General features: G+C 37.1%; 2 protein-coding genes and 3 long non-coding RNA genes across 6 annotated transcripts in view; 2 read left to right on the plus strand and 3 right to left on the minus strand.

Annotated features, from left to right (window-relative positions):
* Nucleotides 1-30,893: 30,893 nt before the first annotated feature.
* Nucleotides 30,894-32,158, minus strand: LOC118488426. Its single transcript, XR_004884689.1, has 4 exons — nt 31,679-32,158; nt 31,534-31,589; nt 31,390-31,422; nt 30,894-31,272 (listed from the first exon to the last, which is right to left on the minus strand). It is a non-coding gene; the product is annotated as an uncharacterized LOC118488426 (long non-coding RNA).
* A 176-nt stretch (nt 32,159-32,334) lies between these two features.
* Nucleotides 32,335-34,403, minus strand: LOC110916945. Of its 2 annotated transcripts, XR_004884690.1 has the most exons (6): nt 33,711-34,403; nt 33,481-33,513; nt 33,286-33,363; nt 33,017-33,161; nt 32,890-32,932; nt 32,335-32,780 (listed from the first exon to the last, which is right to left on the minus strand). It is a non-coding gene; the product is annotated as an uncharacterized LOC110916945 (long non-coding RNA). The 2 variants fall into 2 exon arrangements; XR_002580145.2 differs by having other exon boundaries at nt 33,017-33,363.
* Nucleotides 34,404-35,943: 1,540 nt separating this feature from the next.
* LOC118488427 lies at nt 35,944-36,588 on the minus strand. The gene is made up of 4 exons (XR_004884691.1): nt 36,402-36,588; nt 36,260-36,280; nt 36,091-36,179; nt 35,944-35,997 (listed from the first exon to the last, which is right to left on the minus strand). It is a non-coding gene; the product is annotated as an uncharacterized LOC118488427 (long non-coding RNA).
* Nucleotides 36,589-44,905: 8,317 nt separating this feature from the next.
* Nucleotides 44,906-55,425, plus strand: LOC110918014 (pleiotropic drug resistance protein 1). Its single transcript, XM_022162410.2, has 20 exons — nt 44,906-45,871; nt 45,984-46,104; nt 46,735-46,823; nt 47,312-47,396; nt 48,092-48,251; nt 48,339-48,415; nt 48,505-48,558; nt 49,207-49,599; nt 49,715-50,313; nt 50,565-50,725; nt 50,807-50,910; nt 51,208-51,358; nt 51,445-51,629; nt 51,762-52,094; nt 52,196-52,486; nt 52,574-52,657; nt 53,274-53,407; nt 53,610-53,837; nt 54,282-54,708; nt 55,014-55,425. The coding sequence occupies exons 1-20, from the start codon at nt 45,501-45,503 to the stop codon at nt 55,269-55,271; spliced, it is 4,305 nt and encodes a 1,434-aa protein (XP_022018102.1). The 5' UTR covers nt 44,906-45,500; the 3' UTR covers nt 55,272-55,425.
* Nucleotides 55,426-69,213: 13,788 nt separating this feature from the next.
* LOC110917093 (2-oxoglutarate-dependent dioxygenase AOP3-like) overlaps nt 69,214-72,089 on the plus strand; it is a 4,109-nt gene continuing 1,233 nt past the window's right edge. The window contains exons 1-2 of the mRNA XM_022161711.2: nt 69,214-69,706; nt 69,805-70,126. Coding sequence (XP_022017403.1) covers nt 69,333-69,706; nt 69,805-70,126 — 696 coding nt within the window. The 5' untranslated portion in view covers nt 69,214-69,332. The remainder of the gene's footprint in view (nt 69,707-69,804; nt 70,127-72,089) is intronic.

Genomic DNA, 72,089 nt, shown 5'->3' on the forward strand with positions numbered 1-72,089 from the left:
CAACCGATAACGTCGTGATAAAAAGAACCAACATAAGAAAATTATGAAACGGCATGACAAGCTTAGTTAAAATTCGATTATATATACTTGATCACATAAAAACCCATTCCCACAAAAGTGAGTTTTGAGCCTTTATTGGGCATACAAATATACATCTTTACGCTAAATGCTCATTTTTCGTTTCTTGTGTGAATAGCCGCTTGGTTCTTACGACTCTAGAACTTGCCACGACAATTCATTCCCGTTCCTTACCAACTTAAACCCAAGTAAGTAAATGATGGAGGCATTAGGACTAACCCTTTTTCTTTCAAAACCATTATTTTTATTTTTCTTTTCACCTACCCAAAAACTCCCCCTAGTTAGCCCCTTTGAGCCTAAACCTTTTCGTTTCTTAACCCAAAACCCTTTTTACCCACCAAAAACCCTTTTTATTATTTTTACCTTTTATTTTAGTAACAAGCTCGGTTTTCGTGTGACTAAAAAAAATAATAATATTTACAATGAAGTTAGAAATAAACAAACAAATCTCCTCAAACAAAAGCTTGTTTGAATACTTCATTAAAAATAAAAAGTCACATAAACAAAATGTTTTACGAAAACCGACGCTTTTTACGACTTTAGCCCTTTTCTACTAACCACTAACCCAACTACCCACCTTTAGCCCAAGCCTAACCCTTCACCCAAAAAGTCCTCTTGATATTTACAAAGGTATAAAGTTACAAAGGAGGAGGATTGATTGCTTGGCAAGCTTATGGTAGGAATAAGTTCCATGCCGCTCTCGAGTGATTCACTAAAAATACACCTTCGGCCGAGTGTTGAGTGATTTCTCCCGTGAGGTATGTGAACTTGTATATAAATAAAATTTTAAAAAGGCATGTTATGCCTTAATAAATAATTTACTTTATGAAAAGTTTTTAATAAATCATGACGAATAGGATTGTAAATAAATAAAAATAAAACCCAATAAAGATCTTGGATTCCCGACACTCTATGGCAAGCCAAAATCTTCTCTTCTACCCATTCCATTTGGGAGAGTAAGCCACATATTAAAGAGTTTTGCTTGAGGACAAGCAAAAATTCAAGTGTGGGGATATTTGATGTGTGTAAAATGCAACATATAAATTACATCAAATAAGGCATAAAACTAACCCTTTTTAAGTACTAATGTTGGAAAAGTGTGTTTTTGTCTTCCTTTTGTATTTTCAGGATTAAATGAGCTCAAATTAAAAAAAGAAGCAAAAAGACAGCTAAATCTAGCATAAATACAAGAAAAGGAACAAAAGTGGATTGCCCGACCCCTCAACAGCATCCTCCCAAGCAAAACAGAGAAGGCATAAGACTGAACACGCCCCGTGCTCAGCGAGCACGGGGCCGTGCCCAAGAAGCAGCAGAAAAGACAAACCTGTAGAAGCTTCTATTGCTCACCACAGGGCCGTGCCCAGTGAACACGGGGGCGTGCCCAAAGTACTGCAGGCGCATTAATTGTAATTACGAATTACAATTAATGAGGAGAGATAGTGTCAGACAGGCACGGGGCCGTGCCCAGCGGACACGGGGCCGTGCCCAGGCCTCTGTTCAGCCTATAAATAGGAGTGATTGGCTTCATTGCAACTCATCCCTTGGCACACCACCTCTCTCACACTTCATCCACCACCCACCACCATCACAACACCATCATCCACCACCATCATCCATTGTCCATCATAGAGTGTGTGAGTCGTCTCGGGATCCAAGATTGATCGTAAGAGTTCTTGACAATCAAGGCCATGTTTGCCTAAGTCTCTTACATCACTTGGTGAAGACAAGTGTTTAGAATAATACTTTTTATTTTTAATCTTTTGCACTTTTTAATTGGTTTTGTATTAATGACTTTAATAACTAGTTGCTTATGTTGAAGGTGACTTTTCCTTATCGTTTGTCCGTGGTGTCTTGGCATTATTTTACTGTCTATATAAAATAAAAGATTTTCGCCATTCATATCTCCACGGTCTATATGGAGGTATGTTGGCTACCTGGTCGGGGGTTAAGGGAACGGTTTGGTAAGGGTCTTGCCCTTGTTCAGCGTTTAGAGGTCCTGCAAGGGACCTGGGTCAAATTTAGTAGGACCTCCTTTAATACCCAAAGGTATTGGATGGCGGGGGTCCAAACTCTTTGACCCCCTCATAAGTTAACTACTATTAATACTATAACCCGGCTATTTAGGACTGTATCCCTGCTGACTCAGACTACTTAGTCGAGGGTAACGTCACCTCCAAAAGAGGGGCCTACCATAATTTGCATTAATAACTTAATTCATTATCTTTCAATAATCTGACCCTTTAGGATTGTATCCTTGCTGACTCAAACTACTGGGTTGAGAGTAACGTCGCCTTCAAAAGAGGGGCCTACTACAATAACTAAGATAATCTCTTAAACAAGTGCAAAAGTGCAAAATAATCAAAGGTTATACTAATACACGAGTCGGATCCAAGTGATTCATCTTGTCTATCTGTTTTTATTTTTATTTTATTTTTCAGCATTTAGTTAGTTTTATTTTCTTAGTTTAAAAATCTTTTTCTAACATTTTGATTTGATTAGACGTTGAGGATAAACCGGTACTAAAAGCTCTTGTGTCCTTGGACGACCTCGATATCTTACCAACACTATACTACGTCCACGATGGGTGCACTTGCCCATATGTGTGTTTAGTGTTAGTAAATATCGTGTTTTATAAATTTAAAACTTGGCTAAAAAGTGTAAAAAGGGCTTAAAATATACATCCAAATTATAACACACTTCACGCACATCAGAAATACTAGCCTATAATACGAAATGAGCAGGGATGGAACACTTACTAGTGATCCAAGAGAAAGTTTGAACTCAAAGGAGGCTCCTTTTTTTTATCAAGAACACTCCAAGTAGCAGATAGAGAGGAGAAAGAGGAAATGAGCAAGTGAAAAGTTGCAAATGCCTTGCTATTTATACTAATGGAAGTGTTACTGGTGCGTGTCGATGTACACAGGTTTTTACAATGAATTTACACATGAACTTGGTTTTAATATTTATAAAAATGATTTATACCTTAACATTAAAACACACACAAAAGGACAAGTGTATCATGTCATATATGTAGTAAAGTATGGGTAAGAACCAGATATCGATCCATGGAACACGGGCAGAGTATGAGTACTAAATCTTTGTCATTGATTTACCGGATAAAAGGATATGTGAATGAGTTTTAACTAAAAACATCTAAAACTATATTTAAGACATAATAGACTCCAAATATGAAAAATATATATTATCTTGTTTCGCAAACAACCTAAACATGTTATCGACATCAGATATGTCACAAAAGCACTTGATCAAGTTTCCAATAGCAAAATAGTTAGTTACCTGGTCTGGATTTCTAACATGATGATTCTTCGGAAAGTTAACGCGATGGTCACACATTAACCACCTAAAATAATTCATTAGCGAGCTATTGATATAATTTCATGCGAATCTTTAAAGATAAGTTATTTACCTGGTCTGGATTCCTAACCTCACTTAGCAAAGAAAACAATACCGATGGTCACAATATATCCACGAAGACAAGCATTAAAGTAGATCATACCATAAACTATTTCATTTTACAAGTCTTGAACACAAATCTACCAAGATAGCAATTTCAACCAAAACTATTAAACAAAGATCATAAACCGCGTCAAGAACATGTAACAACACTATATAATTCGTTAGAACCCTTACGTGCAAGAAAGCATTCTTAATCAAAATCCGATTTATCTTTGATAAAACCAATACCCTGGTACAGTTTCATGGTGTAAACATATTAACAAGTTAAAAGTATACAAATAAGTTATTAATCAAGGAATTGTTAACAATCTTCACTAACCACATATTCATCATCCAAGACATTCAAACATACTCAAGAATCCAACATCAATAAAACATTTATCATAAGATCATGAAGATTCAAACATGAAAAAGTTACTTAAACTTCATACAAATAAGATTACAAACTTAAATATCATTCATGAAACAAGTTCATTAATACTATTACACAAATACATAAACATAAACATAGAACATCAGCTCAATACTTGAAGAATGATCAGAAATACATGTTTAAGAACAAGAAATCAAACCATAAACAAGCAAGGAATTGATGGATTGGATTAGTTAAGCTTCTATTCAATCTTGAGGCTTGAAATCGATCTGATCAGGAGGGTCTCAGACCTCAGAAATCGCCTAAAAACTTAAAGAAAAAACCCAATACTTTGATTAGTAGCGAATGCTGCCTTTTATAGGCAAGTTTCAGATTGGCACGACCGTGCACTCAGATCTATTGTCGGGTGACGTCATTTATTCGAAAGGGTCAGACAAGTGGACTAGTGGACAAGTTGACCTCTGACACTCAGATGTGCACGGTCGTGCACCTGGTCGCACGGTAGTGCAGTGTCTGGAAGTTCATCTAAATGCCGGGAATTTCATCAGAATTTGAGGTTCAGGTGGTGCACGGTAGTGCACTTGGGGCGCACGATCGTGCGTTCCGAGGAAATCAGTGCACTGCCAGTGCTCCCGACATCGTAGGTCGCGCACGATCGTGCAGTTGGGCGCACGGCCGTGCAACATCTGGCAGTGCATCAGAATCTTCAGAATTCATCAGAAACGTCCTTAAATCGCCTCGTTTTCTCCCACTTTGTCTTTTGCAAATTGTTTGAGACCTGAAAAAGGAAAAGTACCTAATTTGGTACCTAAACAACGAAGTTTCGGTCAAAAACGCTTAAAACGGAAGTAAAATGTGGGAAAAACATGTATAATTTAACGAATATCAGTTACAAGATCATTCCAGATGTTAGGACTAGTTCTCAGATGACTCCAGGCGGTTAGTGAGGTGTCAAGAGCTGCTACATGGTGGCAAGTTGCGAGAAATGTGGCAACAAGACAGACTGCCTTGGCCAGCACACATTCTGCCATCTGAAGGTCCCTTACGGACCGTAAGGGATCAAGTCTTACAGTCCGTAAGGACCTTTCAACGCATACAATTATCGTTTCTTTACGGACCGTAGGGGCCATGGCCTTGCGGTCCGTAACCGTTTCCCAGATACAAAATAATTTATGCCATACGGTCCATAAGCACTAATGGCTTACAGTCCGTAAGCGTCACTTAGAGGCCAATAAATTGGCATGTTGACATAAATGGTCCCTCCACAACATTCTTCCAAATTTTTTACACATTTGGTCCCTCTCGCCACACAACGTGGCATAATAGAGAGTTAATCGGACACGTGTCATCATATAATTCGAAATAATTTTCCGAGGTGTTACAATATATATATAGTAAAGTTACCAAAATACTCTTTTATTTCATCGACATTTTGGATGGAGTTAAAGGCGGGGAGCAATCTAGCAATAAAATGGAAACATCAAGGAGGAAAATGGTTGTTTTTAAACTATTGGGGCAAAAACGTTAAAATGGTCAAACCATAGGGAGCAAAAACGAAGTTTACTTTATAATAAAAACATGAGTAAACTTCCGTTTTGCTCCATGTGGTTTGGTCGTTTTAACGGTTTTGCCTTAATCCTTTAAAAATAGTCATTTTACTCCTTGATCTATTTAACTTATCTCCATTTCATTCCCCGCCCCTAACTATGTCTAAAATGTTTGTTAAAGATAAGGGTACTATGGTAATTCTATAAATATGTATTTACATTGATTTTTAAAATCCATTTGTTTTGCCTTTTTGTTGATATAAAAATAAAAAAAAATATAAGCATGTATAACAAAAAAACATTCAGATCCCTTTCCTCACTTCATCACCCACTTTCTCTCTCTATATCTCCTTCTCTCTCTCTCTCTACCTTCAGTAACACCCACTAGACACCGCCACGACCACCATAACAATCAGACACCATCCCTACCACCAGCCCTCGCCATAACCACCACCACCCACCAGCTCCCACCACCACCCCCACCGCCGCCGCCGCCATTACCACCATCATAGACACCATCTCTTAGTCGGCCTCGCTCAGATCTGAAAGGAGGCATCAAACCTACCTTAGAAACCTAGTGGCTCAATTAACAAACGACGACAACAGGTACGATCGACACTCGGAGGTTAGAAACTCATTGAGCATCGATTGAGCTTTCTCTTCGTTACGAGTCATCGTGATATTGAACTAAGATTAACCCTAACCCTAGGTTGATTGTGATGATTTTGAAGGTGAAGTGGTGAAGAGTTTGTTGTTGGTTTCGCTTTCTGTTTTATGAAGATGGGATTTGGGGAAAAAGGAATTTCGGATTTCTGTTTCATATCTGTTTGTTGTGGCATCCAGAGGTGAGAGTGGTGACGGTGTGATGGTGGTGGTTGGGCGATATAATGGTGGCAGGTGGTTGGTGACACGGTGGCTGATGGTGGTGGTTGGGCGGTGTGATGGTAGTGGTTGGGCGGTGTAATGGTGGCAGGTGGCTGTTGGTGGTTGGTGAGGCATGTATGTAGTGTGTGTGTGTGTGTGTATGTTAATATATAAATAAGAGTTAAATGCCATTTTAGTTCCTGTAGTTTGGGCCATTTTGCCAATTTAGTCCAAAGGTTTCATATTCCCTTGTGGGTTCAAAAAGGTTTCACCGTTGCCATTTTAGTCCATTGGGTTAACTTCGTCCATTTTTTTTGTTAACGGGAAGAGCAATTCGGTCATTTTATATGTAATTCTGTTAACTAGAAGGACAATTCGGCCATATAAAATGACCATATTGCCCTTCTCGTTGACAGAAAAAATGGACGAAGATAACCCAGTGGACTAAAATGACAATGGTGATACCTTTTTGGACCCACAAGCTAAAAATGAAATCTTGGAACTAAACTAGCAAAATGGGCCAGACCATAAGTACTAAAATGACATTTAACTCTATAAATAATCAAGCTTATATTTTTCTGATATTATAATAAATAGTTAAATGGTTATGTTAATTGTAAATTACCAAAGTACCCTTATTTTATACTTGAAATTACCAAAATACTCTTTCAGTCAATATACAATATTGATGGAGTTAAGGCGGAAGAATGTAATGGCTCAATTGCCTTCTCTCATTGATAAGATCAATATATATACAAGTTACAATCCCTTAATTTAGGGAAGAGATAATAACATAATTAATGACAAGATCCTATTTCTATTTACACAAATATAATCTATTACACCCCCGCAGTCGAAGCAAGAGGTGGGCGAATGTTGAGACTGGAGCGGAAATCATCAAATAGGACCCGTGGTAAGCCTTTGGTAAAGATATCAGCAATCTGAAGACGAGTGGGGGTATGAAGAATTCTGATCGTACCTCGTTGAACATGTTCACGCACGAAATGAATATCAATCTCTATATGTTTGGTGCGTTGATGTTGAACAGGATTGCTGGAGAGATAGATTGCACTGATATTATCACAATATACTAAGGTAGCTGTGGATACAGGGCGACGCAACTCAAGAAGAAGGTTACGGATCCAATAAATTTCAGCAACGACGTTGGCAACGGCACGATATTCTGCTTCGGCACTGGAACGAGAGATGGTCGACTGACGTTTGGAGGACCAAGATAATAGATTCTGACCCATGTAAACACAGTATCCTGAGGTTGAGCGACGGGTATCCGGACACCCAGCCCAGTCCGCATCAGTATAAGCCCGAAGAGATATGTTAGAACATGACGAGAGGGTGAGACCATAGCTGGCAGTGCCTCGTATGTAACGAATAATACGTTTTAAAATGTTCCAGTGATCAGAGCTGGGGTTATGCATGTGAATGCAGATCTGTTGAACTGCATAACTGATGTCAGGCCGAGTAAATGTGAGGTACTGAAGCGCCCCGGCTAGGCTACGGTATAAGGTGGGGTTATCGAATGGAGCACTAGAGGTTGCACCGAGCTTTGGTTTGGTGTCCACTGGAGTCGCTACAGGGTTGCACGTAGCCATACCAGCACGATTGACAATGTCAAGTACATAAGACTGTTGGGAGAGAAACATTTGATTACCAGTGCGAGAAACCGTAATTCCCAAAAAATAGCTGAGAGGTCCAAGATCTTTCATTGCAAATTCAGCCGTGAGGCTGCCCATGAGTTTCATTCGTAGAGAATCAGAAGAGGTAGTGAGAATAATGTCATCGACATAAATCAACAAATATGCAATGTCACCCCCGTGATGATATGTAAAAAGAGAATTATCGCAGCGACTCTGCATGAATCCCATAGAAGTAACAAAATCGGTGAAGCGTTGGTACCATGCCCTCGGAGCTTGTTTAAGACCATAAAGCGATTTCTTTAGACGACAAACATGATCAGGATAGTCTCTATGCCGAAATCCCATAGGTTGGTACATATACACAGTCTCTGTAAGATTACCATGCAAAAATGCATTCGTGACATCTAACTGGTGAATGGACCATGACTGTGATAACGCCAATGTCAGAACTGTCCGAATGGTAGCCGGTTTAACAACCGGGCTAAAAGTCTCTCCACAATCGATACCTATCTCCTGATTTCTCCCATCGCACACAAGACGAGCCTTGTACCTTTCTAACGAACCATCGGATTTGTATTTGTGTCGAAAAAGCCACATGCTGCGAATAATATGCATGTCAGGTTGTCTCGGGACAAGTTCCCAAGTCTTGTTTTTAATTAAGGCATTAAATTCGGTTTGCATGGTGTTATACCATTCCGGATTAGACAAGGCGGCTTTGGGGTTGGTAGGAATGGGGACGATGGAAATGGTAGAAAGGTTAAAAATGTGTTTCGGTTTTGAGATTCCGGACATTGCACGAGTGTGTATTGTGCGAGATGGGGGGATTGGGGGAGGGTTCGGTATTGGGCTGGTAGCAGTGGGTTCGGGAGAGAGGGATTGGGCTGGTAATGGTATCGGGTTGGATGGGTGTGTCGAGGGGCTGGTTTGGGCCGAGGAGAGGTGTTGGGTGGCTGGGCTGCGATGTATGGATGAGGGTGTAGGTATAGGGGATGAAGGTGTTGGGTGAGGTGAAGTGTGGGCCAAAGGGGAGGGAGTGGTCTGTTGGGAGGTATGGGCTGATGAGGTGGGAGAGTTGTGTTGGGAAGGATTGGGTTGGAATGTAGGAAATATGTGGAGATATGGATTAACAGTGTTATCGAGAAATTGATAGGTGTTAGGGGATTGTTTGTGAGACTTGGAAAAAGGAAAAATGGACTCATCGAAAATGACATGGCGGTTAATGATGATAGTCCGGGTTTTTAGGTCAAGACATTTATATCCCCGGTGATTCGAAGGATAACCGAGGAAAACACATGGGTATGAATGGTAAGCAAGTTTGTGAATGGTTGTGTTTGGAATGAGGGGGTAGCAAATGCAACCGAACACGCGAAGGTGCTCGTAAGATGGCATGCAATGGTATAAACGTTGGGTGGGTGTTTGAAAGTGGTGTATTTTGGATGGGATAATGTTTAAGAGGTAGATAGCGGTCTCAAGAGCATGGTGCCAGTATATGTTCGGGGTTGAAGAGTGGGCCATAATGGTGCGCATAAGATTGTTAATGGTGCGGATTTTTCGTTCGGCTTTCCCATTTTGGGACGAGGTGTGAGGGCAATAAAACCAAAAATGCATGCCATGCATGTTGCAAAAATTATGAAACTGGTTATTGGAATATTCACGTCCGTTATCACATTGGAATTGCTTTATTTTTGTGCGAAATTGGGTTTGAATAAAGGTGTTGAATTTGGTGAACATAGAAAAAACGCCAGATTTGTGAGCTATAGGGTAGGTCCATAGAAAATTGGTATAATCATCTAGAAACAAGACATAATAACGATGTCCCCCGTTAGAAATAATAGGAGATGTCCAAACGTCACTATGTACAAGGTCAAAAGGCATAAAAGTACGTGTATTAGAAGCAACAAAAGGAAGTCTGGTATGTTTCCCAAAAATACAAGCAGTGCAAACTTTATTATTTTTAGAACCACACGAAATGGAATGAGAATTTTTTAAATTTTGTAAAATAGCTGGGCCTGGGTGACCGAGCCGTTGATGCCATATGTCTTGAGAAATAGCAGCAAAAGTGGAAGCAGTGTTGAGATTGGTGATGTTGGATGGGCTGAGAGTGTAAAGATCCCCCGAACTATTGCACCGTAGGATAGGTTTCTTGGTCTGGAGGTCCTTCACAGTAAAACCATATGGGTCAAATTCAACAGATAAATGATTATCAGTGGTAAAACGACGAACAGAAATAAGGTTTTTAACAAGATTAGGGGCATATAGGACATTGTTAAGTTTAAAAGGTGGGAATGGAGGTGGGAGGGTAATGTTGCCTTGTCCAAGAACCGGAATGATTTTGCCATTACCAACAATAATGTTAAGAATAATGCCAGAATTAAAAATAGACGAAAACTTATCAGATTGAGGAGACATTGTACCTGAGGCGCCCGTGTCCATGGTCCATGATGAATCATTATTCTGTAGAGCCAAGTTGTATAGGGCCTGAGCGATATCTGTCGGGGAGTAGCCAGTGGAGTATGTCTGAGCCGTGGCATGGCTGTTGGGTTTTGGGCCTAATATGCCTTGGGCCGTGGAGTTAGGTTGGGTCGTGTTAGAAGAAGAGGGGTTTGAGGGGTATGGGCATGGGGGCGGTGACCAGTGGGCCCAATTAGGGGGCTGTGGCGGTGGCGTGTTACTAGCCCAAGGAGGTGGGTAATAATATGGTGGGTAATAATGTGGCTGTGGATTGCGTCTCCTGCCGTAAGAAGAACGACCGCGACCGCGGCTGTCACACCCCAACCGATGGCGGAATCATCGGGGCGCGTCACTAGGCGAATCAGATTGCTCAAGAGAATCCATAACAACTATATTGCGATAATATTCATCACATTTGTCATCCCATACTAACAAACAATACAATCACATAAGTTATCACAGATTTCTTGTCCTCTCGAACAATTCTAATCCGTCAACCTAGAATTTAGGTGAGTTTCTAGACTTCCTAGCTTGATTTGGTGTAGACTTCGACTAATCCTGCAACATACGTTAAAATATTGTCAATACAAAAGTATTGGCGAGTATACAGGTTTGATATGTAATAGTATAATAGATTAAAAGTGCTGCGAATTTCCATATGCATAAACGTAACACACGACATATATACTCACAAAACTGATAATACCAGCTAAGTCCTCGATGCTCGACTCTTAGATGGCATAACTAGACCCCGTCGGGCGCAATAGTACTATACTAGTCTGGGTGGGACGTGATGTGTGTAAAATGCAACATATAAAACACATCAATTAAGGCATAAAACTAACCCTTTTTAAGTACTAATGTTGGAAAAAGAGTGTTTTTGTCTTCCTTTTGTATTTTCAGGATGAAATGAGCTCAAAATCACAAAAGAAGCAAAAAGACCACTAATTCTACCATAAATACAAGAAAAGGAACAAAAGTGGACTGCCCGGACCCTCAACGGCACCTCCCAAAACAAAGAGAAGAAAACAGAGTCTGAACACGCCTCGTGTCCAGCGAACACGGGGGCGTGCCCAGGAAGCAGCAGAAAAGACAAACCAGTAGAAGCTTCCATTGCTCACCACGGGGCCGTGCCCAGCGGGCACGGGGGCGTGTTGAAAGTACAGCAGGCGCATTAATTGTAATTCGCAATTACAATTAATGAAGAGAGAGAGTGTCAGACGGGCACGGGGCCGTGTCCAGCGGACACGGGGCCGTGTCCAGCGTTCTGTCCAGCCTATAAATAGAGGAGCTTGGTTTCATTCTCCCTCATCCCTTGGCACACCACCTCTCTCACACCTCATCCACCACCCACCACCACCATAACACCATCATCCACCACCATCATCCATTGTCCATCGTAGAGTGTGTGAGTCGTCTCGGGATCCAAGATTGATCGTAAGAGTTCTTGACAATCAAGGCCATGTTTGCCTAAGTCTCTTACATCACTTGGTGAAGACAAGTGTTTAGTATAATACTTTTTATTTTTAATCTTTTGCACTTTTTATTTGGTTTTGTATTAATGACTTTAATAACTAGTTACTTATGTTGAAGGTGATCTTTCCTTATCGTTTGTCCGTGGTGTCTTGGCATTATTTTACTGTCTATATAAAATAAAAGATTTTCACCATTCATATCTCCACGGTCTATATGGAGGTATGTTGGCTACCTGGTCGGGGGTTAAGGGAACGGTTTGGTAAGGGTCTTGCCCTTGTTCAGCGTTTAGAGGTCCTGCTTGGGACCTGGGTCAAATTTAGTAGGATCTCCTTCAATGCCCATAGGTATTGGATGGCGGGGATCCAAACTCTTTGACCCCCTCATAAGTTAACTACTATTAATACTATAACCCGGCTATTTAGGACTGTATCCCTGCTGACTCAGACTACTTAGCCGAGGGTAACGTCACCGCCAAAAGCGGGGCCTACCATAATTTGCATTAATAACTTAATTCATTATCTTTCAATAATCCGACCCTTTAGGATTGTATCCTTGCTGACTCAAACTACTAGGTTGAGGGTAACGTCGCCTTCAAAAGAGGGGCCTACTACAATAACTAAGATAATCTCTTAAACAAGTGCAAAAGTGCGAAAATAATCAAAGGTTATACTAATACACGTGTCGGATCCAAGTGATTCATCTTGTCTATCTGTTTTTATTTTATTTTATTTCTCAGCATTTAGTTAGTTTTTATTTTTCTTAGTTTAAATCATTTTTTCTAACCTTTTGATTTGATTAGACGTTGAGGATAAACCGGTATTAAAAGCTCTTGTGTCCTTGGACGACCTCGGTATCTTACCAACACTATACTACGTTCACGATGGGTGCACTTGCCCATATGTGTGTTTAGTGTTAGTAAATATCGTGTTTTATAAATTTAAAACTTGGCTAAAAGTGTAAAAAGGGCTTAAATATATATCTAAAAATATAACACACTTCACGCACATCAAGTTTTTGGCGCCGCTGCCGGGGACACAAGGATTTTAAGAAAGCTAGGAATCAACGGCCTAATCATCTTTTATTTTTCTTTAATTTTTAGGATTTTTTTTTTAGATTTTTCAGCTTCTGCAGAGCTCAGCACGGGGCCGTGCCCGCTGAACACGCCCCGTGCCCAATCATTGGAACTGGCAATCCTGTTTTATATCAGACAGTAGGCTGAACACGGGGCCGTGTCCACTCAACACGCCCCCGTGCCCAAGATTCAGTTGCTGAAAACAGAACCGTTTGATCCCGGCGGTTGGTAATTTCTGATACAAACATGAGTGATAATGATTCTTTTTACTTTCGGCACTCTTATGGTTTGTGGTGTCGAATATGTGGAGGCGAACATGAGGAATTAAAATGTTTCTTCCTCACTTATAGGCCACACTATATAGACCCACCAATTCCTTGTAACCTTAAGAGGGGCGAAAGTAAAAATAAACATTATTTCTCCCTTGAATGCGCCCAGCCAGACATTCTAGGAGAAATGCTCCTTGACGAGCTATTTCAACTAGAAGAACTACTTCTAAATTGGTCAAAAGAACTTAGGAAGGATTTTTTAGATCCATCCCAAGAAGATGACCATGAGGAAATGTTGGAACCGCATTCTGACAACCTCGTTGCTCCCGAAAATACCTTTCTTCCTAAACAAGACGTGGACGATAGTCGTCCCTGTGCCGATTGTGCCGTGAAGGACTCCCCATCGACCTCGTTCGGTGCATACATAGACCTGAGCGATTCGGCATACACCTTCTTTAACGAGAGCCCGGAAAAGGGTTGGACTTGTCCACCTAGAATGAAAATAGGAATTACCCTCACCGACAACCTCTTGCGTTCTCGCCTTAGTATAGGACAATTAAGGTATCTTAGGCACTTTGGGGTTGTTCCAACAAGTCAGGAGCCACCCGATAAAAGTTAACTCCTTAGAAAAGACAAAACTTCATAAGTCAGCTTTCCGACACGGGGCCGTGCTCGGCCAACACGCCCCCGTGTCCACCAAAAGATTCCTATCTGATCAGAACGTCAGAATACGGACAAACTGTGTCAGAAATTCATCTGCACACGGGGCCGTGTCCAGCGGACACGGGGCCGTGTGCAGCAGGCTGTCATTTTCTATAAATGCAGCCAAAATTCTTGCACATTTGGACCAACTTGGGGACAGAGATTTGAAGGAATCTTCTCTCAAACAATCCTAGGTAAGTCTAAAAGAAGTTTCCAACAACCCATCTTGTCCTTTCCTCTTCTAGACATTTCCTTCTTCTTCATCTTTCTTCAAAAAGCCACCATGAAAAGTTTGAATTTTCAATCTTTATGGTAGGAAACAAGGAGTTTTGGTCATGGAATCTTGGTAAAAACATGTTATGTAGCATTGTTTAGAGTTATTTACTGTCAAAAAGCTTGCACAAACTCAGAAAATAACTTGAAAAACCAAGGTTCCTTGCTCCAAAATTCTGCAGAAAGATGAACACGGGGCCGTGCTCAGTGAGCACGGGGCCGTGTCCAGAAGCTGTTTCGTCTTATAAACTATTTCTGGTTTATTTTTCGTAGAATGGCGAGTGAAAACAGCGAAACATCATCCGTGCATTCCTCAAACAGCCGAAGGGGAAGGAGGCCCTCCGTTGAAGCTACACTTGTGCACTACGTGATAGCGCTAAGGGAAGCTCTCGACGAAATGACATCCGTGGAGGAGGTCCTCATTGACCGTATTAACGATCTTACAATGGGATTGGAAAGCAGCTTCCAAGAGATTAACCTTTTGCACCAAAGGTTAAACATTTTGGTGGCACCCCCTATGGAACCAGTTCTTCCACAACAAGACTGGAACCTGGCACTCGGTATTAACAACCCTACCGGGTGGGGAGACATCCCCGCGGAACCTCCTATGGAAAACCCACAAGAAGTTCCGGCGGAAGTTGAAACTCCTCAAACAAATGCAAACGAGCCCTCCTTCCTCCTTCCAAGGGAGGTGGAGGAGTGGCTTGCCGACATATGAGGAGAACCGCGCCCGAAAAAGTGGAGCTCTACAAAGCCTTATCTAACCAAGATCAGTAGATTCTTGGAAATTTTGCTAAATTAAAATAAAACATAGGGCTAGAACTCCATAAGCTTAATATCTATGTAATTTTTATCTTTATGTAATGTCTCTATGATTAGCAATGTTATGATGGTTTTTATGATTTATGGACTCGTGGTGGTAATGGATGAACAAGGGAACAAGAGAAAATGGAACCATGCAGAAGAACAGAACAAACCGACAAAAATCTCTATAACAGAAGGCTCCACACGGGCCGTGCTCAACCAACACGGCCCCGTGCTGAGCCCCCTGCAGGAAATCACCCAGTTCAGGTAACTGGACACGGGCCGTGTTCAGCGGACACGCCCCCGTGTCCAGGCTTCTGTTTCACTTCTATAATTTTTGTTACTGGCACTTGACCACGGGGCCGTGCCCGGTCAACACGGGGCCGTGTCCAGAGTGCCAGTAACACAAATCTTTGTTTTTAAACACACTTTTACATATTCTAATCAACCAAAAACTTTATTTTTGGACACATTGAGGACAATGTGTAATTTAAGTGTGGGGGGGATGCTAAAACCTTGAAATTTTGCAAAATCCTAAAACAAGCCTTACACAAAACTCTATTGGAACCGCTAAACACCCCAAGTTTTTTCAAAAACTTTTTCAATTTTTATTTTTATTTACTTGTCTTAGTTTAAGTTGGGAATAACAAGTTCTAAAAAGGTTATATTTTTACAAATTTACAACCGATAGCGTCGTGATAAAAAGAACTAACATAAGAAAATTATGAAACGGTATAACAAGTCTAGCTAAAAAATTCAATTATATATGCTTGGTCACATTAAAAACCCATTCCCACAAAAGTGAGTTTTGAGCCTTTATTGAGCATAAAAATATATATATTTAGATTAAATGCTCATTTTTCGTTTCTTGTGTGAATAGCCGCTCGGTCTTTACAAATCTAGAACTTGCCACGACGATACATTCCCGGTCCTTACCAACTTAAACCCAAGTAAGTAAATGATGGAGGCATTAGGACTAACTATTTTTCTTTCAAAACCATTATTTTTCATTTTTTTACCTACCCAAAATCCCCCTAGAAAAACCCCTTTGAGCCTAAACCTTTCATTTCATTACCCCCAAAACAATTTTTTTTTTACCCACCAAAAACCTTTTTCATTTTTTTTTTCACCCTTATTTTAGTAACAAGCTCGGTTTTTCATAAACATACCCTCTACGTGACGAAAAAAAAAATATATGAATAATGAAGTCAAAAACAAACAAAAGCTACAAAAGCTTGTTTGGAGAAATACTTCAAAAATAAATGTCACTAAAAATAAGGTATTTTATGAAAACCGACACTTGTTACGATTTTCGCCCTTTTTACTAACCACTAACCAACCACCCACCTTTAAACCCAAGCCTTCACCCCAAAAGTCCTCTTGATATTTACAAAGGTAAAAAGTTAAAAAGGAGGAGGATTGATCGCTTGGCAAGCCTATGGAAAACGTAAATCCGTGCCGCTCTCGAGCGATTCACTTAAATATACACCTTCGGCCGAGTGTTGAGTGATCTCCCGTGAGGTATGTGAACTTGTATATAAATGGAATTTTGATAAGGCATGTTATGCCAAAATAAGTAGTTTATCTTATGAAAAGTTCAAAATAAATCATAACGAATAGGATTGTAAATAAAATAAAAATAAAACCTATAAAAACCTTGGATTCCCGACACTCTAGGACAAGTTAAAAAAAAAAAAAAAAAAAAAAAAAAAAAAAAAAAAAACTTCTCTTCTACCTATTCCATTTGGGAGTGTAAGCCACATTAAAAGAGTTTTGCTTGAGGACAAGCAAAAGTTCAAGTGTGGGGGTATTTGATGTGTGTAAAATGCAACATATAAAACACATCAATTAAGGCATAAAACTAACCCCTTTTAAGTACTAATGTTGGAAAAAGAGTGTTTTTGTCTTCCTTTTGTATTTTCAGGATGAAATGAGCTCAAAATCACAAAAGAAGCAAAAAGACCACTAATTCTACCATAAATACAAGAAAAGGAACAAAAGTGGACTGCCCGGACCCTCAACGGCACCTCCCAAAACAAAGAGAAGAAAACAGAGTCTGAACACGCCCCGTGTCCAGCGAACACGGGGGCGTGCCCAGGAAGCAGCAGAAAAGACAAACCAGTAGAAGCTTCCATTGCTCACCACGGGGCCGTGCCCAGCGGGCACGGGGGCGTGTTGAAAGTACAGCAGGCGCATTAATTGTAATTCGCAATTACAACTAATGAAGAGAGAGAGTGTCAGACGGGCACGGGGCCGTGTCCAGCGGACACGGGGCCGTGTCCAGCGTTCTGTCCAGCCTATAAATAGAGGAGCTTGGTTTCATTCTCCCTCATCCCTTGGCACACCACCTCTCTCACACCTCATCCACCACCCACCACCACCATAACACCATCATCCACCACCATCATCCATTGTCCATCGTAGAGTGTGTGAGTCGTCTCGGGATCCAAGATTGATCGTAAGAGTTCTTGACAATCAAGGCCATGTTTGCCTAAGTCTCTTACATCACTTGGTGAAGACAAGTGTTTAGTATAATACTTTTTATTTTTAATCTTTTGCACTTTTTATTTGGTTTTGTATTAATGACTTTAATAACTAGTTACTTATGTTGAAGGTGATCTTTCCTTATCGTTTGTCCGTGGTGTCTTGGCATTATTTTACTGTCTATATAAAATAAAAGATTTTCACCATTCATATCTCCACGGTCTATATGGAGGTATGTTGGCTACCTGGTCGGGGGTTAAGGGAACGGTTTGGTAAGGGTCTTGCCCTTGTTCAGCGTTTAGAGGTCCTGCTTGGGACCTGGGTCAAATTTAGTAGGATCTCCTTCAATGCCCATAGGTATTGGATGGCGGGGATCCAAACTCTTTGACCCCCTCATAAGTTAACTACTATTAATACTATAACCCGGCTATTTAGGACTGTATCCCTGCTGACTCAGACTACTTAGCCGAGGGTAACGTCACCGCCAAAAGCGGGGCCTACCATAATTTGCATTAATAACTTAATTCATTATCTTTCAATAATCCGACCCTTTAGGATTGTATCCTTGCTGACTCAAACTACTGGGTTGAGGGTAACGTCGCCTTCAAAAGAGGGGCCTACTACAATAACTAAGATAATCTCTTAAACAAGTGCAAAAGTGCGAAAATAATCAAAGGTTATACTAATACACGTGTCGGATTCAAGTGATTCATCTTGTCTATCTGTTTTTATTTTATTTTATTTCTCAGCATTTAGTTAGTTTTTATTTTTCTTAGTTTAAATCATTTTTTCTAACCTTTTGATTTGATTAGACGTTGAGGATAAACCGGTATTAAAAGCTCTTGTGTCCTTGGACGACCTCGGTATCTTACCAACACTATACTACGTTCACGATGGGTGCACTTGCCCATATGTGTGTTTAGTGTTAGTAAATATCGTGTTTTATAAATTTAAAACTTGGCTAAAAGTGTAAAAAGGGCTTAAATATATATCTAAAAATATAACACACTTCACGCACATCAGGACGTCACGAGTATAAGTCCTAGCATACATGCAACTAGCATCACGTATATCTATGCAAACAGTTATTCGCAAGTGATAGATTGACAATTTGAATCATTCGTTTGATAAGTTCGATTTATAAGGAACGTATGTTACACCCAAAATTCGATAAAAGGGGTCAAGTATACTCACAGTGCGTATTCGGTTGGATTGACGGGATGGTGCCTGAGAATGTCCTGATTTCAGACTAATTGCATAAGTATTGGATTACGCGTTAAACGGTATCGAATTACGTGAAATTGGACGAAAAGTTGGATTGAGCTGGCCCATTCGGATGGACCGCTCGATCGGCAGGGCTGCTCGATCAAGTGGGCCGTTCGATCGAGTGGGCCGTTCGGTCGGCTGGTCCAGCCAATCGGCTGGGCCGCTCGATCGACTGGGCCGCTCGATCGGCCAGCCTGTCCAGCTGTTTTCGATGATTTTCGAGTGTTCTTCGGTGTTTTTGGTCGAGACGTTGTTGTGACGCATTGAACAACTGAAATTCCATCAATTCCGACCTGTTCTATCGGCCGGGAATCACCCCGTTCCATCAGAACTGGCCGTTCTTGGCGGTTTTTCCGTGTTTAACCCGAAATTGGTCGTCTCTTCGGTAGGAATCAGATACCTGACCAACACGACACAAAGAATGAGTAGAAGGTCGGTCTAAGCTCTGTTTCTACCATTTTTGTGTATAGATCTGATATGAAAACCTTGATTATCCTTATGGAATTTCTTAGATCTGAGTTGTTCTTAGTGGAATGAGGCCAACATTTGAAGTTCATAAGAACTTTGTGATGACATCACTCTGAACATCTCAAATCCATGGCTTCTTGATTAGAAAACATGGATTTCGACGAGATTCATGAAGAATCGCATGGAAACCATTCGGATCTGAGTTGTTCTTCATGGGATGACATCACCTTTGAAGAACTCCATGGTGACATCACCCTAGAACACTCCGAATCCGTTGATTTCACAGTTAAAAGTCGGATTTTGAAAGACAGAAAGATGAAGGATTGCATAAAGATCGAAGTAGTACAAGATTTGAGTTAAAAACTTACAAGAATCGCGAGAAATCGGAAGATTAAGGGGCTGGAATGTCTTGGTCGAGTGGCAGCAGCAACAACAAGTGCTTGGAGGATGAAGAGGGGTATTTATAGGCAAGGAAGGAGGAAAAAGGAGGAAAAGGTGGCCTGGATCGGATGGCCCAACCGATCGGCTGGCCTGTCCGATCGGACGGCCCAGCCGATCGGCTGGCCCGTTCGATTGGATGGTCCAGCCGGATGGCTATTCTGTCCGATCGGCCGGCCCAGCCGATCGGTTGGCCCGTTCGATCGGGCGGCCCAGCCGATCGGCTGGCCGTCCGATCGACTGGCCCAGCCGTTTGGCTGGCCCGTCCGTACGGAAGCCCTTGATCCTCGTTTTTGGTGCGATTTCGACAGTTGAGCCATAATTTCATATATTTATATAATTATTTAATTATTTATTATAATTAATCACAAAAGGGCCGTATATACGTATCTATATATCCAATATTCGGTGCGATGATCGAGTTACGCGTGCCTTCGAGTGCGTTCTTCGATGTGATGTGCCACAATGATTATCGGGGCACTACTTGCTCGTGTTGCCGTCATCGTCATGATGGCTGGAGACATGGTACTCACCCGATAGTCTTTGTTAGCGTTGCTTGTTTACGTTTTGACACCTCACGTTTATCGAGGAGGGTAGATTAAGCCCTCACTCAACATCATCGTGAGTGTTATAATTTATTGAAAATAGGTTTGTAATAGCGATAGAATATGCGTAATTATTCGATTATACTTCGATTTAGCGATAGATCTGATATAGTTACATTATGATCCGAATCTCTGGTGCTAGGCGTAACGAGTGTATCGAGTAGTAACAACGCACGAAAGTGCGGGTTGTTACAGTCTCCCCTGCTTTAGGAAATTTCGTCCCGAAATTAATCCATTAGTAGGGTCGTAAGAGTTGACGCGAATGAGAATAACGATTAAAAGCGTCTAGATAAGCGAGCGATCGATTAAAGATTCGACGAGTGAGAGCGGTGTGAAGATACGATTCGAATAACCAAAAGCGATGACACACACAAAAGCGATTCCATAACGTTTTAAACTTACCGATAATCGACTAATCTTCGAAGATATTTCAGAAAATCCCCTCATGGCGCGACGCTAACTGCATCGATGTCCACACCAACACTATGGGGAGGGTTCTTTTTGTTATTTTGAGAACAGATTTTCGAGTTATACATTTTAAAAGAATTCGGCGGCAAAATAAGTTTAAGAAAACTTTCCTACAACGTGAGTTCGAGCTGAAACTCAATTGTCGAACCATCGCCTTCAGGAAGATTTATGAAACTTCCTTTAGGCACGTAGCTAAACTGATTCGATGTTTTCTCCCTGTTGTAAGGAGATTTCACTTGTCCAACGGTTTTAACAAAGGTTTATAAAAATCGGTTTTCTTTAACACTACGGAAAAATAATTTACATCGAGCCCCACGTGGCACTTCCCCGCGAAAGTTTGTTAATATGATTAAAACACTTATATATAGGAAGTACCAGCGGCGTATCCACCATGTTTTACCCATATTACCTCTGTTTCGTGAGGCGGTGTCACGCGTGCCGATACGACACAGATAGAATTTCGACCCCTCGGTCCAAGCGATAGGACGCTAGACTGAGTACTGAAGTGACTTGGATGCAGACAAAGCGTTGATAGCGAATGCGAGTAGTTCGATCATGCGAGACATTGGTATGGCACACTGGGTTAGACGACGGTTGATAAGTGATGGCGAAAGACGCGATTTTGATTCGACTAGACGCGATTTCGATTCGTTCCACATAAAACCTACATGGCATGTTTCCACGAGAGTTGCTAATATAGAAAACACCACGTTTCCCATGTTAGTTTTGTCCCGTGAAGCGATGTCATGTACCCTAATTCTACACAACTGCGATGAATTCCAAGCGATAGCCGAATATTGATAGGCAATAGACCCTGATAGATGATAAGTGACGATCGTTGCGTTGCGAACGACATTGAGTTGAATACACCACAACAGTAACCATTGCTAGCCCGCATGGCCTCTTTCCACGAAAGTCTGCTAATATGGTCAAAACACCACCATGTTTCGACCCTCTTAGTTTTGTCTCGTGAAGCGAGGTCATGCCTGCCAAGATAACACAGATGACACGAGTATCGATGAGTGATGACGACACGCGATGAGAGTATCGAGTCGATGAAATAGGCGCGAAAAGCATTAAAGCGAAAAGCGACGAGTGATTTTCGATACTCGTCTAGCGATCCACAGTAAGCGATCCACACCAGGCGGTAGAAGTTCACACAATAGTCAATAACCAGCGTTAGAGTTTGCGAGATGAGCACATGATGCGATTGTGATTTCGAGCCACATATCGAGTGATTTAGATTGTGAGATGGATCCAGCAAAACTGCGATTGAGTTGCGTTCTAGACTTACGACCGGTCTTGCGTTGCTCCAATTGCTCTTCGGGGTGAACTTACCCAAGTCCATCGATGTGGCAATTGCGTTGCGTACGCAGACTTACGAGAAGTCCCGCAGTGATGCGATTTTAGTTTTGTTACGCCTTGCGATCGATTTGTATCGTGTTGAAAATAACCATTATAATATAATAGGTCTAATAACGTCCAACTCCACATGGCACTTTCTTCACGAAGCCTCGGTAGTATGGTAAAGCACACCTTGCGTTACCCCTACTACTTATGACCCGTGCTTTGGTGTCACGTTTCGTTGACATGGCCAAGACCCTTGATCATGCTTTTAAAAGTTATGGCACCATTAGAACTTCACTACGACCTCCGTGCACTGACCAAAATAATCCTGTGTGCACCCGCGATTAGTTGTTCCTTGCACGTACATCGTACCTCATTCTAAGAGTGTTGTAAGGGTAAAATACATTATATAGTACATAGTGCTAGCGTTTAGATGGTGCTAGAGTAAAAGAGAAATAGAGTCTAAATGCGACGATAGATGAAATAAGCTCCACACATAAAAGAAAACGATAGCGATAAGTCGTATTATTACAACAACATTAGAAGCAAAATAACGTTGCTGTGGAGGACACTTGCGGAGACTGCTGGTGTTGCTGACTTCCTTCAGAGTTGCGGTCCTGCGCGGCAGTGCTGGGTACGATGACCATACCAGTTGCAATTTGTGCAATAGCGACAATTTGCTTCTGGCGGGTGATGGTACGTGCACGTGAAACACAGGGGATGAGGCCCATTGTAAGCACGTTTCGGTTGAACTGGGACTGATTGGAGAGGTTCGAGTTGCGGCAGTCCGGTTGTTGAAGAGTCTGGGCTCACGGTCTTTCGTTTGCGGCTAGGTTGCGCTTCCTGAGATGATGCAGTGTCGTTGTCGGATTTGCCTGATGATTTGATGGAGTCATTGTCGGAGCAATCCTTAGAAAAACTTTCAGAGGAGCTGTCAGATGATTACTCGATCGATTCGCCAGAGGAATCGTCGGATGAGTTGATGATGATTGCTTGATGAGCCTGTTTGACAGGCTTCTTGGAGAAGAACCCGTCCAAGACTCGTTTGCTGTTGATCTCTGCGGCTAAACGGTAGGCTTCTTCGATGGTAGCAGGTCTTGCAGCTTCGACAAAATCACCCACACACTCGGGCAAGCCGCGGAGGTACTTCGCGATGGCTTTCCTTGGAGTGTCAACTTGACTTGGGCAGATTGCACTAAGCTGCTTGAACCTTGCTGTATAGCCAGCATTGTCACCTTCGGTTTGCTTGACTTCCCAAAATTCGTTTTCTAGCTTCTGGACTTCATGAGGGGGACAATATTCTTCCTTCATGAGTTCCTTCAGCTCGTCCCAAGAGAGGGCGTAAGCTGCGGATATCCCACGTTTGTTGCGTTCGGCGGTCCACCAGTCGAGTGCTCGTGATTGAAATACCCCGGTAGCACAAGTAGTACGGAAACCATCGGGACACTCACTTTGTCGAAGGGTGACTTCGGTAGAATCGAACCACTGGAGCAGTTGGGTCGCACCTCCTTCACCTGTGAATTCCATCGGGTCACAGGCTTTGAAGTGTTTGTAGAGGAAGGTAGATTGCGGCTCTTCCGTCTTAGAGTCCCTCGCGGCTCGAGCGTTGCTGAGAGAGTGCACTTGAGCGACTATTTGAGGAATAAGCTTGACCACTTCCTTGGTCACAAGCGAGGCAATCCTCTTAACGGCGCTTCGTTTGGCTCTTCTCCTAGCTATTCGTTTCGGGATAGAGTTGTCGGAAGGCATCTAGACAGAGAGAGAGAGACTTGGAATGAGATTCGATCATAATGATTTCGAGTTTACGATGCGATTGAGCGCGGTCGAAACTGGTATCGTGCAATATAAATAGACTTCACATAGGAGCCACATAGGAGACACGAACTTCCTAGATTTTCACACAATGTCTTGGTTGTACTTAGATATAGATAGTTGTAGTTCATACTTACACACATATATTACGGTTTAGAATGCGCGAGGACGCGTTAGGAGAGGGATTGCGAGAGAAATCGGACAATTTGACATTAGTTTTGTTGCGATCATTCGGTCTTTGTTTTGGATTGCGATGGCTATGCGAGTTGTGTGCTTTGTAAAACAGGGAGCGAAAATTGATAATCGCAATTAAACACATAAAACGTAACTGAGTTCATCAAATCGTAAAATCCGGGGAGTTGTAGGCTTAGTAAGATACTCGGAGTGCCTCGGGTGTTTAGGCGTCGACTACCCAAGGTAACTCAATCACACCCAACAAGTTCGTGCACACGCGTTGACTCTGGGGGTTTATGCTTCCACTGGGATGCAGCTCATGGCATTCATCCTCCAAGTCATCGCGAGGCTCGAGTCATTGTGATGGTCGAGTCCCTGTTGAGAGCTTTTTGAAAAATATTTTAGGGAGTGGAACGGTTCATTAAGGTACGGGTTTCACCCCTGACTTAACAGTTTCGTTCCTAATTTGTGGTTACGCTCATCGAATGAATCCGAGAGCTTCACTAGAATTTCGAAAGGGAGGCTTTCGTCGAGGTATGGATGTCACTCCTAACTCAATCGAAAGATTCTCGTGCTAGAAAAATGCGCTGAGTGAGCAATCCTATCGAGAGTTACTGGTTTTCACACCTGGTCTCGACTGGATCGCTCGGTTGTGAGGTGCGAGTATTTTCGAAAACATGTGTATTATGTCTGCCTTAGGAAAGGCTAATAGTATTCCAGCCTTAGGAAAGGCTTCTTCGTGTGAAGTCGTAGTATGCGGGGTTCACACAAACTCATAGTTTTTGAAATTTCGATCAGAAGCATCAGGTAGGCGCAATACAAACCCTACTGGGTTCGTACGAGGCAACCTGTGGGTGCTTAGACTATAGACTAGGTCATTTTCTAAAACGTCGACCCGGACTAGGTCGAGTCTTGCCTAATTCCCTATAGTTATGGCTCTGATACCAATCTGTCACACCCCAACCGATGGCGGAATCATCGGGGCGCGGCACTAGGCGAATCAGATTGCTCAAGAGAATCCATAACAACTATATTGCGATAATATTCATCACATTTGTCATCCCATACTAACAAACAATACAATCACATAAGTTATCACAGATTTCTTGTCCTCTCGAACAATTCTAATCCGTCAACCTAGAATTTAGGTGAGTTTCTAGACTTCCTAGCTTGATTTGATGTAGACTTCGACTAATCCTGCAACATACGTTAAAATATTGTCAATACAAAAGTATTGGCGAGTATACAGGTTTGATATGTAATAGTATAATAGATTAAAAGTGCTGCGAATTTCCATATGCATAAACGTAACACACGACATATATACTCACAAAACTGATACTACCAGCTAAGTCCTCGATGCTCGACTCTTCGATGGCATAACTAGACCCCGTCGGGCGCAATAGTACTATACTAGTCTGGGTGGGACGTCACGAGTATAAGTCCTAGCATACATGCAACTAGCATCACGTATATCTATGCAAACAGTTATTCGCAAGTGATAGATTGACAGTTTGAATCATTCGTTTGATAAGTTCGATTTATAAGGAACGTATGTTACACCCAAAATTCGATAAAAGGGGTCAAGTATACTCACAGTGCGTATTCGGTTGGATTGACGGGATGGTGCCTGAGAATGTCCTGATTTCAGACTAATTGCATAAGTATTGGATTACGCGTTAAACGGTATCGAATTACATGAAATTGGACGAAAAGTTGGATTGAGCTGGCCCATTCGGATGGATCGCTCGATTGGCAGGGCTGCTCGATCGAGTGGGCCGTTCGATCGAGTGGGCCGTTCGATCGGCTGGTCCAGCCGATCGGCTGGGCCGCTTGATCGACTGGGCCGCTCGATCGACTGGGCCGCTCGATCGGCCAGCCTGTCCAGCTGTTTTCGATGATTTTCGAGTGTTCTTTGGTGTTTTTGGTCAAGACGTTGTTGTGACGCGTTGAACAACTGAAATTCCATCAATTCCGACCTGTTCTATCGGCCGGGAATCACCCCGTTCCATCAGAACTGGCCGTTCTTGGCGGTTTTTCCGTGTTTAACCCGAAGTTGGTCGTCTCTTCAGTAGGAATCAGATACCTGACCAACACGACACTAAGAATGAGTAGAAGGTCGGTCTAAGCTCTGTTTCTACCATTTTTGTGTATAGATCTGATATGAAAACCTTGATTATCCTTAGGGAATTTCTTAGATCTGAGTTGTTCTTAGTGGAATGAGGCCAACATTTGAAGTTCATAAGAACTTTGTGATGACATCACTCTGAACATCTCAAATCCATGGCTTCTTGATTAGAAAACATGGATTTGGAAGAGATTCATGAAGAATCGCATGGAAACCATTCGGATCTGAGTTGTTCTTCATGGGATGACATCACCTTTGAAGAACTTCATGGTGACATCACCCTAGAACACTCCGAATCCGTTGATTTCACGGTTAAAAGTCGGATTTTGAAAGATAGAAAGATGAAGGATTGCATAAAGATCGAAGTAGTACAAGATTTGAGTTAAAAACTTACAAGAATCGCGAGAAATCGGAAGATTAAGGGGCTGGAATGTCTTGGTCGAGTGGCAGCAGCAACAACAAGTGCTTGGAGGGTGAAGAGGGGTATTTATAGGCAAGGAAGGAGGAAAAGGAGGAAAAGGTGGCCTGGATCGGATGGCCCAACCGATCGGCTGGCCTGTCCGATCGGACGGCCCAGCCGATCGGCTGGCCCGTTCGATCGGGCGGCCCAGCCGATCGGCTGGCCCGTCCGATCGACTGGCCCAGCCGTTTGGCTGGCCCGTCCGTACGGAAGCCCTTGATCTTCGTTTTTGGTGCGATTTCGACAGTTGAGCCATAATTTCATATATTTATATAATTATTTAATTATTTATTATAATTAATCACAAAAGGGCCGTATATACGTATCTATATATCCAATATTCGGTGCGATGATCGAGTTACGCGTGCCTTCGAGTGCGTTCTTCGATGTGATGTGCCACAATGATTATCGGGGCACTACTTGCTCGTGTTGCCGTCATCGTCATGATGGCTGGAGACATGGTACTCACCCGATAGTCTTTGTTAGCGTTGCTTGTTTACGTTTTGACACCTCACGTTTATCGAGGAGGGTAGATTAAGCCCTCACTCAACATCATCGTGAGTGTTATAATTTATTGAAAATAAGTTTGTAATAGCGATAGAATATGCGTAATTATTCGATTATACTTCGATTTAGCGATAGATCTGATATAGTTACATTATGATCCGAATCTCTGGTGCTAGGCGTAACGAGTGTATCGCGTGGTAACAACACATGAAAGTGCGGGTTGTTACAGCGGTCACGGCCACGGCCACGGCCCCGACCACGGCCCCGATCAGAGGTAGTATCAGACCGGTTGTTGATCCTGGCTTCATAGGGTGCACGGTGAGTCGGCGCTGTGGTGGTGTGAAGGGCGGTGCCCGCCGTCTGAGCGGAGACTTTTGCTTGAGCGTTTTTCCTTTCTTCAACCTGACAAAGACGTGATCTGATATTATAAAAATCTGGTAGTGGTTGAGTCTGTTGAAGTATGAGAGAGATGCTCTCATACTGATCAGTTAATCCGGTTAGAATCTGAAGCACAAGTTGTTTTCGGATATGGTGGAGCCAAGGCTAGTAAGTTGGTCATATAGAAGCTTCATGTGCTGACAATATTCGGTCATATGAGAGAATTGATCGAGACGGGTGTTGAAGAATTTGTTTTGAATGGAGATGGTACGGGCGACTTGGTTATCGAGAAAAAGGTTTTTAAGGCGACAGTGCGACACCATGCGTCATACGCAGTGGTGTTGGTGGTCATGATGGTATGCATGAGGTCTTGAGAGATGGTACCGTAGATCCATTGTAGAACAATAGAATCAATCCGTTCCCATGACTCAAGATAAGTATGCTTGACGGCCGGTGTTTTGTCTTTTTCTTTGTCAGTGGTGTCTTTGGCAGTAGAGGAGGAGGTGTCTGATTCACGTGGTTGAAGGTGATCAAAGACGTCATATGCTTTGCAGTGGAGCACGAAAAGTTCGGCCCATGTATTATAGTGCTCGGTTTGGGAGTCAAGGATCAAGGGAATGGAGTTTTTGATATTATTGATGGTGACAGCGGGGTGGATTGGTGAAGACATGATCGGCTGAAAGAAGAGAAGTCGGCGACAAGGAGAGAAAAGAAAAAAATAGAGGTGGAGTTTTAGGGTTTAGGCTTTGATACCATGAAGAATGTAATGGCTCAATTGCCTTCTCTCATTGATAAGATCAATATATATACAAGTTACAATCCCTTAATTTAGGGAAGAGATAACAACATAATTAATGACAAGATCCTATTTCTATTTACACAAATATAATCTATTAAAGGCCGTGGAGCAAACTGACGACAAAACCAAAATATCAGGGAGTAAAATGATTATTTTTAAAAAATTGGGACAAAGCCGTTAAAACGACCACAGAAAACAAAAACGGAAATTTACTCTGAAAACATTAATAATTGTGTCTTTAGTGGCGGCTTTGTTGTCGATGATGCTGGCTTCAATAATCAATACGTCCAACTGTACATATATCACAGATATAATATAAGTGCACTAAATCATTGGTATAGTTTTGCTGTCATATAATAAATAATTTATCATAATTATTCTAAAAACAAACATTACAAAAGAATTCTAAATAATTAAATAGTATCTTCCTAACTATAATATAATTTTCATGAAAGTATAAATTCAGAATAACTACATTTTATTATATTCACATACCTCTTTTTTACTCTTCATTGTCTACTTTTAAGTTGTGATCATGTATACTTAGGTTATCATAGTATTTAAAAGCGTTCACTAAGGTGCTTTAAAGATTTAAAATAAGCTGAGAGCACCGATAGTTTGGTTTAGATTATGATGATTCCTCCAAACTATTTATTATAAATTAGTGTTTAACCCCCGCGTTGCGGGCGCGGGGGTCGTAATACCATATTAAGCAAACAACCATCAAAACTGGAAAATCGTAAAACAAAAACACGAATTTATACGATCACGTGACATAAAACGTAGGCAAAACAATCACGAGCTAACGTAAAATGTAGACGAACTCAACTTTGTAGAGAAAAATAAATACCCAACTAAATACCCAAAGGAATAAAAATGTAAATTATGCTATAAGAAAAAAACAAAAGAAAAAAAAACATCCAATACTCAGATCTGTTTGATTTGATGAAAAAAAGAGATGATACATAAATGGTACTTTGGTAAATATCTTTACAATAAAGGTTCAATTGGCTACCGTAGCCAAGATGCAACCTCAATTGTTAATATATATATATAGTAATTTAAATTCAGGATATAATAGGAAAGTATGTTTTAAGTAGAAATGTTAGAAAATAATCTTAACGATTCATTAAGCAATAAAAAACCTAGATTAAATGAGTTGAATTGATCAAAATGAGAGACGCGTGGCTTTTCATTAAGGGTATTCTAGTCGATCCAAACAATAGTTTTTTTCTCCTCAAGTTCCCCTCGTTTTTAAATGTTAATAATTCTTTCATACGATATTTTTTTATAAAAATTGCACCATCGAATATTTTTAAACGTGTTTTTTTAAAACACAATGAACTAAAAACACATAAAATGTGTTTTTCTAAAACACAACGGACAAAAAACACAAAAAAAATATGTTTTTTTTTTTAAACGCAATTCTTGATTTAATGTCCCTTTTTTCATGTTTATAAAGAATATGTTTGATCTTGGTGTCTTCACGTGTTCCTCTTCCAATTTCTAGATAGACATGAAAATTCTTGATTGTTGTTTTCTTTGCATACTTGTGGTTTTGACTTTCATGATCTTTTCATGTAATTGAAGAAAATCAACAAAAAAAGTTGCATGATACCGTTGTTATACGTACGGTACCCGTGATCAGGGATGAGCAAATGGTACGGAGTAGGAGTACCGGATTTCTCGAACTAAAAGATTTTCAAAATCAGTTTGATACCGACTTTTGGCGTTTTCTGTACCCAGCTGGTGCCGGTTTTTACCTTCATGTATCGATAACCGTACCGGTATTTTCGATACCAGTATCGGTTGATACAAGCTTATCCAACTTAAAAAGTAAAGAAAACAATAAAAGTATTAGAAAACTATATTAAACACTATTCATTGGCTTCTATTTTTAATATATATATATACACACATAGGTAAAGTGTACTGTACAATATTGCTTATCGTACATTACGTACGCTTCAATCTCAGCCGTCAGATCATCTTCCGGCATTTTTAAAATCGCATGTTGTTTTTTTTATAAGAATTTCGCATGTGATAATTTTTTATGAATTCGCATTTTGTTTTTTTGTACCAATTTCGCATGTGATAATTTTGATGAAATAGCATGTTTTTTTTATAACAATTTCGCATGTGATAATTTTTGATGAATTCGCATGTTGTTTTTTTGTACCAATTTCACATGTGATAATTTTGATGAAATAGCATGTTTTTTTTTGTAACAATTTCGCATGTGGTAATTTTGATGAAATCGCATGTTAAAAAACCAACATGCGAAATTGTTACAAAAAAACAACATGCGAATTCAATGCGGGAAGATGATCGGACGGCTGAGATTGTAGCGTACGTAATGTACGATAAGGGCATTTGTACGTTAACATAACCCTATATATATATATATATATATATATATATATATATAACTAGATTATCACCCGGAATTGCTTCCCGAGCTCGAGAAAATTACTAATATAATTATTATTTATGATTAATACAAAATTAAAATCCTACAAAATGTATGACAAATTACTAATATAATTATTATTTATGATTAATACAAACTTTCTGTTCAACACTCTACCTCCCATGTAAGCAAGATAACGCATCAGCTGCTTTGTTCTTTCGGTTTTACCAGCCCACTTTCTCCACTATACCTCCCATGTAAGTAATATCACTTCCTTACTTACCTACAAATCTCACAATCATTGCAGTGAAACTGTTCCCTCGAAGTCTAGTCACAAAGCACAAATTAAAAAAAAAACAGTGGATATTAGCATATTATTCGGACATTTTTAAATGTAGGTAGTTTTTACATCATCATCATAGAACTTGCAAATTTCGCAGAAGTATTCCCCTATTTTCACTCTATAGTTGGTACATATTTGAGCAACCTATCACATCAACATAAATAATAAATCATTATATAACATCAGAACATCTACACTTATCATCTAAAAAACGCTACGCAAACTTAATAATTCCCATAAAATTCTCATAACTTAACAAACCTGCTGTTCAGTATTGCAAATCGCACAAATAACCTGTGTAAACCACCAAAAAGCACAAACACATAGAAAATGGCTAAAAAATCTTGGTCTGTTTAGAAATACAACATAAGAGTAGACATAAAAAATGGCTAAAAAAATCAATACCTAACTGTTTTCACTTGAGCAAACAGAGTGTAGTTTGTGTCATAGTCATAATCACCCTTCAACGATGTCGAAAAGAAATAAAAGTTAACACAATTTGATTATATTAACAATAAAAATCATAGAAGAAATGAACTTTACAAGATACCTTCGATTATAAATGGTGAATCAGTGATGAATAGAGCAGATTTGCGGTAAAACCCACAACCACCACCACCTTCTACCATAGTTTCTAGCTTAAAAAGAAACTAAAATTGCATCAGATATAAAGTCAAATTATCATCATAGAATATACTACATTAATACTAATTAAAAAGCACAATACTATACATTTTGTATTCAATTAAAGCCGCTAAGTTTGAAAAATAAAAAAAGCTTCCTACATATCCAAAAAAGACTCAAACAAAGAACAACAAACTGCAGTGTTTTTTTATGAAAAGAAACCCAAAAAATAGGAGATTTTTTCAGCAAACAAACCCCCTAATACTGCTGGTTTTTTCTGCACAAAACCCTCAAAAAATTGCAGTTATTTTCGACGAAAAAATGCCCAAAAAATACCAGCTTTTTTCAACAAACAAACTCCCAACACTGCACGTTTTTTCAGCCCGAAAACATCAAAAAAACTGCAGTTTTTTTTGACGAAAAAATGCCCAAAAACAGCAGCTTTTTTCAGCACTTAAGCCCCCAAAACTTCATGTTTTTTCAACACGAAAACATCAAAAAATTGTGCGTTTTTTCTGAAAAAAAAAAACCCCCACAATTTTGCAAGTTTTTTTAGCGATATAAACATCAAAAATTGCAGTTTTTTAAACCAAAAGAAGCTTATCGAGGCAAACGAAACCAACGATTATGGAATATATTCGTGTTTAAGCACAATAAAAAGTTAAAGGTAATCACGATAAATATAATCAACCAATAGTGAGATTATTCTATATCACATGAAAGTATTAAATTAAAATGAACACCTAACACAAAGCCATACCTGTTCGAAAACAACTACCAAACTGCAATTAAACCAAACCAAACCAAATCGAATTGAGTAGGGTGATGTATGGAATCCATTTTGTTCAGACATAATCCAAATCGAATCCAATAGGTCTAAACCGAAAGAAATCAATAAAAAACACCAAAATTTCATTGTGGCATTTGATCGAGCAACCTATGTGCACTTCAATGAAATCAGTTTCAACATATAAATCCAAATACCAATACACCCAAATGCAACAAACCATACAAGCATCCGTTGAAATCTAAAAAATAAACCAAAAAGAAACAATTTTAACATTTTCATTACTTAGAGTAAAGTGTGAAAAACTTGAAGTAAATTGTCAAAATTGAAAATAATCAAAAGGAACGTACAGAGATGATAATATAACCTCATATTAGTTATGACACAAAAACCCTAAAAATCAAAGAAAAAATCAGTTAGAAATACTACATCAAAATGAAAATAATCAAATATAAGAAATAATATAGAGCCACATACGAAGATGATAAACAACATAACGGTTGCTGGTGACAATCAAAAATCTTGAAGTCTAGTCACAAAGCACAAATTACGAAGATGATAAACAAACAACCCAATTTCTCCACTATACCTCCCATGTAAGCAATATCACTTCCTTACTAACCTACAAATCCCACAATCATTGTAGTGAAACTGTTCCCTCGAAGTCTAGTCACAAAGCACAAATAAAAAAAAACAGTAGATATTAGCATATTATTCGAACATTTTTAAATGTAGGTAGTTTTTACATCATCATCATAGAACTTGCAAATTCCGCAGAAGTATTCCCCCATTTTCACTCCACGGTTGGTACATATTTGAGCAACCTATCACATCAACATAAATAATAAATCATTATATAGCATCAAAACATCTACACTTATCATCTAAAAAACGCTACGCAAACTTAATAATTCCCAGAAAATTCTCATAACTTAACAAACCTGTTGTTCAGTATTGCAAATCGCACAAATAACCTGTGTAAACCACCAAAAAGTACAAACACATTACCTCACATCCACAAAAAACAAACTATAATCCCCAAAAAACATAACAATCTTGGTATTAAAAAGCGCGCCTATGCGCAAAGGCCATAGCCTTTTCACTTAATGCCTCGATAAAACCCAAAATAAAAAAATTCAAAATAAAATAAATTCACAGTTCAAGAGCTTACTTTATGTACAAATCTCGACTTCATCCTGGCTGGACTCTTGTAACACTGTTTGACCACTGTTTGACCAAAGTCAAACAACTGATTGCAAAAATATGATTCTTAGTGGTTCAAAAGTCTGTTTGACCAAAGTTAAAACCCTGTTTGACCAAAGTTAAAACGCTATTTGACCACAGTCTGTTTGACCAAAGTCAAACTACTGTTTGGAAAAAAAGAACCACTGTTTTCTCCACAAAACACTGTTTTAACCCAACAGTGTTTTGAAACCACTGTTTAACCTAACAGCCGTTTCGAAACACTGTTTAACCTAACAGTGGTTTCAAACACTGTTTAACCTAACAGTGGTTTCAAAACACTGTTTTAACCCAACAGTCATTTCAAATGAGCTTAGGGTGTGAAGATCACTCGAATATATAAAATTGTACACTTAACAAATACCTTTATACGTCTAAAAGCTAATATTTGTGCTTTAAGAACATGCAGTTGCTGTTTTGTAAAATTCGAAGGTAGCTTCGGGTGTGAAGAAGATCGATTCATCTGCAGCGTAGAACCTTCGGGTGTGAAAAAGATCGATTCATCTGCTGCATAGAACCTTGGTCTGTTTAGAAATACAACAGAAGAGTAGGCAAAAATGGATACCTAACTGTTTTCACTTGAGCAAACAGAGTGTATTTCCATGTAGTTTGTGTCATAGTCATAATGACCCTTCAACGATGTCGAAAAGAAATAAAAGTTAATACAATTTGATTATATTAACAATAAAAATCAAAGAAGGAATGAACTTTACAACATACCTTCGATTATAAATGGTGAATCAGTGATGAATAGAGCAGATTTGCAGTGAAACCCACAACCACCACCACCTTCTACCATAGTTTCTAGCTTAAAAAAAAACTAAAATTGCATCAGATATAAAGTCAAATTATCATCATAGAATATACTACATTAATACTAATTAAAAAGCACAATACTATACATTTTGTATTCAACTAAAGCTGCTAAGTTTGAAAAATAAAAAAAGCTTCCTACACATCCAAAGAAGACTCAAACACATAACAACAAACTGCAGTGCTTTTTTACGAAAAGAAGCCCAAAAAATAGGAGCTTTTTTCAGCAAACAAACCCCCCAAAACTGCTGGTTTTTTCTGCACAAAAATCTCAAAAAATTGCAGTTATTTTCGACGAAAAAATGCCCAAAAAATACCAGCTTTTTTCAACAAACAAACCCCCAACACTGCACGTTTTTTCAGCCCGAAAACATCAAAAAAACTGCAGTTTTTTTCGACGAAAAAATGCCAAAAAACAGCAGCTTTTTTCACCAAACAAACCCTCCAAAACTGCTGTTTTTTTTTCTGCACAAATCATCAAAAACTGCAGTTTTTTTTGACGAAAAAATGCCCAAAAAACAGCAGCTTTTTTCAGCACTTAAACCCCCAAAACTGCATGTTTTTTCAGCATGAAAACATCAAAAACTTGTGCGTTTTTTCTGCAAAAAAAAAAAACTCCACAATTTTGCAAGTTTTTTTAGCGATCAAAACATCAAAAACTGCAGTTTTTTAAACCAAAAGAAGCTTATAGAGGCAAACGAAACCAAGGATTATGGAATATATTCGTGTCTAAGCACAATAAAAAGTTAAAGGCAATCACGATAAATATAATCAACCAATAGTGAGATTATTCTATATCACATGAAAGTATTAAATTAAAATGAACACCTAACACAAAGCCATACCTGTTCGAAAACAACTACCAAACTGCAATTAAACCAAACCAAACCAAATCGAATTGAGTAGGGTGATGTATGGAATCCATTTTGTTCAGACATAATCCAAATCGAATCCAATAGGTCTAAACCGAAAGAAATCAATAAAAAACACCAAAATTTCATTGTGGCATTTGATCGAGCAACCTATGTGCACTTCAATGAAATCAGTTTCAACATATAAATCCAAATACCAATACACCCAAATGCAACAAACCATACAAGCATCCGTTGAAATCTAAAAAATAAACCAAAAAGAAACAATTTTAACATTTTCATTACTTGAGTAAAGTGTGAAAAACTTGAAGTAAAGTGTCAAAATTGAAAATAATCAAAAGGAACTTACAGAGATGATAATATAACCTCATATTAGTTATGACACTAAAACCCTAAAAATCAAAGAAAAAATCAGTTAGAAATACTACATCAAAATGAAAATAATCAAAAATAAGAATAATATAGAGCCACTTACGAAGATGATAAACAACATAACGGTTGCTGGTGACAGTCAAAAATCTTGAAAAACCACTAATCATTCAAAAAATAAAGATTTAGATGAAGTTTTAGAACAAAAAAAAAAGATAGATGTAGGGTAAAATCAATGACTTCACACAGGTTTACCATTTCTGTCATCATGGCGTCCTCTGAAAAACCCTAACCAGGTTACACCTACAAGATCTGAAACACCATCGAATAAAGCATGCCCAAATCTGAGAAACTAATATTGATTTCAGAACTATTAATCGATTAAAGATGCACAGTAGATAAACAACAAACTAAAATAACATACCTTCAATTTTTATGATCGGATCTACAAAAGTTCAGAACAAAGAAGAAGTTAATAGCATTCGAAGCAATCTTTATAAAATCAACTTTCTATAGAATCGAATAACATAAATAAAGCAGATTTAGGATCGATTGTGTAGATTTACCTTTGATTATATTTGATTCTTGATAAAGAAGGAGATTGATGAACGGCGAGAGGAAGAACGAAGGAGAATTGTTTAGTAATCAACACTTCAAAGTCACTATTTATATGATCTGAATATATGTCGTTGCGGAGAAGATTTAGGGTTTGTGGATGAAGAATCTTGTGAGAGAGAACCAGAGAGAAGAGGAGTACAGGAGAAGAATGAGAACATTTAGTGTTTTTTAGGAGAGAAGTAAAGGGGATGGTACTGTTGGGCGGGAAAAGGCAAAAAGTGATGCCCTAATCTACTGACACGTGACCCAAATAACTTTCATTTATTATATATAATAGATTGACCAAAAACACCAAAAAAGTGAAGAACACGTTGATTTAGTGTTTGAATCATTGATTGACGAAGAAAATCGCAATATGTAGTGATTATAGAGAGAGGAAATGAAAAAAAAGTTGAAAATAATGGGTTTTGAAGTAGGGATGGCAATGGGTCGGGTTTGGGATGGGTTTAGGTAATCCCAAACCCAAACCCGATTAGATAAGCTTGTCCCAAACCCGTCCCAAAACCCGTCGGGTTTTTAGAGGGTAAATACCCATCGGGTATTGGGTATACCCGCGGGTTTGGGGTAAACCCGTTAATTTAAAAAGATTACTCGTTGGGTATACTCATCTTAAAATCCACTGGGTATCTATCGGGTAACTACTAACCGGTTACATTTTGTATTGTTATTATAAAAAAATATATCAAATAATTACAATGTCTACGGAATAGAATACCTATATGTGTAAAAAAAGGATGTATCATATATATACATATTAATAATATAAAAGAAATTATATCGGGTATACAATCGGATAAACGGGTACACTTTATCGGGTAATTGGGTCGGGTAAACGGGTATATCACTAAATCCCAAACCCGTCCCAAACCCGTGAAAAAAATAAAAACTATTCCCAAACCCGTCCCAAACCCGATTAACCGACCCCAAACCCGTCCCAAATGTGTCGGGTTTCGGATTTACCCATCGGGTTTGAGTTTGATTGTCATCCCTATTTTGAAGATGCAGGGAAAGAGAAAGAGAGAAGATGAGATGAGATTGACTAAAATGTCCCTCTCTATACTTTTTATTATTTAACACATGCCCTTCTATTATTATTTTCTACACTTTCTACCCAAAACCAAACTCATATTTATAAATTGGTAAAAATACTCCTAGATTTAAAGGGTTGTTTTTTTCTTCACATTTGAAACGGTCAGTGACTACTTAAAGATGTTTGGTAATCTAGTTGATTTTTTTAAAGTAGATTAACAAACAATTTTGTTATTTTATAACCTATTGTGACAAAAGTTTCAAACTGAAAGGTGTTCTATCATTTTATAATCTCCGGATAATTTCATTAAAATCAAATTAACATAAACTGTGCCAAATTAACATTTATGTGATCTCTAAAGGTGTTCTAATACTTTACTAGTATTAAACTCTTGCGTTGCAACGATTGTTATAAAACTGTGTTAAGTACGTAGTAGCAATACTATACCATTTTCAGCGACCACCAACACCGAAAAAGCTTGTAAAAACAAAATAAATAAAAACGGGAAAAAAATAACGCCGATCGAAAAGCAGACTTAAAATCTTTGAATCACGCACGCTCGTTGCTGAGAAATTAAACCTAAACGTAAAACATAGAAAAAAATAACTAAGTCCATCCAGGACCCGCGTGTTGGACAGACTTGACAAACGCAGAAAAATAGATGTGACGCGACAGGCAAATGGGAAAAAATATACGAAAAAATGTTGAACCCCACACGCACGTTGCGGTGCATTAACTCACAAAATTTAGAACGAAACGAAAAACTTGGGAAAGATGAAAAATATGGTGGACCAAAAATTAAAAATAAAAAAGAGTTGGGATTAAATTGCAAAAGATGAAAAACTTTGGGTTAAAAGTAAAAAAAAACAAACGGTCTAAATTGCAAAATTGAAGTTATTTATTAATTTTAGATAAAGATAAGGATAAAATAAGCGATATCTATATATTGGTTATTAATTAATATTAATATTAAAAGAAATTTATTAAACAAATATAATAAAATTTACAAGGTTGTAGGAGAGAATGTCATGTATCATTATTTGGAGTCTTTTATTATAAGTTAGATTAGATTAACCTCAATATAACTAAAACAACTAGATGGCGTGTGTGTGTGTATATATATATATATATAGAGACAGAATCAGGAGAAAACGGTTTGAAGTGTGAAAACGGTGAGAACGAATCTTGGTCGAACACGTGGCAGGAGTAGGATTGTCATTGTTCAAGTTCCCCTCAATAAGTCGCGTTATATGCAACAGATATGACGTTTTGTTCTTTATGCTTGTTTCAATGACGTTTTTTTTTCAAAGTAATATTTTGAAAATGGCGTTTATGTTTTCAATGGCCTTCTTCATATATCACTTTTTTTGTGCATGATATGTGATTTGGAAGGTACATAACAAACCATAGAAGATGACACACACACATAAACGCCAAAGAAAAAGAACACTTTTCAGTAGGCGTTTTGTTATTTATGCTTGTTTCAATGGCGTTTTTTTTTTTCAAAGTAATATTTGAAAATGACGTTTATGTTTCAATGATCTTTTTCGTATATCATTTTTTTTGTGCATAACATGTGATTTGGAAGGTTCATAACAAACCATAGAAGATCGCACACACACATAAACGCCAAAGAAAAAGAACACTTTGCAGTAAAGAAAATAGGTGAGCATAAACTCAATAAAATTTTGCTCAATGAGATGGACAAAATTCTCACTTAAGAATTTTGTTCAACACATTGAGTGAAACTTTATTGAGAACAAAACTGAATATCCAAGAAACGACGTTTGCTTTTGATGGTTTTTGAACTTTTCTGGCGTTTTAAATTGAATGGTATTTAGTAAAATATGTCGTTTGTTTTTTGTGTGATTAATGGAAGGTTCTGAGACATTGTTTATATAAGATGTTTTTGACGCGTAGTTTATACATGAAGTTCACCGTAAAAAAAAGAAGAAAAGATCGGCTTGAAAACATAAGACAAACACAACTCACACATTATTGTAATCGGCCGAAGCTGCCCACGTCCGACTGGGATAATTGGGTGTTGTTTGATGTCTCGAGTCTATTGTAATTTTTCTACATTTTGATCGTTTTGTACTGTTTTTCCCCAGCCCCTTGCTAGGCTCTATATATTTATATATAGTGTATTTGCCGCTAAAAACTCATTATTGTAAAATCGAAAATTTGATTTGAGAGGCCGCCGCCTTAAAAGATCTAGATGTATCAGAGTTTGACTGACCCCTCCGAGTCAATTGACTCAGAATAAATGAGCAACAGAGATAAAATAACATAAAATACGAAGCAGCCTCTCTGCTCACTATTTGATGACAGTTTGGCCCCCTCAACTATTCAGTATTTTGACTTTAGCCCTATACTCTTTTCTAATCCTAAATTATCTCAAACTTTTTGGCTTATTTTTTTTGTTTGATACACATGAGTGGACCAACAAGTTTTTGATGAATATATATTTCTTCTTTTGTACAAACTCTTTGCTAGCAATTACTCATTCTTTATTAAGATATTTTTAAGCACAAGAAAAACTTGAGTATCAGGAAACGGATTCTAATCTATATATCAAAAATTAAAACATACATGACAAGTAAAAGAAAACGAAAAGTTATTTTTTAAAAAGGTCACTCTCAATTGACGTGACCACCTTTAAAGTATCTACCCACAAACAAATTTCTCACCAAATTTTATAAACAAATTAGCACCGAAGCTTTCAGTAAATAAAAGTCCTCTATAGAAATCAATATAAAAAAATAGACGATGACAAGTCCATCTCATATCTCCTAATTTTCATTTCCATGTTTTGACTATACAATTAAACGAAACATAACTTAATTTAAGTAAAAAAAAAAAAGTTAATGTGAAGCTAACCTACTTGATATTTGATACTTGATAGTGGCATATGTTTTTGGTATGGAAACCCAAGAAAAATGCTATAGTAAATTATAAGTATGGGCTGAGTGGAAAAAAAACCCAATGAATGTTATATTGTTTAATTAAAGGCCATGGTTACTAGCCTCTTACCATTATATTATTTTGTTTTCCATCTTCAACTAATGATTTTTTGGATTTTGTGTTTGATATTTTGTAACTATACTTCAATTTAATTTATTTTATTGTTTCGTGTTTTATTATTTTCACACCTCGATATTTTCAACCATAATCTGGTGAGTCCGGTGAGGAGTATCGTAACGTAAGATTGATATCGTCATAGTCAGACATACACGAAATAGCATAGCGGAAGTCTTGGAATATAAAACATTATTACAAACTTAATTGTCTGAAATACCAAAGTAATATTACAGACGAACTTGTAATAATAATCCACAGGCGGAACATTATATACAAAAGGAGTTCAATAGACTAATACGTTTATGCTAATATGCAAAGGAGTTGCAAATTCCTCTTCTAGCATTACTGAGCAGCTTTCAGCCTATTTACGTATTTGTACCTGTAACTTAGTCATTTGAAAATACGTCAGTTTTCACTGTTAAATACAATCAACCGACACATTTTGAAAACATTCCAAAATTGATTTAAGTGCACAACGCACATGAAAATCTTTTACAACTTGGGACAAACTATATCTCATGTTATCAGTTTTACAACACTTGAAAATACATGTGGGCCCGGAAACTATGTCAGTTCATGATTAACCGACTCACCACTTATTCTCTTATTGGGAATACCCATATTGGGCAAAACCCGTATTGGGTTATAAAATCATTAAATAAACCATTTAGCATCTGTCAGGTGTATGCCTACACCCCGCGCATAGGTCGTGGCCACTTACAATTAAATGAGTCAAGGATATCCATGACACGGTCGTATTAACCCCAAATGTTTAAGTCAAGCAATACGAATTAAAACGGGTTATTTGAATTTCCCGACACATTGGTCTTCGAATCCCATACCAGACCATGCAGTAAATATTTTACGGTATCCCAAGCCCGTATAGGGAAAATAGGTTAAGAGTTTTTACCTGAGCTAACACTCGCCTTATAATGCAAGATTTATAATAACTTAGCCGTATTCAATTAAATAAGCTTATGTAACAATTTACCAGAAGGCTCTAGTCTGGAATGATGGTATAAATAACCAATTAGAATGCTAACGGTCTTATTTAAGTCGTAGACTTAGACCGACTAGCTTAAAGTATAAAAACGGTACGATACAGGAGATTAAGCGATGACCGAAATACAATGTAGTTTAAACCCAACAAGTACTAAGACTTGTATAATATGGGTAAACTATTAACATTCTAGAATTTGAGATAAAAATGATAAGGTTAAACCCGTTTTGATAAACTTACGTAAACTAGTTACGTAAGTCTAACCGTACGCGTATAAGCTATAACGGGTAACCGGACGAGTCATGAACAAGTTCCATATGCCAATATACTTTAAACAAGTTATAATATCAGTAGGATATCAACTTGTATGCCCGTTAAGGTTTTAAAATCAAACAATGCCTCATAAGGGCGTTTTGGTCATTTAGCGACATATAAAAGGAACTTGCGTATAATCTGATGTTACGACCAAAAACATTTTGTCAAAATGCTTAGTTTATGATATAATATCAGTAGGATGTCAAACATATGTGTGTTTTATAGTTTAAGACCCAACTATGCATCGTAGGGGCATTTTGGTCATTTCACACATAGTTTTGAAAGCTTATTTAGGATTCTGAGTTTATAACAAGTACCTACTATAAAACATTTTAAATGAGTTATAAAATCAGTAGGTAACAAGTCTTGGTTGGTAAATATGGTTTAAAATCATACTACACGCCGAAAAGGCGTTAAAGTCGTTAAATGACGATATTTGCGGTGTTTTATGAAAACTGATGTTATGACCAGGTTTATATGGTCAAGATATGTTATTTAATATAACACATCAGTAAGTAAAAAGGTTTTATATGAAAATCATGGTTAAAACCATTTTATGTGCCATAAGGGTATTATCGTCATTTAAGAACATAATACAAGAACTTGTGCATAAACTCAGTTTATAAACTGAATTGATATCCCAAAATATCAAATTATGATATTAGATCAGTAGGTAATGAGTTTGGTATAAGAGATTATGTTTAAAACCGTTCTATGCGTCGAAAGGGCATTTCGGTCACTTTAAAGCATAATTTACGACATTATACGAAAAACTCAGTTCATGATCAGATTTGTAACATCGAAATATGTTAAGCATGTTAACATATCAGTACCTAAGTCATTTGCAAGTTCATTGGTGTTTAAAACCTCATTTTTAATAAAAAGGGCAAAATAGTCAAAGTATTACATAATAGCGGAAACTTGCATAAAACTCAGATTACTATTATGATCATGTAATATAACCTCATAGGGTTATGCTACCTCATATTACGATCATAATGGAACCTTAAATCAGTAGCAAACTAGTCTAATTCGGGTCATAATCGAAAGTCGAAGCAGAAGTCAAACTTTGCGACTTTCGGTTGTAAACCGACCTTAAAACTGGAATCGATGAGCCGAAAATGTTTACACATGTTCTAATAATTATTACCAAGTTGTTTAAATGTTAAAACACATTTTTGAACACATTTAAACTCAATTTATGAATATTTCAAAATTTGACCCGTTGACTTTTTAAAACATTAATATGTTGACTCGTCAATTGACTAAGCAAACGTGATTCTTAGGAGGTGTCCTTTTGAGGGATTAACACCTACCTAATTACGATCACGTAGCCATGTTCGTTGCGAACAGTGGCTGAACCATTAATGTCTAAACCGAAAGTCAAAGCGTTTATCGAAAACGCTTGACTTTCGGCTTTAAAAGCCTAATAAATGAACAAGCCATGAAAGGAACACTTACATGTGATCCAAGGAACTGATAAAAACTCAAAGGGAAGCTCCCAATTGCTCAGGAACCTCTAGAGGAGAAGTTATAAAAGGAAACAAGGAAAGGTTTAAGTTTTTCAAAGAAACCAAACACCTATTTATAGTTTTTGAGGATTTTTGAGATCATTCTAGGTGTTTAGAGGTTTCATGAGATGATTACAAGTGCCCTATACATGTCAGAAACAACTAACAAGCCCATAGATTCGAAAAAAAATGAGTTTGGGCTGTTTGTTTGGTGAACAAGCAAAAGAAACGAGCTGGCATGGGCCTGGCGGCCCGCGACATGGTCGGCCCAAGTGGGTTGCGGCCCGCGACAGCCTTTAACCCAGCCAAACAAGTTTCAAGGTTTGATAATTTCAACCCCTCAATCTCCTAAATCCTTTTATACTTATACTTTCTTATTTGGCATTAATAGCCCCTTAAAGTCAATATTAGGTATTCCCAGGGCATGACCGAGTATCAAAAGTTCCCGGTTCGTTAAAAGGTTATTCAGAGGTAAGAATTAATATGTTGACGCTTTTAACCCTTCGTCACACAAACTTTTAAACAATTATGCAAACGTCTCCTTACGTCCAACAAGTGGCTCAATAGAGAATACGGACACCGTATAAGGTCACTCAGAGGCTTAGTTTCAGCATGTTGACACTTTTAGTCCCTCCATATTCATAGTTTTCAATTTTGGCAAAAATAGTCCATCCTAGCCAACGTTAGGCATCATTAGGATTACAGACACGTGTCAATTCATTATTGGACATAATTTTACGAGGTGTTACAATTATAGTTGTTGATGTTTACTTTTGTTTATTTATTTGTTTAAGTTAAAATAGTTTGGGAAAATGCTAATTTAGTCAAAAGCCACTTAATATTTTGACATAGTATATTCACTATAGTTTTATCTTTTATTTTTATTATGAAAGGATAGAATGGCAATAAGAACTTATAACATTCTAAAAACATTCTCTCACAAAAATATATATTAATTTTGAAATTAAAGATTAAACATTATAAATTTATACTTTTTTCTTTTCTTTAAACATATAACAAAAGCATAATCGGTGTCACCTGTTGGTCAAACAAGGTTTTTATCTGTTAAAGAAAAAAAAAATGATGAGAGGTATATTTAACTCGCTTTCCTTTTAACCGGTCCATTTTAACTCAACCTATTCTTTTCAACTCTGTAAAGAAAATTTATGAATCCGTTACTACATGCCTTTTAAATAGAAGGTCTCAGCTTTCAAGCGACAGACAAACGAGGAAGTTTAGAATATTTGATATAGAAAAGGAAAAACAAATATTCTAGGGACTGTTTATGCAATTCACTCTACTTATTGTATCACGTGTATCTTGAAACAGAAGATGCTTAAAATACTATGAATAAACAGATTGGCAGCCATCTTGCTTAACATACTACGAATAATACAGATGGGCAGCCATCTTGGAGTGCTGGTTCCTTCACATTATGGCATCAATACTTTAAGAAAAATTGGTCAATATATTCATACTATAATCCTATATAAATATCATATCTACTTTACTCCTCTTTCATACAAACAGAAGACTTTTTTCTTCTACTTTCAGAAACAAAACCCAACAAAGTTCCATCATTTTTGGGCAAATTCATGGTTTTCTTCGCCTAAAGAATGAAACCCACATCAAAGTTCATTCCTTTTAGCAAATTCATTGTTTTTTTTGGCTTAAACAACAAAACCCACATCAAAGTTTGAATCTTTTTCTGCAAAATATGGTTTTCTTGGCATAAAGAACAAAACCCACATCAAAGTTTAAATCTTTTTCTGCAAAATATGGTTTTCTTGGCATAAACAACAAAACCCACATCAAAGTTTGAATCTTTTTCTACAAAATATGGTTTTCTTGGCATAAACAACAAAACCCACATCAAAGTTTGAATCTTTTTCTACAAAATATGGTTTTCTTGGCATAAACAACAAAACCCACATCAAAGTTTGAATCTTTTTCTGCAAAATATGGTTTTCTTGGCATAAACAACAAAACCCACATCAAAGTTTGAATCTTTTTCTACAAAATATGGTTTTCTTGGCATAAAGAACAAAACCCAGAAAGATTTTTAATTCTTGATCAAAACTTTGTAACTTTTGATTAGTGTTTTGCAACAATGGATGGAAGTGACATATACAAAGCTGCAAATAGTATAAGGTTAGGGAGTTTAAGAGCAGTTAGTACAAGAACATCAAGTTTAAGATCTGGAAGTACTTCTGTATGGAGGAATTCTGGCATGGATGTTTTCTCAAAATCTTCACGTGAAGAAGATGATGAAGAGGCTCTTAAATGGGCTTCTCTTGAAAAGCTACCCACATTCGATCGACTGCGAAAAGGTTTACTTTTCGGATCAACCGGACCGTCTAATGAAGTTGATGTTGATAATCTTGGAGCAGAAGATAGAAAACATTTGCTTGATAGACTTGTGAAAGATGCTGATGAAGATAATGAGAAGTTCTTGTTGAAGCTTAGAGACAGGCTTGATAGGTACCGAAAGATTTTCATATATTTATATTGGTTTTTTTTTTTTTTTTTTTTTTTTTTTTTTTGAGTTCTTCATGGGATGTATATAAATGGGTTTGATTTGAATTGTTTACAGGGTTGGAATTGAGATGCCAACAATTGAAGTCAAATATGAGCATGTGACTATTGAGGCTGATGTGAATACAGGAAGCCGAGCCTTGCCAAGTTTTATAAACTTTCACATAGATCTTTTTGAGGTAAAAAAAGTTAACTATATTTTGTAACCGGATCGTCAAACCGGCCGTTTTATAAATCAGTGACGGATCTAAAAATTTTTACAGAAAAAAGAAAAAAACAGTAAGAATCTACCAAAAAGAACCAGTTAACAATATTTTGTAACCGGATCGTCAAACCGGCCGTTTTATAAATCAGTGACGGACCCAAAAATTTTTACAGGGTTCTTTTTGGTAGATTCTTACTGTTTTTTTTTTTCTTTTTTCAAATCTTACAAGTTTTTCACTAAATTTTTCTATTTTTTCCCAACTGATGGGTCCGGGACCAAAACAACCCTGGATCCGTCCCTGGCTTTATTGGTTCACTGGTCGGACTGCTTTTTAAAACACGATAGACACTATAAATAACTTTAAAACAAAATATTGAAGTAGTTTATCTTTTGGTGTGGATTTGTAATGTTAATAAACCATGAAGCATAAAACAATATTTATAAAATTCGGTTCAACCGGTCCGGTCCATAACTGCCGGTTCAAAAGTACTCAACCGGACCGATTATCCAGCTGTCCCGATCCGGTTACGGGAACAGTGCTTTTTTACATTATTCTTGATGTTGCTGAGAATTAATCTTTTCTACTTCTTGTTTATATTTACAGGGGCTATTGAGTTTGTTTCATTTACTCCCAAATTCAAAAAAGCATATAACTATCCTTGATGACGTCAGCGGTGTCATCAAGCCTAGCAGGTGAGTAGAACATAAGTCCCCAGGCTGATTGTATAAAAACTAACCTTTTTTTAAGGGTCTTGTTAAAGGAAAACCCTCAAAAAAAGGTTTTTTTTTTTTTTTTTTTTTTACTTTTTACTTAATGTACACCCCTCTCCTTGTCGTATTAGTCATTTCATCTGGTATACGATATGAGCGTATAGATATGGTATACCGGTATAGCTTTTGAGTACCCTAGTATACGGCGTATAGTCGTAAAATCAAAAGGGGGTTGACTAGTAAATAACATGTCAAAACTAACCAACTTTCAAAAATTTCTATTAAAGGAAAGTTGACCATTTTGACTTTTGACAATATTGACTTTAAAGTTTGGAAAACTTTATCTTAGGCAATTGTCAAAAACTTTCTTGTACTGAATCCAACTTTGTTGAAAAATTGATAGCACCTGAATATCGCTTATTTTGACCGTTTTTCGACTACGTCTGATTTTCGTGTATGAACGTTTGTAGAATGACATTACTTTTGGGTCCCCCGAGTTCTGGGAAGACAACACTCTTGTTAGCTTTGGCTGGTACACTTGCAAAGGAGCTTAAGGTAATATAAAGACCCTAAGTTGACTTCATACTTTTGTCACACTACTAAAAATTGTGATGTGTGCACACTTTTTTTCATGGTATAAAAACACATGTAACCTTTTGTCAACTTTTTGACAAACATGTATTCTTAAGTAAGTCAAACTATCTACACACCAAGTGTGTAGATAGCCAACTCAAAAAGGTGTTTTTTGTCCTATGTGCATACCCTGCATTGTCAAGCTGTGGTCAAACGTGGCATTTTGGTCCGATCAACCAGACAAAGACTGACGGGTGTCTGACGGGTCTGTTGACCGAGCCAAAACGCCGAGCTTTGGCTGCGTTTTGGTCCTGTCAACCAGACCGGGTGTCAGTCTTTTGTCTGGTTGATAGGACCAAAACGCGGCCAAAGCTCGGCGTTTTGGTCCGGTCAACAGACCCGTCAGACACCCGTCAGTCTTTGTCGGGTTGACCGGACCAAAACGCCGCGCTTTGGCCACAGCTCGACACTGCAGGGTGTTATATAAAACAAAAAACACCTTTTTGGTTTGCCAATAGGCAAATAAGTGTGGACTTCATGATACTACTACACACTCTTAATTAAGTGTGTAAACATGTCATCAAAAGTGTATACAGTTAGTTAATTTGTTGTCTATTGTTTCTAGAATCTAAATAGTTTTTTTTTTTTTTTTATTTTTTTTTTTTGGGTACATGTAGAGTACGGGTAAGGTAACATATAACGGGCATGAACTACATGAATTTGTACCCGAAAGAACTTCTGCTTACATCAGTCAAAACGACGTCCACATTGGAGAAATGACCGTTAGAGAAACACTGGCTTTCTCCGCAAGATGTCAAGGCGTTGGATCACGATACGGTTGGTTTTTAATTATTATACTTTATTAATCATGTTTTTAAAGGCACATTCTTATGTGTAACACCACTCATATACCAAAATTTGCAGATATGCTAACGGAGTTGTCAAGAAGAGAACGAGACGCACACATAAAGCCTGATCCTGATGTCGATATCTTCATGAAGGTATGAAACTATTTAACTTTAAGAAAAAGCATTGTGAATCCTTTATGGTCGATGTTCAAATGATTTATCGTCGGTTTATTGTTATGCAGGCTGCGGCAACCAAAGGTCAAGAAGCTAATGTGATTACAGATTATACTCTCAAGGTATGATAATGCGACAAAAATTGATTGGGTTGGCTCTAAACACGGAATTCTCTATTTTTTTTAAAACTTTTTTGTAAGTTATTAATGTGTCAAATATGACTGCTTATAAAATTTAGAGTAAAGTACACGAATGGTCTCTGTGGTTAACCAAAATTTTGGATTTAGTCCCTAGTTTTTCAAAAGTACAGGGTTGGTCCCCATTGTTTGCACTTTGTGACGTATTTAGTCCCCAACTTTTGCCACAAGTACACGGATGGTCCTGTGGTTTGCACTTTGTAACGCATTTAGTCGAGAACATTTAGTGACTAAATGCGTTACAAAGTGCAAACCAAAACCACAGGGACCATCCATGTACATTTGGCAAAAGTCAGGGACTAAATGCGTTACAAAGTGCAAACCACAGGGACCATCTGTGTACTTTATAAACGTTAGGGATTGAATTCAAAATTTTGGTTAACCACAGGAACCATGCGTATACTTTACTCTAAAACTTAAGTAATGAATAGAAAGATTTAGCAGGTTTTATGTATTAAAATGACTTTTGACCCGTTTGATTTTGAGCGGTTATCTTTTAAATAGAATGCCTTTCGACCCGTTTGAAACATATTTAGCTGCTTTTATTTAAAAAGAGAATGGTTTTGTGTGCAGTTGTTGGGGCTGGACATCTGTGCGGACACGATGGTTGGAGATCAAATGATAAGGGGAATATCTGGTGGACAAAAGAAACGTGTGACGACGGGTGAAATGATAGTGGGGCCATCAAAGGTTCTTCTTATGGACGAGATATCAACCGGGTTGGATAGTTCTACTACTTATCAGATTGTGAATTCACTTAAACAATTTCTTCACATTCTCGAGGGTACTGCTGTCATTTCACTCCTGCAGCCCGCACCAGAAACATATGATTTGTTTGATGACATTATACTCTTGACTGACGGCAAGATCGTTTATCAAGGTGCGCGTGAAAACGTTCTCGAGTTCTTTGAATCAATGGGATTCAAATGCCCAGAGAGAAAAGGCGTTGCTGATTTCTTGCAAGAAGTAAGCATTACGTCTAACTTATAGTTTTTTTTTTTTTTTTTTTTTTTTTTTTTAGAGTGTAAAGTTCATTATTATTATTATTATTAGTCCTCATGGTGTTGAAATCTTGTTACAGGTGACATCGAAGAAAGATCAAGAACAATATTGGATGAGAAGGGACGACCCTTATAGATTCGTGACAGCGAAAGAATTTGCAGAAGCGTTCCAGTCATTTCACGTTGGAAGAAAACTGGCACACGAGATTTCGACCCCGTATGACAAAAGTAAGAGCCACCCGGCTGCTCTGACAACCGAGAAATATGGTTTAAGTAGTAAAGAGCTCTTGAAAGCTTGCACCGATAGAGAAATATTGCTCATGAAAAGAAACTCGTTCGTCTATTTCTTCAAATTGTTTCAGCTAACTGTGATGGCACTCATTGCTTTAACGGTGTTTTTGCGAACCGAGATGCATAAAAGAGATCTAGAAGGAGGAGGATTGTATACGGGTGCTGTATTTTTTGGTGTTGTTATGATAATGTTTAACGGAATGTCTGAGATATCAATGACGATTGCGAAACTTCCTGTTTTCTACAAGCAACGGAACTTCCTTTTTTACCCCCCGTGGGCGTATGCTGTTCCATCATGGATCATCAAGATTCCCGTTTCGTTTCTTGAAGCTGCGGTTTGGACTATTCTCACTTACTACGCCATTGGATTTGATCCTAATGTCTCAAGGTAACTTGTTTAGGAACCAATTATGCTCCTCACAATATTAGCACGTCCAAGCAGGGGCGAAGTATAGAAGGGGCGGGGAGGGGCGCCCGACCCCCCGAACTTTTCACTCAGTAGTGTTATATATGTAGTTTTCGTATAGAAATTTTTGGGTATATACGTTTTCGACCCCCCCCCCCCCCCCCCCCCCCGGTCATTCGGGTCAAGCTTTGCCACTGCGTCCAAGGTAACTAACACTTGAAAAAATCTTGCAGGTTCTTCAAACAATACTTGATACTGTTGCTTGTTAACCAAATGTCTTCTGCACTATTTCGGTTCATTGGAGCAATGGGTAGGAACATGATCGTTGCAAACACGTTTGGTTCGTTTGCACTTCTCTTAGTGTTTGCGTTGGGCGGTTTTGTCCTTTCACGAGGTATTACGTTAACTAGTTTTGAAACATATGCATTTGTCTGCTTCGTTTTTTCAACTAACAAATGCGCTTTTTTCGTTGCAGATGATGTCAAGGGTTGGTGGTTATGGGGATACTGGTCATCTCCCATGATGTATGCAATGAACGGAATAGCAGTAAACGAGTTTCTTGGGCACAGTTGGAGAACGGTAAGTCACACAACTTTGTTTTATGTAAAGGTGGCAAGATTAGGGAGTTGAATAACGGGTTAAACGCGCTGGGCCAAGGTCGGGTCAAAGTCGAACCACATATTCTTTTGCTCATTAAAGTAGACTTTGGATAACTTTCAACGCGTTTGACCTATTTGACCAGCCTTAGAAATCAACCCATTCATAAGAAAATGTCTTAGAATCGCCACCTTTAGTTTTATGTGATATCGTATTCTGTTTGTATTCATCTTTCAAGTTTTTGTATCTTGAAATGCCTTTTTTTGGTGTCGTATATAGCCTGTGAACGGTACAACGCTTGGGAAAATAGTTATCAAATCAAGAGGGTTCTTTGCAGAAGCTTACTGGTATTGGATTGCAGTCGCAGCCTTATTCGGGTTTATTTTCGCCTTCAATATATGCTTCGCTTTGTCTCTCGCCTTCCTAAATCGTGAGTTTCATGTGTTTCTGATATCGGAATCTTGTTACAAACATTGTCATTTTATAACATCTTTTTTTTTTTTTTTGGTTTTACAGCTTTTGAAAAACCTCAAGCTAATGTATCGACAGAAGACGAAAGCGATTCAGCCGTTGAATTATCATCCGTGAATAAGGAATCCACAAATGAAGGAAGTCATAATAAGAAGAAAGGCATGATCCTTCCGTTTGAACCGCATTCTATCACCTTTGATGATGTCAAATACTCCGTTGATATGCCACAGGTAAATTAGTTAATCCCCAAGAATGGGTTAACACGGGCCAGCCTTGTTGACCCACATGCCATTTTTGTCACTTTTTTACTTTGCACGACAAAGACGAAAAATTTATTGATGGGGGTATGCAAACTATTGTAGGAAATGAAAGATCAAGGGGTGGCTGAAGACCGTTTGCTGCTACTTAAAGGCGTTAGTGGGGCTTTCAGGCCTGGTGTTCTCACCGCTCTAATGGGTGTAAGTGGTGCTGGTAAAACTACTCTCATGGACGTGTTAGCCGGTCGAAAAACGGGCGGGTATATCGAAGGTGACGTCAAGATTTCCGGGTATCCAAAGAAACAAGAAACATTTGCTCGAATTTCTGGTTACTGTGAGCAAAACGACATCCATTCACCTCATGTAACCGTTTACGAGTCTTTACTATACTCAGCATGGCTCAGGCTAGCATCGGATGTCGATGAACACAAGAGAAAGGTTAGTTAATAGTTATAGACCGTGCTTAACAAGCCCGTTTAAAAAATAAAAACCCGTTTTGCGGTTTTAAGAACGATGATTGATGTATTAAAATTCTACAGATGTTTGTCGATGAGGTGATGGACCTTGTGGAACTCAACCCGATAAAGGATGCATTAGTCGGGTTACCAGGTGTCAACGGGCTATCAACAGAACAAAGAAAGAGGTTGACCATAGCTGTTGAGCTCGTGGCTAACCCGTCTATAATATTTATGGATGAGCCAACCTCTGGGTTAGATGCTAGGGCGGCAGCCATTGTGATGAGAACGGTTAGGAACACCGTGGATACAGGAAGAACCGTTGTTTGCACCATTCATCAACCAAGCATAGACATATTTGAAGCTTTTGATGAGGTACAATCATAAAAATGCACTTTATTACCATCGATACGATTAAATATACAAAAGATCTAACGTATTTAATACTTTGCGGTTTTGTAGTTGTTCTTGATGAAAAGAGGTGGACAAGAGCTATACGTTGGACCCGTAGGTCGCCATTCATGTGAATTAATCAAATACTTTGAGGTATGAAACTATCAATACGAACGAAGTTGCATTTGCGAGTGTTTGCTTATTAATAGTCAATCTTAAATCGTATTTACACTACTTATGTATTTAAAAGAGTTAATTACTGTTTTCGTCCCTGTGGTTTGTCAAAAATCACTATTTCAGTCCATTAGTTTAAAAATTGCGATTTCAGTCCTTGTGGTTTCACTTTCGTAACCATTTCAGTCCACCTCGTAACCATTTCAGTCCCTGTACTTACAGAATAAATGGATTGAAATGGTTACGAAAGTGAAACCACAGGGACTGAAATGGTCACGAAAGTGAAACCACAGGGACTAAAATCGCAATTTTTAAACTAATGGCTGAAATAGTGATTTTTAACAAACCACAGGGACGAAAACAGTAATTAACTCTATTTAAAAAGTAAACATGTTGGTCCAAAGGTGTTTCGGGTCAACCCATCACACTTGATTTGACCCAACAAAAAAAGTTAACCATTGTGACCGACTACTCATGAACGGGTCTAACTGGGTTACTCTAACGGGCCAGAAAGTTGAAAAAAAAAGTTATTAAATAAAGAAACTAGTTGTCAAACGGGTCGAAAGTTATCAACCTTCTATTTTTCCCCTAACAGGCCATAGATGGTATAAGTAAGATTAAAGACGGATATAACCCTGCAACATGGATGTTAGAAGTCAGTACTACAGCACAAGAACTCGCTCTCGGAGTTGATTTCACAGAAATCTACAGGAAATCCGAGCTTTACAAGTGAGTGCACCTAGATGGGTCGAGTGGTTACAAACCTTTTAATGTTTTTGTAATACTTTGTTTTTTGCCCGGCTAGCTTTTTGCTAGTCCGGTTTGGTTTCTAATATAGTCGGCCTTTTCTAAAAAAGAATAACCGCCTAGGTGGCAATCTTTTGCTTCAAAGTTATAGTTTTGTTGATTTTTTTTTGATCAAAATATGCAGGAGAAACAAAGCCCTGATCGCCGAATTAGGTGTACCACGTCCTGGCAGCAAAGATCTGTTCTACCCAACTCAATACTCGCAGCCCTTCCTTGTACAATGCATCGCGTGTCTATGGAAACAACGGTGGTCGTACTGGCGGAACCCGGCGTACACCGCTGTGCGTTTTGTCTTCACCACCTTTATCGGCGTTATGTTTGGTACAATGTTTTGGGATCTCGGCGGTAAAAAGTAAGCATCATTATTTCTAAGCAATAATAGAGTATCCATTGGGGATGCAATCGAGCCGAGCTAGCCTATCATAGAGCTCGCTAGACTTTTGCTCGTTTCAAGCTCTATTGCTGAAGCTCGAGTTCGACTCGTTAATTATTTATTAAGTTACAGTTATTATTTTTATACAACACGTCAACATGAAATATATATTATTTAGTTATATTTATCATATTTTTGGGTATAATATATATTATATAAAGTTATTTAAATAATAGGTTCGTTTAGGCTCGCGAGTCTACTCAAGCTCGATAAACGAAGCTTGGACTCGAGGTCGTTTATGCTCAGCTCAATTTGATTTTTTTTAACTAGTTGATCTCGAGTAGCTCATGAGCGTCTTTGGCTCGTTTATACACCTAGTTTCAGTTTCGGACAATTTATTAATCAATTCGTGATGTATTTCAGGGCAACCCAACAAGATCTGAATAACGCGATGGGTTCAATGTATGCAGCAGTTCTTTTCTTAGGAATCCAGAACGCATCAGCTGTTCAACCGGTGGTAGATGTTGAGCGAACTGTGTTTTACAGAGAAAGAGCCGCTGGAATGTACTCTGCTCTGCCGTATGCTTTCGCTCAAGTTTTGGTCGAAATCCCGTATATTTTGGTGCAGACAGGGGTGTACAGTGTTATAGTGTACTCCATGATCGGATTCGAGTGGACTGCTGCTAAATTCTTTTGGTATTTATTTTTCCAAATGTGTTGTTTCCTCTACATGACCTATTACGGTATGATGACCGTCGCTATCACCCCCAACGCCAGCATCGCCGCCATCATTGCCGCCTCATTCTACGGAATCTTCAATCTTTTCTCGGGATTCATCATTCCACGACCTGTAAGTTTCACTAAGTTAGTTAAAAATTATTATTTAAGGTTGTGACAAACGTACCCCTTTATCCACTTATACGAAATGTACCCCTTTTCATATCATTCAGCATACATGCTGTATAAAAAGGCCGAACATATTTATACATGTATAAAGAGTGGACGCACTTATACATGTGTATATAAATTTTATTTTCTTTTAAATTTAAATGAGTCAAATCAAAGGGGGTGCATTTAGTAACAGGGAGTATGTTTAACCAACTTTTCACTTTATTTACGGAATCTTTTCTGAAATCTTAACTGAAACATAAACAGAGCATTCCAGTGTGGTGGAGATGGTACTACTGGGGAAACCCGCTTGCTTGGACTATTTACGGCATGGTTGTTTCACAGTTCGGGGACTTTAACGATGAGCTATCGAACGGGGAAACCGTTAAAGGTTACTTGGATCGGTTTTTTGGTTTCAAGCATGATTTTCTTGGGGTTATTGCCGGGGTGCACGTTGGACTGGTTTTGTTCTTCGCCTTCATCTTTGCTTATTGCATTCGATCCTTTAATTTCCAGCAGAGATGATTTTGTTTTTCATGTTTGGTAGATGAACAACATATCAATTTGTGTAACTACTCGTGTTGTGTTTCCTATCCGATTTATTATGTATATGATTTAAGATCCTTGTTTTCCCAAACACATATTTCTTGTTTTAGTCAAATGGTGTTTTTTTTTGACATGCAGCTCGGAGACTTTGAGTAGGTATGTACATGTGCTAAATGGGCAGTGGGGCTTAATGGGATTTCAACAGTAGATGTTTTTAACAAATATGGGCTAGCTATCAAGTCAATTCATTATTGACCTTTAAAGCAATGTTTTCAGAACCGGACGTCGAACCACTGGTCCACTAGTGCGACCGGATGTAAGAACCGGCAGGTGTCGTAAAATTAATACGGTGAATTTCGAAAAAATATGCCAAAATCCGGTTCAATCCCTTAATAACCCGGTTCAACCGGCTGGTTTCCCGGTCCGACCGCCAGTTCGCCAGTTCAACCCTGGTTTGATGTAAATCCGGTCCAATATCCTGAACTGGACCGGTTAGACCTTCGGGCTCCGGTCTGGTTTTCAAAACATTGCTTTAAAGAATGTTGTTGGGCTTATCCATTAATATCTTGTTCTTTTATAATAAGTGAATTACACAATATGTACAATGCAACTAAATTTAGCATGTTCAATAATACAAACTAGGATTTCCCTACAGTGCGTTGCATCGGCAAATCCATGTTCAAACCAAATGGTAAATATCAATTTCTACTATATTACATTACAATATATATTCAAAACCAAATCGTTCTAATTAATAATGACCAGTTTTAAAACATCAATTTTAGATAATTTTAGATAACGTAAAAGTAAATTAATAATTTTTTTGGTGGGTACCGATTGGTCCTTTTTCTAATAAAATTATATCACAAATTTAGTTGTAAAAGAGCTAATGAACGAAAGTTATAAGAGGAAAATAAAACTATTGGATTGAAAGCTTATATTATTTAAAGTATAAGAGACTAATTTGAAACTTAAAAAATATTGTAGCACTGTACCGATATAAAACGGTTTAAAAGGGGTAATAATAACTCTATTAAAGTTCAGGGGATGTTTAATAAATTTATTAAAATTCAAGGGGTAAGAATGTAAGTTGTTTTAAAAAAACTAACAAACGTCGTGGGGGCAAAATGGTAAGAACAAAAACCTTAGTGGTCAAAACATAAAATGAAAAGAAACTTGTGAGATGGTTACAATTGCCACTCAAATATAGGACAAGGCGAAACGATCTAGAGTGGGAGAAGTGGGTGTCTTTCAATTTTTTGGAAAACTGATTTCTTTTGTTTTGTTGTTTTATAACAATTCTGGGCATTTGTAATGGGTCTATCCTTAGTAACTTGCTTAGGTTAGGTTGTGTACAGAATTTGGGGTGAAATGGATTTTGATGTTTGTCGTCCAAATAAAAGGAGTAAATTCATAAAGAAGAAAAAGTTAATTATGTGAGTGAATGACATTCTTGTAATTCAAAAAAAAAAAAAAAAAGGTTAAAAGGATAATGAGTACTGTAGCGATGTAATTTAATATATAGTATAATTACACAACACGATGCGTTTAATATAATTAAATATAAGTACTTTAATGACACGAATGTCAAGGCATGTTTAATACTGATATTTTTTTGAACGGCAAGGAACGACCTGCCAACCACCGTGACTGGGCGCTATGGCCAAGGTCGACTACTCGACCGCTGCCAGCCCCTTGGCTCTCCCAGATGCGTGGAAACCCGACCTCCACCCGCCCGAAGGCATGACAGTGGAATAATCGGTAAAACCTCGTCTCCCATCCAAGACGAACATGCGCCACTTGTATTCCCCCTTCACCTGGATGCCGCAGAAAATAACGGGGGGAGTGGGAGTCAAACCTGGGTCACAAGAAACACCAAATCTTTCCCCAACCACTCCACCACTACCTCATTCCCTAAAATGGTTTAATACGGTTATTGGTATATGATTCACTAAAATGGTTAAGAACTAATAACAAAATTAGCATGAAAAAACAAAAAATTACCATACAATCCATTTTAGCTATTTTATTGAACTATAAGACTCTATAGTTCTGATAAAAGGGACACAAGTGTATCCAATCGACTTTATATTTAGCATGATAAGTTAAGTGTGTTATGTGTGTCATCAGCGGGTCATAAATGTGTCATGACGTCCCATTAACCTATTTAACATGATAAAATAAACGTGTTATGCGTGTAATACACGGGTTAACGGGTTGAACCCATTAGACACGTTTTTAATCTTGTCATTAACATATCGATATGTTTTTTTACTGATGTTTACCTCAAACACTAATGAGTTTTACTTAGTGTCAAGTCATGTCCTGTGTCGTAAAATGTGAGCCCCAACTCCATCCCCATTCGTTTATATTTTATTATTCATTGAACTATGCCAACAAAAAGTGTACCGCCTAGAAACAAACAAAATAATAGAACCGGGATGGGATTTGAAGTACACCCATCGATGACCTACATCAGATCAACGGGCACATGACATGACTACATCGGTGGCCCTTTTTTGCGAGACACGTTCAAGGAATGAACCCCCCCCCCCCCAGTTTTATATTTATGCTTAAGTTATAATTGAAACGAGCCGATGATTTCATGTACTCTTAATTTGACCACAACATTTTAGTCGCCATTAAATTTCTTATGTTTTTCTTAACTTTGAACATTTAAACGGCTTAATTATTATAATTTATACATATTAGTTATATAGGTATATATGTATATATATAAATAATTAACTAGTTATACCATTGATCAGTTTTGTAAGTATGTAATGAAAAACATGTAAAAGTGTACCTAGTAAGCCAACAACCGCAACAGGGATAGATGTAGATGACAAGATTGTCAGCTTGGTCTGGTCTGGTTCCCATTTAGGATGTATACAATTGATGGTACTTCCGAGTTCTTAAGGGTGAAGAACTCGTGATTACGGAGAGAGAAGAGGTCGAGATTAGGTGTGATGTTATTATGTGAGTCTAACCTAAAACCCTCTCTAGTCATCTCCTTAAATATACCTAAGGGGAAACCTTATTAGTTAATAAGAGTAAATCGGTCCATCAACAATTACCAACTAATGTATTATAAGGTATTATTAATATTATTTTGATTTATATAATATAATGATAATGATGGCTACTAGATTAAATACATATAATTAAATATTTAATCTTACATTCTCTCACTTAGCCGAATAATCATTTATTATGAGCATTAGATAAGCCCGATCAGGTTTTAACACTCCTTTTAGGTTTAAACCAAAAACCAAAGCAGAGAATACATTCGTCGAGTCATCATTCAACTCAGGACCCCCATTAGTCATAATACAATCTCAATTTAAAACCTAACAGTTATAATCAAAATAAGTAAGCGCTTTAAAAGTTTGATTTGTATTTATATTTGCTTATATGTCATTACGCTAGCAGAACATATCTTAGAGACATACAAAATCAAAACCACAGAGGAAAATTAATAGTTAATCATTGATCATAGTACGATATGCAATTTGCGTATAGTCATCAATGAACCCGTCATTATTATAAGTGCTTACATAATACTTATGGGTGATTGACATTTAGTTATAGGATCCTTAAGCATATCATGAATGTATTCGATAAAAAGATTTAGTTTCCTCAATTCATTCATAAACGAATAATTAATTTCATATCTAAATTTAATACAACACCTCTCGAACTGTTCCTGGTTAAGGAGACATGGTAGCTGACCTATCCCAAGAAGTCTTCAATATATAGAGTTTTTATGGAGTAAATAACCTTATGAGTCTACTGATAAATTTTCAACAACATTTAGTGACTATTACTTTGTGATTAGCAACATATTGTGTCATTATAACTTAGGTTGTTATCAGTTCGTTATGACTCCTCCATGAGATAGGTTTGTCTACTGACATAAGGATATACCCGAAATTACATTTTGTCATCTTTGAATATTATAAAGTTAGAGTAATCAACCGGTTTGAGTTCTCACTTCTTCTTTAAATTATAGTCTAGCGTTTCCTTTATAGATATTTTAATATTCCATAAGATGCTTCAAATTAATCTATACATATCTAGTATGTTGCAATGTGAGTAATATCTAAACGAGTATAGACTTGAACTTACATAAGACTTCTAATTAATGAAGCATAATGAAATAATCTCATTGATCCTATTATCCTCTAAAGGAGAGCAATATTGTTTATTACATATGTAAGGACCCATTTAATGTTAAACTTATGGAACGAAACTAATGTCTCATTGGGTCTATCTCGGTATGTTATGATATCTATCACTTAAGAGATATATCTGAGATTTATTATATCAAAGTATGTGTGAACAATGCTTTGACTTATCTAACATATGCTTGTCAAAAGAATATCATCTATATAAAGACAAGTTTGTTTTAGTTGCTCCCACTCATTTTGAAGTAGATACATTAATCCACTTGGTTCTTGATGAAAACAATTGCATTAAGATTTCATCGCATTATGATGTTTGCATTAACCCATACATGGATTTTATTGGCTTACATACAATATGTTCTTTAACCTCCAGTTTAGAACTTTTAGATTGTTTTATGAACATATCAGTTTAGGGAAAGTTGTTTTAATGTTCATCTAATGTAGCTCGATCTAAATTGTTATAAGATACTAGAACAATGATGATCCTCAAAGAAATCTTTTGTAAGATAGGAAAGAAAGATTCTTTGATAATTTATCTCTTCCTGAGTATAACCTTTGACAATCAATCATGCTTCCTCGTGTCTTAACATTTATATAGGGATTTGGTTTAGTTATGAACACTCTTAGGTAATTCAATCAAATCCCAAACGTTATTCAAACACATAAAATCAGTTTTACTAGAAAACAATTTTATTCCATCTAGAAGATTGATTGATGCTAATGGCTTAATTAGAAGAGATAGGATAAGTAAACTTTTCAAAAATCCATTTCAACTTACATAATCATCAAGGTTAGTAGGTTTTTAAACCTAGATGACCTCCTGAGTTGATTATTAAGTTTATTAGAACTTCAGTTTTATGGATTAGCTCTTGGTTAGGTTGCAACCATTTTCAGGATTCTAAATGTGTAAGAGTTGGTGCATTATGGTGTACAAGAGGTGTAATCGGAGTTAAATTCGGAGTAAAATTTAATGACTCTCTTCCCCCAGCTCTTGTATTCCATGCAAGTCTGATAAAGACTTTTACTGCTCTCACTAACCTTAGAAGTCTTTAGGAACTCAACATGCTTAGGGTCAAGATTTAAAAACAAACAAATTCAAATAGATAAACAAGTTAATGACGTTAGTCGTTGCAGTTTCCATTGTTGAGGATTATTTTAGTTTAGGTAAGAAATCTGAGTGTGCCCGCAATTAAGCAACAATGAAACTTTTGTAAGAGTAGCATTAAATGCTAAGGAGACAAGTTTTAATGGAACAATGTTGAGATAGAGCAGTGTCTTGTACAAGAGGTGTAAATTGAAGTAATGTGAGGTTTTCACCCCCCACCTCTTGCAACTCTTGCAAGTTATAATTAAGACACTTAATGCTCCCACTGATCATTGATATCTCTAGAAATGCTACAAGGGGAGTTTCAATGATGTATGTGATGTGGGAAGCTGTCATACATATGTTAGACTTTATTTGATTTCCTTAATGTCTAGATGTTATAAGAGAACTTAGGGACATATTTAGAAGAAATCATATTATTTAGTATATATATACGAATAGATTTCTTTAAGATAGTGGATCATAGGAGACAAATTTAGATACAAGTAGATAGTCTTTAATTGATAAATGAATGATGTCTGAATATTCTGTTTGGAATAAGTTCCACGAATGTCAATGAAATATAACTTCTAGTGGACCAATACTTATTCCTTAAGCCAAGTAATGTTTTAGGGCTTTCAACATCATGATTTAAAATCACTTAGAATGAGATTAGATGAAAAATCATCCTTCATTAACCTTTATCATGATTTCTCAAGAAATTCTCATTTGCATAATAACAAAAGATGTGAATGTGTATAGTATCATCTAGTTCTATCTTATTAATGTTTGTATCCAGATATTCATAACAAATAATACGAGAGATTAAGTTAAGGGTGACGTTATGTTGTCTATGCAAACTCACAATTGCCATAATGTAGCTTAAATATTGATACTGAATTCTGATTAATATCCAGAATATATATGGTGTCATAAAGCCTAACTAGAAGAAAATTTATTATGGTTCTTTTAGCCTTAACATATAATTTTGTCACTAAGTCTCATGTTAGTTATTTGTTGATTTCTGATAAAGAAACACATAGAACTAGACTCAACTTATCATGTGTAAATGGAAATATTAAGATTAGCAGACTTAAATATTATTAATAGGCGACTATTTATTTTAGTCAACTATTCTTTTGAATTATGGAGTCTCTTTGCCTATTCCTAGTCTAATGACATAATTATGCAGTAAGATTCTCCCTTGAAGAACCTTAGAATTGGAACTAGTACTTGTATTTTGTCTATGGACCTTAGAAGTATCATCTTTTTAGGTTTTAGTGGTAGTGAGGTGAATTACATCTTATTTTCCAGTTTTAGGCATTTCTTTTCCTGTACGTATGTTGCTCATCAACATACTCATTTTCCTTTGGTATTTCTGAGTGTTATTGGTTGAATTTAAGGCATCAAATTGTACTAGTGGAAAAAATAGTACGTAATGCACTGGAAAAATGTATTTATTTCCATGTTTAAGCTCTTAATTTTATGGTCATGGTTTTATACATTATGATGTATTCACGGATGCCATTTAACCATATAGTTTAGAATTTGAAATCAAGACATGCATCTTATGAGTTATTTTGATTATTCCACAAAAATTAGATTGGTCTTAGGAAAAACTTAATCTGGAATAAATATAGTGATAACATTTATTTAAATGAGTTCTTAATCATCACAAGAGACATTAATTTTTGACTTATCCTATTCTTCATGCTCCACTTTTCTTCTGCAGTACTTAATTTTATCAGAAAAGAGTAGTAGGATTGTCGTGTCTTAAGAGATAATCAAGAATCTAATTTAAGATCAAATCTTATAGAAACTCTTTAGTAAAACAAAAAAAAAACATATTAAGTTTTGAAATTAGAATGGATGATATATATGAGATACAAATTTATAGAAGAAAGTTAATGATATGGGGTATTAAAGTAAGCCAGACAAAAAATATAATTATAAGATTAATAAAGGATCATTAATGTGGAGGATCGTTATTTGAAGAAGTTGTGATATGTCTATTACTAACATCAAAATGATAGACTTAGCTAATCTGAAAATTCTACTTAAATGAGGACAAATCACATTTGGGCAGAAGTGTAATCACTTAAGCATGTGTGCAAAATAATTGTGATAGATCACCTTTGGGCAGAAGTGTGACAATTATCTTAGTTATGCACAAGGTAGATATGCAAGACATGAATGAATTAAATTACCTTTGAACAGAAGTGAGACATACATGTATGTAAGGCATAAATAACATAGCTTGTAAATTATACTTGAATGATAAATAGATGTATCAAATCACATTTGAGATGAATTGAAACATCAAAACCTCATTCAAGTTAAGCTATTTGGTTTTGTAAAAAAACTATTTAATTTAATTTAGGTATTCACAAAACCATTAAGTTAACAACAAACCACCTAGATTTTGGTTCACATTAACAGTTCATGAGATATAGAGTTTTCGAGAAGTGATGGGTTTTCGAGAAAAAAATAGTTTTCGAGAACTTATGCGATTTTGACTTCTCTTATGAAAACTCGAGTTTAAGTGAGATTTCGAGTACTTCAAAGATTTCGAATTCATTATGTGATTTCGAGTTCACCGGAGATTTCAAGTTCCCTATGTGATTTCTTGTTCACCATAGATTTTGAGTTCCTATTGTAATTTCGACCTTTTATGAGATTTCGATGTTTAATAAGATTTCGAGTTTACTTATGAAATCTCAAATTCTTTTGTGATTCCGAGGTCTCTAGAGATTTCGAGTTCTTTATGAAATTTTGAATTCTTATGAGATTTCGACTTCTTTTACGAATTCGACTTGGTGAGATTTCGATTTTGTTATGATATCTCCAAATCTTATAAATTAATCTAAAAAATATGGATTATCTCTTATTCTTTTGTGATAAGAATGGATTATTTAAAAAAAACTTATAGATTATTCAAATGATAATCATCCTCTATTACGAAATCTTTTACTGATATACTAAAACACTTATTTCGAAATCTTATGGATAGAAAATAATCAAACTTAGGAAAAACATAACCATTTTCATCAATTCATCCACAATATTAGTAATTCTTTGAATTTATGATGAACACGAGGAATATCATCAAAAATTTTAAGAATTTTCATCTGGAATCGAAACCTTAAACGCATTTTTGTATGGAGATTTCAATTTTAACAATTATTCGGTTTGTAACAAAGTTTAAACCCGATTAAAACTCATTATTTTTTTTCCAGATTGGCAGAAAAAACGTGAAGATCATATTTAAAAAATCGTTTTTCATCAAGTAATTAGTTATCTAGTTTTAGTTCCATATTTAAGGAAAACTAATAGAACTGATTTGAGCAACATGTACTCTGATACCACTTGTTGACCAGTTCTGTAAGTATGTAATGGAAAACGTATAAAAGTGTACCTAGTAAGCCATTAACCGCAGCAGGGATAGATGTAGACGACAAGATTGTCAGCTTGGTCTGGTTCTCGTTTAGGATGTATATGATTGATGGTAGTTCCGAGTTCTTAAGGGTGAAGAACTCATGATTATGGAGAGAGGAGGTCGAGATATAGGGTGTGATGTTATTACGAGAGTCTAACCTAAAACCAAGGTTGGAGAACTCGCTAGTCGCTAGTCGGCCGGTGAGGTGAGGACTAGCGACTACTCGGGATTAACCGGATCAGGTTTTTTATATGTAATTTCAGTTTTATGTATACATATACACATTTCTATAGGTAATATTTTAAGTAGTTAGGTTTTAACTCTTACTCAAATCATTTTTTTTACATATACAAGATTAATTGTTGGAATTCACATGGTTTGGTTGGAAACTGGCCTGAATATACAGGTTTTTTGCCGGAATCTATCCGGAATCGCCGCTTTTTGGCTTGCCGAATAGGCCCGATTAGGCCCGACTAGGTCTGACTAGTGATTAATGGACTGATTAACGAAAACTTACTCAGTAGTTACTGGTCAGTTACCAGTTACCGGTCAATTAGCGATTAATCGCCGAGTCACGATTTTTACAACACTGCCTAAAACCCTCTCTAGTCTTCTCCTTAAATACACCCAAGGGGAAATCTTATTAATTAATAAGGGTAAATCGGTCTATCAACAACTACCAACTAATGCATTATAAGGTATTATTATTATCGTAGAGGATCCTGTAAAAAGTGCTCAAAGTGTGAGAAGTGTATTATAACACTATATAACACCATATAAACACCGTATAACAATATGTAACACCATATAATACCATATAACACTATGTAACACTATATATCATTATATAACAAATATAACACTATAGGTTGTCTGATAGCATGTCTATGATAGATGTATAGTGTTATATTTGTTATATAATGTTATATAGTGTTATATGGTATTATATGGTGTTACATATTGTTATACGGTGTTTATATGGTGTTATATAGTATTATATATAGTGTTATAATACACTTCTCACACTTTAGGCCCTTTTTACACTATCCTTACCCTTATTATTATTATTATTATTATTATTTTGATCTATATAATATAAATGATAAGAATGACTACTATATTAAATACATATAATTAAATATTTAATCTTACATATACAACTTGTAAACAAATAACCAGATTAAAGTAGGGTTGTATAAAAATAATATTAAGAGAGACTTGGTCTATTAAGTTACATAGAATTGTAATTTACATGTTGAAAATTACATTACACTTGTATAATAAAATGAAGAGGAGACCTGGTTTGGGCACTATACAATTCTTTTAGGAAATAACCCAACCTAGTCAAAATTATATATTTTTGTTTAAGTTATAAATTGAAAGTGACACTTGTATATATTTTTGTTTAAGTTATAAATCGAAAGTTACACTTGTATAATAAAATGAAGACGAGACCTGGTTTGAGCACTGTACAATTTCTTTTAGGAAATAACCCAAGAAAAAGCTCAACACAAACATAAATCGTTTAATAGAGTTTAATAGAGTTTTCTCATGAAGAAAGAGTTTTCTTTTGATCCTCTCCCTATATATAAAAAAGATATATGCTGATAATGTTACAACAATAATGAAACTAATAATAAAGATGATGATAATGATAATATTTTACTAATACTAGTTATCTATACTACGTTATAAAGCAAACTAGATAATCAATATGACAGTTTTACAATTTTTAAGATGACATATGAAAATGCCTAGGCTAAATGTGTTACTCTCCATATTTGTGATCCATCCCTACCCCTCTTTCAATGTGATAAGTTAAACCTTATGCGTAGTTATCTTGTAAAATTAATCTCATGGTTGTTAAATGCTAATAACGCATGATTTTTCATCTTACTAATTATACAACTTTACGTTTTTCATAATTACACGATTTGATACCACATTTCTTGTTCATCAACTTATTCTCTTTAAGAAACACTACTTTTACGAATGAATAGAACTATCTCATCAAATCGATTTTTCATGGAAATTCTATTTTTTGGAAATGGTCAAATCTTGGGAAGTCAGAATAATAGTCTATATAATATTAAATGATTAAAAAACTGAATAATAAACTTTATGAAACGGAATAAATTAAAGCCATAAAAATTGAAGAAAATATGAAAAGGAGGTTCTAGACGAAAGAATATGGGTTCAAGTCGACCAAGCCAGCTATGGTTGCTTGTCACAATGTCCGTCCTGGTTTTTCATTTCCCCTTCATATTTTGAGTACGTAGCTCTAAACATATTATAAGTTATGTTTGTTTAAATTGGACCAACACATATACTTACCCACCACACAACGTACACCAAAAAAACATAAGTAGACGCGGTAACGTGTGTGCATTTCAGTTAGTAATTACGTAAAAACAAAAACATGTAATATATAATATTTCATATGGAATATCAAATATTTCAGGTCTAATCACGTATTAAGGATAAATTACAAAACATTAGCCAAATCAACCTATAACAACCACATAATGTCGTATATTAGAGATTTAATCACGTAATAAAGCATAAACAATGAAGTTCTTATTATCGAATGCGTAATCATTTAATAATTGTAATAACATCAGTTATAACAAATCGTATTGAATGTATAATCAAATAATGGATTTATGTTAAATGTGTAATCACGCAATGGTTTATGTTGAGTGTGTAATAAGGTATTGAAAATTCAAAATCATGTAGTCATGTGTTGGATGTTAAAAATCACGATTGACTAATGGGTTCAAAATCTTGTAGTTTTTTTTAAAGAAAACTACAACAATAGGTTGCTCGAATTAAAGAGAATGAAATGCTTGTTAATACGGTGTAATTTAAAAAAAAAAAATATTAGCGTGTGAAAAAGTTATAGCCCTTTGAAAATCAAGGAGGGAAGTTGTTCACTTGGGAAAGGACCAAATTACCCTTCATAGCAATGCCAATGACACTTTTCCTCATATCCTTCCCACATATGCGTCGCACAAAAAGTAGTCTTGTAATGATACAAGCACATAATAACAATACGGGCATGTCTGATACCAGACGTGCAAGAGATACGTTCAACCAAATATAGTATGCGGTTTTTAAACCACACATGTGACTGAGATTATTAACACCCGTTTCATTGACTATCCTATCCAGAGATGAGCATTTGGTACCGGGCCGGTACCAAACCGAACCTGGTATATTCGGTAGCGGTTCTCATTTTCCCCGTTTTTCGGTTACTGGTAAAACACCGGTAAGTACCGGTATCGAACCGGTGTATTTGGTACCGTTTTTTCCCGTTTTTCGGTACCAGTACTTTCGGTACCGGTACCGAACGAGTACCGTGCTCATCCCTAATATCCACATCTAGCTCCCTTACGAGATAACTTCACATTTATATATACTATTAATTTGAAACATTTGTGTGCATCTTAGGTTGTAAGTTGTGATTAAATGGTTGTACCTTAATCAAATATATAGGTTGTAAGTTGTGCTTAAGTGGTTGTACCTTCATCAAATAATAATGGTTTCATTACCTTAGCAAATTTAATCTGTTTTGCATGCATGTATGGTTGTAAATTGTGCTTAAGCGGTTGTACACTAATCAAATAATGGTTTCATTATCTTACCATTTTCTACGAATATTAAATAAAAACCATGCATATTAATAAATTTATTTTAAAAATAACATATATTTTTTTATAAATAATAAAACTTTATATTTTAATATCATTAATTTCATTTTATGGTAGAGGATCATGTAAAAAGTGCTCAAAGTGTGAGAAGTGTGAAAAGTGTATTATAACACTATATATAATACTATATAACACTATATAAACACCGTATAACAATATGTAACACCATATAATACCATATAACACTATGTAACACTATATATCATTATATAACAAATATAACACTATAGGTTGTCTGATAGCATGTCTATGATAGATGTATAGTGTTATATTTGTTATATAATGATATATACTGTTACATAGTGTTATATGGTATTATATGGTGTTACATATTGTTATACAGTGTTTATATGGTGTTATATAGTATTATATATAGTGTTATAATACACTTCTCACACTTCTCACACTTTAGGCCCTTTTTACACTATCCTTACCCTTCATTTTTATTATGATGATAAATTGGATTCCTACGCATTTCCTACCGATGATTAAAAGGAAAACGGATTCCGTAGGAATCCCGTCGGGAATTTCCGACACTTTTCCTACGCATAACGATTCCTACGAATTTCCGACTAATGGTTAAAATGAAAAACGATTTCGTCAGAGATCTGTCGGAATTTTCCTACATTTTTCTACGCAAACCAATTTGTCATTTTTTTTGTTGCTTTTTTATCACAAAACTAAGACCCTTTCTAATACGTCGGAATTTCGTAGGAAATATGTAGCGATTTTCATTCGTAAGAAATACGTAAGAAATTTTAGTAGGAATAATAGCAGTTTTCTAGTAGTGTATTCAATCGGTTTGATCCATTCAAAGTTGTGTTGTTTTATTTGTAAATTATTATTATTATTTATAATAATCTAATTAATTTAGCCAAAATCTTGTATAAATATAATTTGCAACATATTGATGCAATGATTGTTGTAATGTATGCATTATGGTTTGTATAGTGGTAATGATATATATTATATATAGATTACGATGAACCTGTCAAACGGGAAAAAATAGACGCGGGTTCATCGTAACGCGCGAGTCCTAGATCAACTTAGTTATTTTATTCTATGTTTTACGTTTCGGTTTAATTTCTTCGCATTAACACCGCAACTTCGGTGTCGGTGGTCCCTGACAGTAGTGTGACATTAGTGCTCGCCCCCGCCGCAACGCGGGGGTGCTTAATACTAGTTAGTTATCAAAAATGATTATTTAGTTGTTAAATGACTCATGCGCATACCAAGTCTTTATTTCTATTTTAAATGAACCGGTGTTGATGTTGATATTTATCGTAAGCATAATATATCTATGATATAAAAAAATTTTAAGGGTTTGGTTGGAAACGGTAGTAGATATAGAAGCACAGTTGTTGACTCCAACAACCGACTTTAAAACTAAGATTGGAGATACATATAACCAAACCTTTTTAAATGCATAAAAAATAAATATGAAAAACGGTTAAAAAGTTTCATTTTCTTAGGACACTATCAACCATATATGCTATGGTACGGTAGGTGTATAGGATTGCTTATTAAAACTGAAAATATGCTTATTACTTTTTTATACAATTTATAAAGTGTTCCAGCATTTTAACTATATTCTGTCCCTTAAAAAGTTAAACGTCTGAAACAATGGGTTCCTCAACACAACTCAAGCTTCCAGTTATTGATTTATCTTCAAAAAGTTTAGACTTGAATTCAAGTTCTTGGGTTACAAAGTGCGACGAAGTTAGACACACACTTGAAGAACACAGATGTTTCATAGCCGTGTATGATGGAGTATCTCGTGAACTTCGCGACGCAATTTTCCTTGCATCGCAAGAATTATTCAATCTTCCTACTGAAGTGAAAGCTTTAAACATTCTAGATACACCATATAGTGGTTATAGTGGGCAACAAGCCATGCTTCCTCTTTATGAAAGCTTAGGCATTGAAGATGTAACTACTGCAGAAGTAGCTGAAAGCTTCACAAAACTCATGTGGCCCTCTGGAAATCAAAGCTTCTGGTACAGGTTTTTTTTTCCTTTTTTTCTAAAAACTATTCCACAGATCACTAATTATTTATTAACCTGTTTTATGACTGATATTTAACAACATGTTTCAGTGAAAGTGTGTTGATGTACTCAAAGGCTGTAGCAGAACTTGATCAGATAGTGATGAAAATGGTAGCAAAAAGTTATGGAATAGAGGAACATTATGAATCGATACGTGGGTCGACCATTTATCTTCTAAAACCGACAAAATACTTACGCGCTCAAGGGAATGAGAAAAGTTTGGGGCTTCTTCCACACTCGGATAAAAGTATGATGACTTATCTTCATCAAAATGAAGTAAATGGTCTAGAGATAATGACAAAAGATGGGGAGTGGATTGAAGTTGATTATACACCCTCGTCTTATGTTGTCATGGCAGGAGATGCTTGCATGGTAGTTAGTTAGTTTATACTTTTTTTTACTGACCCGTTCTAACATTTTAGCCCCCAATTACAAAAATCCTGGATTCGTCTCTGCTTTATAGTAATCATGATTGTGCATATGGGGGGGGGGGATAGGGCACGGTCCTCCCAACCGCCGGAGTGATCCCACTCCGGGAGCCGCTATCCGACCAAGCTAGCTCCGCGGTGAATTCCCCTTTCCGAGTTCTTACCCTGGGCGATATATATATGCATGAAATCATGAATGTGGACATGGCGGACCCAGCGGAGGGGCAAGGTGGGCGACTGCCCAGGACCCTGTTAGAATTATTAAACTAGTTATGTTATATTTGTTATAAGTTTCGGATTTATTTATAATTAGGAACACTTATTAGAATTAGTTTATGATATGTATGTATAATGATCAAGGGATAAGCGGGAGTTCGTTTTTAAACAACTGTTATAAGCAGTTACCCGCCAAAATCCCGGAACCGCCAAAACACTATGTATATATTCAAATGCACCGGCAATTATGCAGGGCACCAAGACATTTCTGTTCTTTTAGATTTGTCCTTTCGATCGTTCAATTCTGCACACACACACACACTCTTTGTCATTCAGTTCTTGTTATTCGTTTCTGCACATAATAATGGAGAACACGGAGAGAATGAAGTCTGCAAATTCCGCTGCCAATATGGGTCATCTTCCCCAACATAGTGGTATCAGAGCGATGCCGGGAAAGATGAAACACAATGAAATCAAACCAACCTCTACGCTACTCCCGTGTCAACACTGCACGGATGAAGCAAAGAAAAGATACAACCGAAATCCAATGGAAAAGATATGCTATTACTGCCGTCAACCGGGGCACAAGATCCATGCGTGTAAAAAGAAGGAAACTGATGAAGCCACACAATTAATAAGGCAGGCAATAAACGAAGGAATACAGGAACAAGATGGAAGTATCGGCAGTCATCAAGAGATGATCGTCGTTGGTACCGAAGGAGGATTATGGAACGATATTTGGTACGTAAGTTCTGTATTCAAACATCATATTGCCGGAAATTTAAACGTATTCAAACGAATCAAACATATAATTGGGGTGAATACACGCACGGGGGAACATAATTTTCTATTCACAAGGGGGGTTGGATCGATAGAAATAAAAAACGGAAATGAAAACATGAGGATTCAAAGCGTCTTTTATTCACCGGAACTCGATCGGAATGTATTGAGTTTAGACCAATTGACGTTACAAGGATTCACGGTCAAGAAGGCCGGTGATACTTGTAGAATTTATCCAATGTTTTCATGTCCGGTGAACAATTCATTTAACGAAACAAGTGGGATGACTCGGGAAGAAGAGTTGGGTTTGCAAGAAAAGCAAAAGATCATTGAGGAGAACGTTCTTGATGAAGAATTCAAACAACGATATTTGAATTCTTATTTCGAGGATCTCAATCTGTCGTCACAAGAATCGGATTGGAGTGTCATGATAGTTAATGCCATGGAATTTAGAGAGTTTGAAGACTGCCGAGCCTTCATGAATTTGCTTGATGATCGAGATTTTGTTGTCAAGTATAAACACATACTTGATACAAAATTTGAGGAATTAGTACACTGGTTCCTAAACAGTTACATGGGAATAAGATCTAGGCAGGTTCCACCGGTAGATTCATATAAGAGGAAGGTTAATTTACTTAGCCTATATTTACTTGTTGCCATGGATGGGGGTTATCAAACAGTGACAACCGAGAACACTTGGCCAGCAATTGCAAAAGACATGGGTTTCAACTATGAAGACGGTGACTATATAAGAGCCACATACGCTGCATACCTTGATGTTTTAGAGTATTATTACAACTTCAATCATGTACAACAGAGTGTGTAGGATAAGAGGATGATTCGGGACGAAGGAACTTCCTCAGGCATGCTTCAAGAAAGTTTAAAGAATGCAGGATCGGTCAAGGATGCAG

Source organism: Helianthus annuus, chromosome 16 (genome assembly GCF_002127325.2).
Source record: "Helianthus annuus cultivar XRQ/B chromosome 16, HanXRQr2.0-SUNRISE, whole genome shotgun sequence".
Taxonomy (NCBI): domain Eukaryota; kingdom Viridiplantae; phylum Streptophyta; class Magnoliopsida; order Asterales; family Asteraceae; genus Helianthus; species Helianthus annuus.

What these genes read in the sequence shown, in the direction of transcription:
- LOC110918014 (XM_022162410.2), top strand. Translation starts at nt 45,501, where the DNA reads ATGGATGGAAGTGACATATACAAAGCTGCAAATAGTATAAGGTTAGGG. An exon ending in CTTAGAGACAGGCTTGATAG is followed by an intron (nt 45,872 to 45,983) that starts GTACCGAAAGAT and finishes AATTGTTTACAG; the next exon opens with GGTTGGAATTGAGATGCCAA. An exon ending in GTCTCTCGCCTTCCTAAATC is followed by an intron (nt 51,359 to 51,444) that starts GTGAGTTTCATG and finishes TTGGTTTTACAG; the next exon opens with CTTTTGAAAAACCTCAAGCT.